Genomic DNA, 71511 nt, shown 5'->3' with positions numbered 1-71511 from the left:
CAGCTGAGCTGAATTAAAAGCAATACTCGCGTCTCCAAACTCTGGAGTGACTCAGCAGTCTCGTATGTTCATTTATTCCTTGCATTTTGAGAATACGTTGTTTACTAAGGCAAGAAATAGAATTAAAAAACTTAAAGGTCCTCCACTGGAATCAAACTACAAAATCATGGATATGGAAAGAAGTATATAAAGAACCCAAAACTATTCCACCCTTGACTTGTGCACATGCTCGATTTCATGCGTTTTTTAAGGACTAGCGCAATCCACAATGGCTCTAGAGGTCACGTTTATCCAGTGCGCCCACGCCTCTGCTAGATTCTGTGCTGAAAACATCGCTGTATTTATATCGTGCCTGTTTCTGCTGCAGGAGGTCTGCTCTTGACATTTCCTGACACGTTGCCCAGAAGATCCTACTAACAGCACAGAGATTCAGTTCGCTCCTGTTATTCGGTTAGTTTTCAGTCCAAACGACGTCTCTTAAAAAAATGTGTGGGCTCACTTTAAAAAAAAAAAAATTCTGGATGGAGTTATCTTCTTTTAGAGGCTGGACTCTAAAAACAGGTCTGATCCTACACAAAATTTGTGGGAAGCTGCTTTAGCAGCTATTAGATCCTAGATTTCAGATAAGAACCATAAGCTGGATTTGTATTTTCAGATAAAAGATCAAATGCTGGATCTTAATTAAAAACCAAAGGCAGAATCCTGAAGCTCAGATAAATACCGGCAGCAAACGAATCATGTTTATTGGACCAAGGTAAGCGGCTGGATCCTGGATTTTTAATTAAAAACCGAGCCAAACCTCTGCTTTGTGGAAGCCGGTTCTGATGCCAATGGAGTTTGGAATCAGTCTGCTCTTTTACATGAAAAAAAGAGCCTCACACCTCCAGGGTTGGGGGTTCAATTCCCGCCTCCGCCTTGTGTGTGTGGAGTTTGCATTTTCTCCCCGTGCCTCGGGGGTTTCCTCCGGGTACTCCGGTTTCCAAAGCTAGACCACCAGCAAGATCCTGGATGAAAAAAACTGAAGCTGGATTCTGAATCTTAGATCACAGCTTTTAAAAAAACAAAAACAGAAGCTAGATGCTTGATTCTAGATCACTAAAAAAAAAGGAACAAAATCATGGATCACAGGGAAAAGCAAACAAAAAAAAACAAACAAAAACACAAGAAAAAGAAGCCGGATTTATGGAGGAAAAAAAAACAAACTCAACAGCGAGGTCCTGGATCACAGATTTAAAAAGTTGGAAGAATTCTGGATCATAAAATCATCTGGATTGTGAAATATAAGTTCAACATGATCCTAGATTTCAGGATCAGGGTAAAAAAAAAGGAAAAACACTTTCCTCATCATGTTCTTGAATACACACACACACGCGTGCACACGTGCAGTTTAATACAACAATCAGCAGCCATTTTGATTAGCTCTAGAGAAGCAGCATCTCATTCCAGTACGCAATTAAAAGACAATCAGTGCACACATTCTGGGACTTGAACTCTTGCTTCATTTAAAGTGTTAATTGAAGCTTCATCTACAGAGAATCTAATCGGCTCCTTTAGCATGCTGGTAGATGACGGCTGGTTCATGCGGAATAAAAACGACGTGCACTTTGTAGTGTGTCGAGTGTAAACAAAGACACAGACACACATGACTCCAGCGCAGTTTTATACGACTCTAATTGAGGATCTCTGAGCTATTGTCTGTGGTCATGTGTCACTTTTCAACAAATGATTATATAATATGCCTCGTCGAGTAACGCTGCTTTGTGGTCAGTATTACGTATTAACAGCGAGCGCTGCCTCTGAGTGTGCGCTCTTATGGTAATATATCTGTGAGCAGGGTTATTAAATCATAAAGGCTCATAAACAGCTTCCCTAAATTACCTTTCAGAAAAAAAAATGGACCAATTAAGTCTCCGATCCAGTGTACTGAATAAACTCCAGAATTCATTTTACGTTCAGCATCACATACAGATGTTCAGGAGTGTGTGTGTGTCTGTGTGTGTGTTGGCTTGTTTCCAGTAATACATTCAGTAGTGAATTTATTAAAAGCTACATCAGTGTGTGAACAAATGTTTCCTGTCCAAAGATCTAAGACAGAATAAAGATCCTTCATCACAATATAATACAGATTGTACTGTAGTTGTGCCAAAATGTTTACTGAAAAAAATCAAGTAAGAAAACGTTTTAAGGTTGAAAAAAAAAAAGACACAACTGTAACACAGTTCCCTTGTAATTTTCTGTATGTATGTTGGTGACTATACTATAAGGGGAGCCAATACTTTTGGAATTGATTGTAATAGAGTAATACAGTGGGTCTGGAGTACAGTTATTTAGTAATGGAGGAATGGGTAGTCTGAGAGGTGTGGGGGGGAATGAATGTGTGTGTGTGTGTGTGTGTGTTTGGTGCTTGACAAATTCAATGTTTTGAATGAATTTCACAGAGAACACCAATTAGAGCACGAAACCTGAAGGTCCACTGGCGTGTCTACGGAACGTGAAACAGCGACTGTTCCACACATCACTGAGAAACATTTAATGATTCTAACGCTAAAGCTCTTAGTCCTCGTTCTGTAGAAGTAAGCAACCCTGACATGAAGACCTGGTTAATGTGGCAGGCTGGAGACTTAATTTAATTCTGGACGTTTCTCCTGCACCATAGTGCGCGCACACACACACACACACACACACATGGCTGCATAATGAATGCTTACTCAGGGACCTTTCAGCTCGACTCGCTCGCCTTTCCATCTTCACTGCCCTTTCATCCTCTGAATCCTTTAGCACTGAATAACAATCGTACTTCTAATGGTGCCAGAATTTTTTTATTTTTTATTTTTTTATTTTTTTTGCTGTCTTGGATGACAACAGCGGTTTGATTTAAAAGAAAAAAGTACACAATTTGTATAGACTCAATGATCCAGGGTGTGTGCTTGTTTGTTTCTTTAATAAACACATTTTAATATACTTTAATATTCCTTAAACGCTATTTCCTTTTTTACTATTTTATCTAACAAGAAGGATCCGTATTTACACATTTCGTTATAAACTGGAACTAAACTGTATAATATCCAGCTTCCATTCCGGAAGCTGAATTAAAAAAAAAAAAAAAAATTCTTTATTTATTTATTTATTTTTTCAAAATGGCCGCCTTCTTAACTTTATAACGTTTAGCTACAAACCTTTACAAATTTTGTTCATGTTAATAAACGACAGGAAGTCGCACTGCATCCTAAATCGCATCGGCAAGTTTGTGAGGCACCAGATAAGCTCTAGATGTGTTTTGAGTTACATATTTAAGGATTTTAAGCGATTACCAGGATATTTGTCACGCCTTACTGTATATCCGTTCGTTTTGAGTCGACGGTCATGTTGAGCAGATCCGACGGTGGTCATGGAGCTCTGATTTGAATTCCAGCCAGCAGAATTATTCCAGCTCCTCTTAAACACCCCCAATGACATGATTAAAGCTTACTTGTCCAGATTACTTTAAAGACGTCCATCATGTCGACAGGTACTCAGGCTTTCATGGGGGGGGGGGGGGGCAATTAGCAATTATTTCTCATTCAAGACTGGTGAAGGTAGTGCAAACACTGATGCAGGAAGAAGAAGAAGAAGAAGAAGAAGAAGAAGAAGAAGAAGGGAAAACAGGCGGTGTTTATCCTAGAATCAATGAGCTTTGTGTTATATTTAGCATAGCCTGCGCTAATTCTGCCCGGTGACAAAGCTCGGCGGGCGATAGCGTATGCAGAGGAGTTTTGGCTCTGTAAAGCGAGCGAACTGCGTTTTTATGAATTTGCTCTCTATCTCTGTGCTCATGGACAGCCTTCTGTGTGTTTATTAATAACTTTCTACAGTGCACCAGGGAGGATTTTTAAAAAAAAAAAAAAAAAAAATCTGGTGATAAATCATCTGTCTATCTAAATGTCCTATCATGTGACAACAAAAAAAAATAAAAAATGCACCGGAGAGTTTTACGTAACAGACAGTATAAGGTGATGTATTTTTCGCTCTGTTAAACTCAACAGCTCTTATATTTCACACTCTTGAGATGCCTCGGAGTCTTGATGCAACCTGACAGCTCCTTGAAGAACATCCTCACACTATTTTCATCCAGGTTCTGTCATTTCTGCTGGAGTGTGTGTCGTAAATCTCCAGCACCAACATGCTTTTAAAAGAGTGGTGAGATCCGGACTTCCTCTGCACCTAGAGGTGTCGTATATTTCATTCATATACATGCTAAATTAGTCCACGTTTAGAATACAGATTGTGGAGCGTCGTTACCGCGAGCCATTTTCCGTTTAGTAGCTCAGTAAATAAATCTGAAATGCTGATCAAACATTTATGAGCGGCTTTAACGAGAACTCTGCTCAGAACGGAGCCCTGCGGTGCCTCAGAGTTCAGATTAGTTCAGGAGTCTTCACTTGAAAACGTTTGTACATATTTTTACACATTTTGTCATTTTTTCATGGCTCTAACTCCAAATAATTAGCTCATGCACAGGTCTGACACTACACTGTTGTATCTTTTAGACAGTTTGCAGTCAGAGTCAAATTGAATCGGAGTCAAATTGATTCGTTCGGTACTTATTGGATTCTTTTTGGTTCACAGTACGCAAAATTAAACAACAACCAACAACCAAAAAAAGAATAACAATAATGTCTGAGGGACGTGTAAGGCTGAAAACCTGTTCAATTCATTTTTATTTGTATAGCGCTTTTAACAATGGGCATTGTCTCAAAATATAAAAATATAGTACAAAAAGTTCAAGATTAATATTAGACTTATATTTAAATGTATTTGTATTTATCCCTAGTCTGAGGTGACTATGGTGAGGAAAAACTCCATTAGAAGGAAGAGGAAGAAACCTTGAAAGGAACCAGTCTCAAAAGTGAACCTCATCCTCAATCGGATGACACTGGAGGGTGTGATTATAAACTGTTATAAACACCAGAGTGTGTTACTATGAATAATATCCTTTCTACAGTCATATACAGTCTGTCAGTTGTGTATTGAATAGGAGGATGTTGTCCTTAAACACCACATGGAGTTGGGATCTACTGTTTGAATGTTCAAAATCTTCATGATACATGGTACAATCTCCGAATGCCTCGGGACAAGTAGAAAAGGCGAAGCAGGTGAAGAGGAATTAGCGTAGCTGCTGTTCCTAATAATATTTGAAATAATAATGTGCATTTAATCATCTGTTCATAAAACTCAATCATACCTTGGACAGAAATACGGCAAGTATGAATCATATGGATGAGAGAAATACACCTGGCAACCTCAAGCGTCTTTTTTACACTCGTTCATCCACTTCATGGACCCTCGTTTGTTCAGTGCAGGATGGATCCTCTGAAACCCCCTGAATCGTTAGAGCTCTGTTACTCACATATGAGACATTAGTCAAAAAATTTGTGAGCAAATCAAAGAGGTTTAAATCAGCTTGTTAGCTCCTGCCACTCGGCCACATGTATGACATCGTGCTTCCTGGAATATTATTGTAACATGATTCAAGTCAATTCCAACATGGAGGATTTTTTTTTATGTCCATCTGCTTTGTATAGCGTACGTGGGAGTGAATCGACATGTGGTTAACACACGATAAACATGAGCTTTTACTGTTTTGTGTCTGTCGTCCATGTCTGTCGATCTTTTGACTTTGCCGTGGCTTTTGAGATAAGGATGTGCTTCATTACCTCTGAGGATTATTTGGAAAAATAAACACCATCATCTGTCTGACCTTCCAAATTGAATTACAAAAAAAAGTTAATCAACAAAAGAAGCTTTCATTTAGTTGATTACTCTTTGGACTGCAGGGAAATACCGTGATGAGGAAAAAAAAAAGCGAATGGAGAAGCTGCTTGTGGGCTAATAAATTACCCTAACATACAGATGATTTCCTTTTTTCTGTCAAATTCATATTTATTTTACTCGGATTAAGTAAATAATTAAATCATTTTGGCATTTTGGATTCCCCCCATAATTATCACGTCTCCACCTGCACCCACCTTGTTATTTTCCTTTTTTTCTTTGTTTTTCAGTATGTACACTACATTATGGACGCTGCTGAAGAAATTTGTGGTATGTTACATGAGCTGCTCTTTCTTCAGTGTGTAAGAGACGTAAAATGTGGGAGAGCATCAGCTGCTCGGCTGTGCGAGACGTGAACGAGAGGAAACCGCGGCTCATAACAAGCCACGGGGGAATCTTGGGGAGACTCAAACGGCCATTAACTCCCAAACTCTGCTCTTTCTTTCTTTCTTTCTTTCTCTGCTACGCTGAAAGAGCTTGAGGAATATTAATGAACGATACCACTTCATGGTGATATCACCATGACCATAAATCTCATACTATTCCGGTTGAGCGAATAATCTTTTTTATCATAGCCATGTGCGCTGCTTAAACCACTGACGTAAATTGTCGAAATTATCTACACAGAGTTATACTCGACTAACCTGTTTATATCTTATAAACTACAACCTCATAATCTAGACTCAATTCCAGGAAATAGATTAGCTACAACAGCTAGCAAAGCTAACAGAGCTAGCTAATGTTCCCACAGTTATACAGTTACTCCTGGTGTTCCTGACGACAGTAGGAATAAATACTTTTTTAAAAAAACTGTGTTTATTAGTTCCTGAAAAAATCAACAAACACAAATTTTATAACTTAAGTCTAGAACAATCGATTCCCTTATCAGCTAAATTTGTACTTTTTTGCAGAATTGAGTCACTTTAACTAGCTACGTAGAAAGCTAACAAAGCTAGTTAACATTTCTAGAGAAAACGCATGCGCAAACTAACTCCCAGCAAGAAAAGGTTAAACAAGATGGCCGCCTTTAGCTCTCATATAGTAGGTAAAGATTGATTATTTTCAATATGTATATCTAAAAACAACAAAACACAGAATGCGAATGCTAGGTGCTCAAGAAAAACTTAGCCCTAACACTGCTATTTTTCTATATGATATGTAAGCTAGGATTAGCTTCTGTGTCACTTTTTTATTTTATTTATTTATTTTATAAAAGCATCTGTCAAATGACCTACAGCTCATTAGGAACAGAATCAGGTTCGAGGTAATTAATGCAGAAAGTCTCACAAGAGAGACAGAAAACTAACAGCAGGGCAGCTGTAGCTGTTAGAGTTAGCATAAGCTCATTAAGCCTCTCGTGTCAGATCAGTCGGCAGAAACAGCATTAGACCGCCATGATTTGTAGCCTGATCAACATCCACAGTGAGAGTATATCCATTAAAATTGAGAGATATAAAGAGTCTCTCCAAACCGAAGCTAATTGGATTTCACCTCTGTTTAGATCAAAATCATAAAAGACATAAATCATAAATCTTAGATGACGGTTCAAAACGTAGTTCTCATTCATTATTAGTTTCTTACAAAGGGTTAACAGTTGAAAATCTCCCACTGAATGAATACAAATACTAGACGAGGCTAATGTGTCTGACAAGTTGTAGCCTCAAGCTAAGCATTTAAACTGGTGCAGAAATTCATTCATTCATTCATCTTCTACTGCTTATCCAAACTACCTCGGGTCACGGGGAGCCTGTGCCTATCTCAGGCGACATCGGGCATCAAGGCAGGATACACCCTGGACGGAGTTGGTGCAGAAATTAAATAAACAAATAAAAATCGAGGCCATTTTCTCAGAATATCACTTCAACATCACTTCCTCTTGGGTGTGTCATGACACCAAATTGTGTAGCGAAGAAGAAATTCAGCCTGATTACAGAACCACGGCTGTTTAAGCTCTGTGACATTCTTTCATCTATTTTTATTCACAGCAGAGCATCACGTCTGATACGTGTTTGGAAAGAGTTAGCAAGCAAAGTGAAATGATGATCCAATTCTATTCATTATCTGATCTAAAAAAAGAACTTCACAATGAAACTGATGACTTGGGATCTGATGTCTCCGTAGTTAGAGGTTTTTCTGAGAAATCCCATTGGTGGGTGTGGGGGTTCTTCCGTTATGACCCCTTCCCTAACACCAGGTTGATAAAAATTTTATATGATAAAAAAAAAAATAACAAAATGATATAAATCATATGCCATGGCTTTCACCCTCACTTGATCTCAACTAATCAAGCACCTATATATATATGTATATATATATATATATATATATATATATATATATATATATATATATATATATATATCTATACATATATATCAGGGGTGGCCAACCCGCGGCTCCCAAGCAGCATGTGGCTCTTTGCCCAGTTTGTATTTGTGTCTTTTTAATATGCATGTTCGCTTCACTTGAGTTCAATACGGTATTTTCGTCAAACGCGCATGTGAGTGGGATGAAAATAACCTCAAAGTTTCCCAGTAGGAGCAAAATCATTTGAGTAAACAATTTGTGTCAAGTTCGCTCTCAAAATGGCAGGGAAAAAAAAGGTGATGTTCATGTGTGCCCATGTGTATGATGTGGCTCTTTGTGGTAACACAGTAAAAAATGTGGCTCTTGGTCTCTGACTGGTTGGCCACCCATGATTGAGATATATATATATATATATTTATATATTATTTATTTATTTATTTACACCATATGCTATTGCTTGATTAATGAGCTAAAAGTTTGTTGGCCACACTTATCATTTTTACTTAAACAGTCATATTATAGTCGAGCATCATTGCCTTTAAGTAATGTATTTAGCCCACAGGGAGTTAAAACACAGAAAACGATTAACTGAGCATGCCTATCAAAACTTAACGCACCACATCAAACGCTCATCAGTAAAATTACGCCGTCGACTAATTCGCACCAGGACGTTAAGCTGAAAGTTTCAATTCCGATGATCGTGTCATCAAAGGGAGATAAATACAACAGCACAGCGTCGAGTGAGGTTTTTCAGATTCGTTTTATTGGAAGTAGCAAAAAATATCCACAACGATTTATGAAGAAAGCTTTTAAAAATATATATATGTATGTATATGTATATATATATATATATATATATATATATATATATATATATATATATATATATATATATATATATATCCCTGATTATTTTATAGGGAAAGAAATAACGAATGACAAATAATAGATTTAAAAAAAAACACTACAGTTTGGTAATAAGTTTAGTCCTAAAAGGTAGGAGGTGTTTAGAGAACGGAGAGAACATCCTTCTTGTAGATTATTTAGGTAAGTGACTGGCAGCTAGCATACAGTTTAAAATAAATGTACTCGTCAGATGGAGTTAGGACACCATGCAACATTTGACTCTGGGCTGTATTCAGAGACAGCGACTAGTTTACGGATTAAAACCATATGCCAGAGTGAAACACAATTGCTGGTGAAGGATGGCGTTGTCCAGGAGTTAAAAAAATAATACTAAAAAAGATTAACTCCGCTGACCCCGAGAGAATGAGATGAATGAGAATGAGATTCCTTGGCGATGTCCTCCGCCTACCTCACCAACAGCACGCCGAGTCCACCATCTTACGGTGGCCAACAAGTGGGAAGCACAAGCAAAGCCGCCGAACCTTTGCCACCTGGTCTAAGTCTAACTAAGTGCGTCCCTATACATTTAACTTGCCACCTTCCTTCATTACCCGATCATATAATTGTTCATTGTGTAAACCGACTCCCTGCTTCCTCGCTCGCTCCTGTGCCACTGTATCCATTCTCCAACATGATTTCCAGAAAAGCTACGTTCCACTTTCAGAGCTTTCTTCCAATGCCTGATAAGAACACTGACCCCAGCTTTGGCTTCTGCTCCTCAAATGTACTGTACCACGGTCAAGAAAGCACAAATTATTCGAAAAAGTTTCCACCTTAATGTGCAGTGGATGAGATCTGTCCATGTAAACAGGTTGTTCGAGCTTGTTTGCGTCTCACAGCACACTTTTATACACAATGCAGTGTTACAAACCATTTTCTGACAAAAATAAACACTTCATATTAAAAGTTTCAAATACAGTCAGTTTTTTTTGCATTCAGTACACCAATGAACACACAAATATCTTTATCACAATAAGTTAAGACTTCAGTGCATCTGCGCTCTTGTGTCTATTTACACGATAGTCAAGTGTCTGTGTTTTTGGAGCCCATTGAAGGAATAACCGTCGCCGAAAGAAAGATCGTCGCCGTATCGGGTTGAGTTCACTTCAGGAACCTAGAAAATAAAGACTTCACATTAGCACAGGACCAGTTTAAAACACGTGATATAAGCGTATGTTATTTTGAAGCGTATACCTGAATATTGTCTCGCTGAAAGCCACCGATAGTGTACACTCCATCACGGTTATCGACTGTGGGGAAAAAAAACAGAATGTGGAAAACGTAATAAAATACATGTGACATGTAATAATTTATACTAATGGATGTAGGCGTCCGATCTGTTAGGATTGTTGTAAAATCGATTTATCTGGAAACCAGTGGACTCAGAGCTTGAACAGCACATCTGACCTCTAGATCTAATTCCAGTGGATTATGGGAATCAATTGAAAAAAATAAATAAATAAATAAAAGAATTGCCATTAAGTCTTAGTGATCCTGATTTTAACTTTTTAGCCCTTGCTCTGGTGACATAAAAATCACTGGTTTATTTGTGTAAACCTGCTTTCAAACATTTTTACTACATTACTAGAACGTACTTGACCACTAATTGTATAAAACTGGATTTTTATCCTAGTGATTCGAATCTCTGCTGTAATAAGAAACACGCCCATGTCCCTGTGTGTGTGTGTGTGTGTGTGTGTTCGTGTCTCACCACTGGGAGTTTCTTCAACATATCCGAAGTTCTCTTGTACCCGTCCTCTCCTGGCGTAAGCGGCTTGCTGTCTGTGAGTCAGAGAACGTGCTCTACCGTGGAAAAAAAGCTTTTATCAAGTCTCTGACACACAAGTGAGAAAATAATATCACACCCAAGCAATACTGTGATACTACACTTAAATTTGCTCTTTACAGTAGATGATCGGGCTACATACCTCACTTCATCCTGATACCTTGATCCTGAAAAGCACAAATGAAAGTGTTAGCATTTTAGTGGCCTTTAGGATTCATGTAGTGCACAAAGTCAAATGATATCCTTAAGCTTTATCCATATCCATAATGCAGACCGCAGGAGGCGGAGCCGAGATTGCGAGGCGATACCAAACTATGTTAAGAACAATGCGATTCTTCTTGTCCAAGATGGCGGACTTGATAACATTCCAGCATTCTGCTACAGATTATGCATCCACTGATGCAAAACAACAAAATACACTACGTTCGAGTGAAAAAATTAAATTTTTACTGAAGTGGAATGAAAAATTAACTGAAGCAAATAACAAAAAAAAAACATTTTAGTGAAATCATTTAGCGCAATGTTATTACAATCGTCATATCATCCAGCTGCTAACCAGAACAAAACTGTTAGATCTGAGGAAAGACGTATAACCAACAGGTTAACAAGTCACAAAGTAATCACCTGACACAATTGTGCACTCTGCAGAAATCCGGTATAAGAAGGTAATCTGACATGGATGCCATATATGAAATAATATTGATGTCATAATATTCATGAAAGGATGAATGATATGATATAAAGACAGATTTAGAGTGCTGATCTAACTATAGCTCTCTTATTCTGAAGGCAACATCTTCATTAAACTTTTATTATCTGCTGTACATTACATTACGAACGACAGGCAGAGGACTCACTCTTTCTCCTCTGTCTCTTACAGCAGAAGACGATGAGAATGATGAGGAGTGCTAAAAGAGCAGCCAGGCTGAAGGCCACGGTGATTGCTATCAACACGGTCTGGTCTCTGGGCGTCGGTGGCACGGCCTTCTCTGCAACACATCATGTTTCTTTAATATTCAAAATGATCATTTTAAACAAATAAGACTAGACATTTAACTAAGCCAAAAGTAATGGCATCCTCTATATGAGGAAGATATTGCAGCTGAAGCACTGCAAAGTTGTCCATTGTTTTCAGCTCTAGGTGAGCTTTGCCTTTTATGGAGTTTTGTGGACATGGTTATATCGAAATAAGCTGTTTCATTAACAAAATACACACATTACTACGAATTAAATCAGCGTTAATGAACTATTTTTAAATCTGTTGTGCTGTTTTATGGAAACATTTACACACAACTTGATTGATGAAGCGAAAGATACTGTGATGTGTCTTACGGACAGTGAGGAAAACAGTGCTGATTGCAGGAGATGGGAGAGTAGAAATGGAGGCCAGACAGTCCACAGAAACATTTGTTGTGGCGGTGATTGTGAGGTTGCTGTTGGAGTTCATGAGAGCCCCGTTTGCCACTGAGCTTGTGTTATACTGCCCTTTATCAACCGGTGTGCCATTGACCGCCCAGGAGATCTGTGGCGCAGGTGACCAGCTGCTTGCGATACACTGGAACGTGACCTGATCTCCTTGGGTAGCTGTGCGGTTTGACCCTGTAATCACCACTGTGCCACTCTCTGGAGACAGACACACGTTAAATTAGCATTATTGTAGCATATTGTAGTGTCCTTGGTGACAGTAGATCAGTCCTGACCATTTAAAGGAGTTCTTTGAAGAAACTGCTGTATATCTCATTTACATTCAGTCACAATTTGGGAGGGAATCAGAGGGAATTTGTGATCACATAGTATAGGTCCCTGTGAATGAACTAACATAACGCAATAAGCACTATTATAAATCTTACAGCCAGCACGACTCTCAAAGCTATAAGAGACACCTTCTGGCCACTTCAGAATCGAGAGGCAGCACCGTGGTATAAACTATAATTAAAACCCTTTGACTTTCAAATGCTCATCAGTTAAACTATGACTGAATAAATCGATAAAATTTTGATTACAGTAAGAACAGTCATACATGTTTGCACAATATGTACTTGTGTACACATCTCAACACAATGACCACACCCACTTATTCGGCTCCGACAGTTACATGCTCAGCTGAGGTGACTGGGAGATAAATCACGACACGGCACATGAACAACTACGACGTGTGACCACAAACAGCTCTTTTCCCACAGTAGCTGATTTCCCATGAGATTCCCAGAAAGTGCTGAGTCATTTAGGAGTAACATGTTTTTAATGAGAATGACTTCAGTGCCGTGAAAGAGAAAAAAATAACACAACACACACTATACATCAATATCCAATCAAAGCTTTCCTGTACGTGTACAGCATTGCTTAAGAGCTACTTCAGTGCTGACGAATTGTTCTGCTCAGCGACACACACCACTGAGCCGAGCTGAAGCTACACACACATACACACCACACAGGGTTATACCGTCACGAGGTTTAACCTTGCTAATTGTTAGCTAGTCAATTTTAGCTTGTTTTTAACTTGTCATTTTGCACTTTTGTTGTTGTAGTTCATTTACAGATATGTTATTAGTTTGTACTTAATCCAATTTTTTGATCAATTTTTTTCTAAATTAATCCAGATCTTGGGTCAATTTTTACTTAATCCAATTCTCAGATTTAGACTAGCAACAAAATACGACCCATTTAATTGTTAGCTTGGTAGCTTGTTTAACTGCCAAAATGCAAACATTTAAAAATTTCATAACAATGTTAACATAATTATTTATTTGCCTGGATTTAGCTTGTTCATCGTTATGTTTTTTGCTAGCTTGAGGTTAGCCTTGTACTGAAATACTTTTCATAGAACACAAACTCAGGGCCACAAACTTTAAGAAGTAATTACAGCATAAAGATAATTAAAATAAGTATTGAATCAGGCCGTGAATCTGTTTCCACAGAAAAGCTTAGATTTGTCCTTATTTAACTATGACCTGCTAAATGAAATCGACTCCTCGCTGTACCACTGAAGGAGAAGTAATGAGTTGGAAAATAGACTTCACTGGCAGCTAAATTAAGAAGCAGCTCACTGAAGATCAATACTTTTTTATTTTCTTGTAGCTAACATGCTGTAATATAGCTGCAGCAAAGTGTTTAAGTAGCTAAAGTGCCTGGTGAGCTTTGTCATTTCAGTACACACACACACACACAGACACACACACACACACACACACAGTAAATCAGTAAATTCTCACAGTAGACAGCTTTTGAATTATGGATGTTTGTTTATAAATCTGTGTTCACATTAGCATGGTATTGAGCCGAATGCTAGGTTAGCTAGCTTTCCAGTAGGTTTAACTTATAATCTGGAGTTTAACAACACAACAAACTGCTAGCTTGTTATATTGCTAGTTATATCGAACATCGATCATATTGAACAAGTGTGTAGCAATTGTAGCAACCCTAGCTGTTTATTTATTTGTTGTTTATTATTTGCTGTTGGGGGATCTTATGCTGGGTGAGGTGGCCTTCATAATCTTGTTGTCAAAACAATAGCATTAAAGCTATCTATCTATCTATCTATCTATCTATCTATCTATCTATCTATCTATCTATCTATCTATCTATCTATCTATCTCAGTACTGGTTTTATCATACTGAGTACTATTTCAATTACACAATAAGCTAGTTAGCCATGTTAAATATGTTAGCTCTCCTGCTAGCAAATGTAGATAGCTTAGCAATTTACTGTACTGTTGATAGTTTGCTCAGTAGTGCTGTGTTAACAGCTGTGTTAAATTATTATAAATGTGTAATAGCTGTGCTTTATGCTAAGTAGTGAAGGGATCCCTTAAACAATCACAGAAAATTATTTTAGTATAAACTGTACTCACGCTGGACGGTCAGTACAGCATTGACAGGCAGGTTGTTCTGGATCTGACATCCCACTATTCCAGCACTGGCTGTTGTGACGTTCTTCATCAAAAACTCCCATTTGTATTGTCCTACTGTGGAGTAGTTTGTGGCAGTGTAATTGGCGTCACTAATGAGCGGGCCTGATTGCTCTGAAACAATGAGGGCTAAGCGTCCGTTCACTGTCCAAGTCATGGCAACCCAGCCGGATGTTGAAACACTGCAGTTAAACCTGGCATTAGTGTTAAGAAGCACTGTTGCGTTAAGAGGTACCAGCACTTGAGCACTTACACCTGGGGGAAAAAAAGGATTTTCAAGTCAAAAAGACTTTCACAGATTCATTACTAACTTTTATACCTTTTTTTAATTTAATGTAGCACCAAACTGAGAGTAATGAAGTAATAAACTAATGAGTTCTTGTTCATGACCTTTGTTAATCCATGACAATACTTACACAAAACAGATATGTAAATATACAAGTGAGTAATATTCAACAAGATACGCAAAGGTAATCATGCAATTACACATGATAGCGTGTTTAGAAACTAATAAACACTTTTAAGCGTGTCTGGTTCCTTATTTTTCATTCGAAGTTACTCATTCTTTTTTACTTCAAGCACTTCATCCTGCTCATAGTGATGGCTGATCATGAGTCTTTCAGACAGGAACCTCTGTTTCATAAAACACAAAATGTTCCAAACACTCCAAATGTTTTGTGTTCCTGAAAGAAAGAAATGTAGGAATGTTTGCAGGCACTAAGAGTGTAACACCACCACTATCTGTATCTGTTTAGTGCTTCAAACATCACAATCTGTATCTGTATTCGGGTTGTGGGTGTGACGTGGATGGAAAATGAATCAATCTAGACATGTATATAAATGTAAATAAAAAACATTATGCATTTATTTTAGATCCCTAGATCCTTTGCTTAATCCTTATTGCTTAGAATCCTTAGCCAATCGGATTACAGCTTTTTAGGTCTAGTTCTATATTTTATTAGGAGGAGAGAAAATGAAATTTACTCGATAAAACAGGCTGAAGCTAAATTCACAATTAGTCAAGATTATGGATTAGTTTCAGTTTGAAATTTTGAAACCTTCTCAAATTAACTTCAATATCCAAAATCTGTCATAACAATTGGAATTAAAGAGATGAAATGTGTAAATAACTTAGAGTGTACTTGAATTTTCTGTCTCACTTAGTTACAGCAATTTTCTCACACTGCATTCTGTCTGTCTGGTCTGTTACAGTACATCAATGTTAACGAGACTGATCTTTGGTACTGTAGATAATCATAAAGCTCACTGTTTGACGACATGCAACTATGCGCTTGTAGTTAAGGTAAACAAAAAATATGCTGGGTGTAGCCGCAATCTGTATTCACTCATCTGGAAATCTTTTGACAAAAAAAAAAAAAAACAAGAAAAGCATGCTTGCTATGCACTGAGTATCGAGGATTAATGGCTAGAGTGAAACCTAGAAATATTAGTACAGGGGAAGCAGTTGCCAATCGTATGACTTCTCTGAGGCGCCAAAAGCCTCGATATTGTGGTTTCTCCTGTTTATCGACTACCATGCTTGTTAATGCATATATAGTAAAGATTTCTGCAGAATTATTATAGCTTTCCAATAACAGAACAAGAAGTAGCAAAGGCCAACAAGTTCAGTGTTTCAGGATAGCTTTGCTTGGTTTATCACGATTTTCAAGAACGTTATCAAATCATTACAGCAATATTTTATCTGGAAACTTTGCTATATAACGAACAGGACGATGTCTTAGTGCATTCTGGGAGTTTGATTCATCCAAACAGCACCATTTACTGGATGTAAAGCATGGCCAATTTTGCCTCGTTAATAAGTTTGTTCATTCATTTTGTGGACAAACGAAAGGTTGAGCAGGCAGATTTGAGCAGAAATAGTCACGAGCGATGAATCTTCTGGTCAGCTGCTGAGAAAAGTATCATCCCTCTGGATCAGCGATGTCGCCAGAGAATGATCATGCGGGCGAGACGTGTTTACTACGCATCACAGAAATGTCAGGAATTTTCAAACTTGTAAGAGCTTTTAGACATCTCAGCACACTCCTCCACCTAAATCTGCTTCTGAAGAGTAAGTGAGGTGATCACAGTCTCATCACTGGCATAAAAAGAATGATGTGGAGAAAACTATCACCATCTGTAGACCTGATTTCTTATTTTTTTTAAGTCTGTAGTGCTTGACCGGGTTCACCATGTTCCTTCTGGACACCAAACTGAAAAGTTGTAGCTCTTTCATTTAAACAGATAAACAGCACTAAGTTTATTTGGACAATGTGTGTTTAGACCTATTTTTAACACTTCCTCCTTTAAAGGCACTGCGGTTAATACCTGAGTTTTTGTTCCTGTCAGTTTTGTATTAATGAAGACGAATACTTCTCTGGATTTTATCATTTTGACCTTTTAATTGTTCAACAAACACCATGTGTTTAATCACCTTTTAGCTCTATAAATCCATTTTCCATCAAATCATAAGAAGAATGTTAGCATTAAGGTTGGTCAATTTGCTAACTAGTTTATTATTATTATTGTTGTTGTTGTTAGCTTTCATTTCTACAGGGTTGGGATGTTAATGAAGTGAAAAAATCAAGTCTGAATGGCTCGATCTCGATCAGTTAAAATATGTCTATTCAATTTCTATGCACTTAAATCCTTGAATGTGTTTAAATGTGTAGATTATTTGGCTCAATTCTTCTTCTTTGCTGCATTAATCTACAGTCTGAGCTTTGAAAGAAACGCAAAAGACTCTCAAATATTTCAGGAGTGTAATCATAATTCGTGATCCGTGACATTCCAGCATAAAATTTGCAGAACATCATTCCTTAACTGGTTGTGCAGTAAAACAAAAAAAAAAAAAAAAAAAAAAAAAAAAAAAAGAAAAATCTTATCAAAAGAAATAACATCTAAGATTTAACGCTGAGATTTTTTTGTTGTTGTTACTGTAGGCCAGAAGGAATACACATTTCGGGAATAAAATAAGGAGACACGAGGAAGAAGAAAAAGAAGAAAAATTCAATTAAGAATACTCACTTCCTGTGAAGAAAAGCAGGACAGCCGCAAGCGTGAATGTGTCCATGTTTCTTCAGTTGCTCTCATGCCAATAATCAAATCCTGAGAGTTCATAGGAGCAAAATCAAGACGGAAAAAATACTTAAATAATTGTATTTCATTAGCATATTTAAGTATTGTTTTGAAATATTAATACTCTTACATAATTTTATCACACATACTGGACACTGTGTGGAAGTTGAAGTATGAGCGCTCCTTTATCTAATGTATTTAAACATGTTGAGGTAAATCTGTCTAAATGTATATGTATGAAATACCCAGACTCATAGAAGCGTCTGCTTTACCTCCCTAGAAGCCGTGAAATCCATCTCATTCCGTCACTTAAGATTTGTTAAGGCAAGTGTGAAAGCGGAGAAAACTGGAAGCCGCGTTTCTTTGCTAATGCCGGCGTACGTTAGCATCGATTCTACTAGCTAACATAAAATGGCTAAGCAGCAAGGCAAATTCTAGCTAATGATAAATATCGGTTCAAATATTGGATCGCTAGCAAACTACGTAGTATTAGTCATGTTTATGACCAACAATGTCACAGAGACTGAATGAGTCACTTTAATACAGTTTTAGGTAATTAATAAAATCCACTTTTCACGTTTCATCAGCTACAAATATTAAATGGATACGTTTAGTCATCTCTTGACTGCTCCTCAATTGCATTGGCTGGATACATCTTTGTTTAACTGAGTAAATATTGGTTTACATTATTTGCTCTTTCAAGGCTTTCAATGTTAATCAGTGGATTATTTATAGTAGTTACTACATAATAATGCATATGACAGGAGATTAACATGAGTGGTTAACGTGATCAACTGGTTAGTGGGTGATATGTTTTGTGGAAAATCACCCATAATATTTTCTTAGTAGACAACGTCTGATAATAAGTCATTAGTTTAACTTAAGCTTCATTAATATTTGATTCAAAATAACTTTTTTTAATTACTTCCCCAATATCTATCATAGCTATTATCCAACTTGGACCTTAAAATATCTTTAAACCCAATCTACTTACCCAAAAATCAATCCAGGGGATTATTTAACAACAAAGGAGATACATGAAGAGTCAAGTTTTTCCTTCTGGTTCATATCCGAGCAGGCATAAATAAAATGTTCTTTCATATATCTCGTGAAATTGTGCCGAAAGTAGGCCAAAGTCCAGCGTTCTTCTTATCAGACATATGAGACAAGAGAGAGGAGAGAGGTGTGGTACCTGTTTAGCTTCTATGCTTTGCATGCAGATCAGGTCATACCAAAACTGGAGGGAGGAACGTCATTTGTATGCCAATTACACAAACGTCAACATGCCCAAGTTGCTTGTCAAGATGAAAGACGACTATGAAGTGTTATGTTTGCTACAAGTTTTGTATGTTACACCCATCCTTGGCATGTAAACACTGTAAATGCTCAACTACCTGGTGGTGAAACCCAACCTTATATACCGCAGTCATGTGGTCATTACGTGAGCAGATCATCAGCAGGTGTGTTCTGTAGACAATTTGCATTCAGTATGAGTCAACGTAAGTCTTTTGTGTGCTTGATGAATGCATTTATTATGCCATGCCTCCATACACACCACCCTCTGGCTCACAATGCAGAATGTCATATAAAAATGTTTCCTGATTTAAGGAACAAAGTAATGCTCTGGGTCCAACTCATTTCTCAAGCCATTCATGATCCTACAGGAACCTGAAGAATAGAATAAAGCAAAATACAAATTCAGCATTTAGGGCAGCTGAGGTGTGTATCACACTTTCAGACTTCTCAAATTGTCAACAACAGGAGATTGTGACAACGTGCTGTGCGGCGTTTGGATGCAGATAAGAAGGTGGTAGCGTGCAATGTACTGTAAGTATTACTACAGCGGCTCGGGCTCCATCTACAGGAAGCGAGCAGGTGGGAGGACATGAGGAGGGTAAAGCGTGAGCTCCTCCCCACTGTGGACAGCCGTGAGACCACGACTCACACTTCTGATTAGAGTCAGCAGGGGACTGAAACACAAGGTCAAAACACAACGTCGTACGAGAGGAAGTGCTGCGGTTCTCATAGCACAACTCTGTCTGTGTTGCTTTTTCTCTATGAACTGTGAGATTATACAAAGAAGAGATTTTGATGAGAAAATTACGACATACATCAATGTTTACGCCACCTACAAAATATCAGCTTGAGGCATTAATGAAGATCATTTCTGTCCATTGGTCGGAAATCATTTTCTCATCAACAATGGTGTTTCAATAGGCTGTCGCTTGAGCTTTTACATCTTCATACTGCTTTTAGAAAATCTCAAGTGTTTCCAGTCTACTATTCAAGCTGAAGACAAACTGAAGTACGCTGTCCAAGAAGGCCGCTCAGTTCGGTTTTATTCATATGTAAAGTCGTATGCAAAAGTTTAGGAACCCCTGACAATTTCCATGATTTTCATTTATAAATTTTTGGGTGTTTGGATCAGCAATTTCATTTTGATCTGAAGGACACAGTAATATTTCAGTAGTGAAATGAGGTTTATTGGATTAACAGAAAATGTGCAATATGCATCAAAACAAAATTAGACAGGTGCATAAATTTGGGCACCCTTGCCATTTTGTTGCTTTGAATACCTGTAACTACTTAGCACTGATTAATTGGAACACACAATTGGTTTGGTGGCTTATTAAGCCTTGAACTTCATAGACAGATGCATCCAATCATGAGAAAAGGTATTTAAGTTGGCCAATTGCAGGCTGTTGTTCTCTTTGGCTCTCCCATGAAGAGTGGAAACATGGAGGCTTCAAAACAACTCTCAAATGACCTGAAAACAAAGATTGTTCAACATTATGTTTTAGGGGAAGGCTACAAAAAGTTATTGCAGAGATATAAGCTGTAAGTGTACACTGTGAGGAACATAGTGAGGAAATGGAAGACCACAGGCACAGTTCTTGTTAAGGCCAGAAGTGGCAGGCTACGTAAAATATTGGAGAGGCAAAGGCGAAAGATGGTGAGAACGGTCAAATACAGCCCACAGACCACCTCCAAAGACCTACAACATCAACTTGCTGCAGATGGTGTCACTGTGCATCGTTCAACAATTCAGCGCACTTTGCACAAGGTGAAGCTGTACGGGAGAGTGATGCTAAAGAAGCCTTTTCTGCACACACGCCACAAACGGAGTCACTTGAGGTATGCAAATGCACATATGGACAAACCAGCTTCATTTTGGAATAAGGTGCTGTGGAGTGATGACACAAAGATTCAGTTATTTGGTCATATCAAAGGGCGTTATGCATGGTGGTTCCATCATGGTTCCATCATGCTGTGGGGCTGTGTGGCCAGTGCCGGTACTGGGAATTTGGTTAAAGTTGAGGGTCGCATGGATTCCACTCAATATCAGCAGATTCTTGAGAATAATGTTGAAGAATCAGTCACAAAGTTGAAGTTACGCCTGGGCTGGATATTTCAACAAGACAACGACCCAAATCACTGCTCAAAATCTACTCTGGCATTTCTGCAGAGGAACAAGTACAATGTTCTGGAATGTTCTGCCATCCCAGTCCCCAGATCTGAATATCACTCAACATCTGTGGGGTGATTTGAAGCGGGCTGTCCATGCTCGGCAACTATCAAACCTAACTGAACTGGAAGTGAAAATAAATTCATCCAGAATCCAGACACTCATTACAGGCTATAGGAAGCATCCAGAGGCTGTTATTTCTGCTAAAAGAGACTCTACTAAATATTGATGTGATTTATCTGTTGTGGTGCCCAAGTTTATGCACCTGTCTAATTTCATTTTGATGCATATTGCGCATTTTCTATTAATCCAATAAACCTCATTTCACTCCGTCCTTCAGTTATTTGATAGATCAAAATGAAATTGCTGATCCAAACACGACAATATTTATAAATAAAAATCCTGGAAATTGTCAGGGGTTCCTAAACTTTTTTTCTATACAGACTGTATAGACTCCAGTTCTACCTGAGTGTCATGAATGAAGAACTGGATGTATTTTAGCAGCAGATATTTTAATATTTATCACAATTCATTTGCCAAAAATCTCTTGACGTAATAATTACATTGGGAATAAAAAGAATTCTTTTTCACGTTTTTGTTTAAATGACAATTCAGTTCCTTGGTTTATGACTTTGCAGCAGTTATGTAAGAAGCAGAACGTGTATATTATGCATGAAACCCAAATAAATGACATGTTGGGCTTTCATGCTAATAAAACTTTAGAATTTGTCGCCCTCTAGTGGTTTTAGTAGCTTCACATGCAGACAAAATGTCTCCCTAAGCAAAAAGCTATTGTTAAAAAATGTCTAGAATGTATCATTAACCCTGAATAATGAAGTAGTAAAATATTCCTTTTCCATATTGCACTGTGTTTTTTGGTATAGTTAAACCATAAAACCTACATCACTGCACCATATATTAAACATCCTCCTAAGAGCTGGCTTCTGTGACCTTTGACCTGAGGGAGTGGCAAGGACAGAGATAAAATGGCTGTCTCAAACACAAGAGCGGCATTGTCTTGCTATGGAGGTCCTATAGAAAAGCCATGTAGGCTACTGTATTGTTAAGGAGGGGAAGCCCCTTAATCACACAATTACATCTGGCCTTTACACTGAGCTCATTTACTCCATTCAGTCAGCTCTGTCCCCAAAACCTCTTTGTAATTATTTTCTTTCTTCTTTAGAATTGTGTTGTTGTATTTATCAAGGTTAAATTGTTAAGCTTAATTGCACCTATTGTGTGTATGTGTGTAGGAAATGCGTACTGAAACAATACACTCGACGACAAAATTCTTTCAGTCGTCGACTAATTATCCACGGATCTATTTTTTAATCAGGATTTGAGCTTCTAGTGACTTGTTAGAAAGCCTTTTAAATCAGTCATTATTAAACTGATTATACAAACAAAAATAATTTAAATAATTTTGTTCAAGAAAGTTTCAAATAAAATAGTAAAAAAAAATATAATAATAAAATTAATTATTACAATAGTAATTAAAATTGTAGGTCAATGGAATACTTTCAACTTTGAAATTAGTAAAAATTTCTACATATAGAAATAAGAATCTTAAAACTGCTTGTCTAAATGTACAGTACTGCAGTATTAGGATGCAGCTAATCACATTTTTAGCTATAAAAGCTTTATTACTTCTTATAAAAATAAAATTTTACAGGAAATGCTTGTAATGTGTGTCAGTAAATAATGTAACATGCTACATTGAAGGCTACACAAACTGAAACAAGTCTCCTTTAGTCAAGTGTAAACAGTGGCAGATTTTCTGTGATCCCTAGAAAAACCTAGCAGGCAAAAGGTTCTTGTGTATAAAATATTTATGCGAATTCATGAAGGCAACAACAAACAAGATCCTCAGATTTAAAGCAACACTGAGGTAAATAAAAAGTAAAGTAAAGAACGAAGGCTATTGTGACCACAGACACAAAAAAGTCAGATGTCTGATCAATCATTAATGCGAGTGAGCGAAAGAAGCAGTAGAGTGCCGCAGTATTGTAGTCTGTGACTACAGTATAATGTGTTTAAACTTACTGTAAACTATTATCATAGTTCTTATAGGTGCTGTAGCTCAAAACTCTTTTATTCTTCAGTTGTTGTTTTTTTTTTTTTTTATTCAGTACAGTATTTTTGCCTAAATTTTAATGGCTTGGCTTGAATTATGTTCATAAATTACATTTCATATGTGACTATAAAGAGGCCCATGCCAAACACTTGGATGCAAGAAGGTGAAAATGGAAAGAACAGCATTTTCCCAGAAGGCTCAGGTCCTTGTGGGCCAATGTGGGAAGTCGTCCCATATGTTCTGTTGTAGCAAGTGTTATTTACTACACTGTGGTGTGCTAGGAAGCAATAAAACAGACCGCTAACAGGCTGAATCAACATATAGAAGAAGTGAGATGTGCAAATGGTGGTGGGAGGAGACTGCTGTTCAAATGGAAGTCCACCTCCTCTATGTCGTACTTGTTAGATTGAATACCTTGAGCTTGATTCTGATCCAGTCAGGGTTCATGAGGAAATCATTACTTCACACAGATTTGAGAACTATGTCATTTTTGGCCTCTGTTCAAGAAACTACATGTAGAAAGAGCATGTACACCTTAATAAAAGATTGTCTTTTGTTTAGTTCTGATAATTTTGACTTGAATTTAAAACCTTTTAAAAGCAAGTCAAAGTTAATTATACACCGAGTTTAGAAATACCAGAGACATGGCAACTTTTTGCCCCATATGCCCTGAATGCAAATCAGTGTAAAAAATTAATAAAGAAAATAAAACATTTTGGAAATAATTTTAAACATCATCAAAAATTAAATCTTATAATTAAAATACAAAAATATGAAAAAAATTAATACAAATATGAAATATGAAAAGATATATAATATAATCAAATACACATAATTTTTTATTATACAAAAAAATGTCAAAACTCAAATATAAAAAACTAAAATAGCTAATGAAAAAAATAATTATTAAAAAATTATTGTATAACAAATAGAAAAATAAATGTGTGTATATATATATATATAAAATCACATTTTTAAAAAAGATATCTGATTATGTAATATAATTTAGCTTCTCAGACAATGGAAGAAACACAATACACCAAAAGTAGCGGATATATTTTGCAGACTTTCTTTCCTGTGGATGGCCCATGCATGTTGTAGTGCGCATGCATTTCAAAACTCACATGTCTGCGATTGTTGCAATTTGTGATTGAGCCTAATATCTTCCACTGTTTTGTGGATATGGAGGGGAAGGCGATGGGCAGCTGTTGTACCAGAGGGGCCCCTGATCTTACTGTGTTATCTGAAACCCACCTGCCACTCCCACTCCCCCACTCAGTCCTGTGTGTGTGTGTGTGTGTGGAGCCAGTGTTTTCCCGCCTGAAAGTTGGGCCTAAAGAAAGCCATATGAGGGCTGTGGGGGAGGAGAGAAGCACAATGCCTCAGTAGACAAACTCTTCCCTTCCCAAAATTCCCTTCCACCACACGGGATTGTGTTTATCCGCTCATCAGCTTGTGCATCTTCAAACTTAAGTTGAGGCTGAAAGTTTCAGATAGCACAGACTCATGAAACATTTTAAAGAATGCCTTGAGTTTTAGATCAAAGCAATAAACTCATTTGAAATGGCAATTAAGATCTCCTACTTAAATCCAGTGTTTGACTGTGTGATTAAACTGGTCTTTTTAGATTATTACTTGTCTCACTGGATGACATCATCCCAGTAAACTCTTGGCTGAATTCTATAACACGATAAATAGATAGATAGATAGATAGATAGATAGATAGATAGATAGATAGATAGATAGATAGATAGATAGATAGATAGACTCTTTATTACCACTGCACAGGGTACAGCAAAATTAAGAGTCAGTCCATATGGTGCATAAAAAGGTAAAAAGTAAAATTTATACACACAGATATAAATGAATATAAACATTAATATAAGTGATCCAATAAAATACTATTTAGTTACGGTAGTAAACACCTGAAATATTGCATTTCATATATTGCACATGTGAACAGTAAAGTTTACAGTAAAGTGAAGCAACAAAAAAATAATAAAAAATGCAGTACTGTAGTAGATAGGCAGTTATTATGCAGATATCCAATAACACGTGTCCTCAGAATCAGGAGTCATTGCCTATATGTTTACACTGTGGAGCTCCTGTACTAGAAAAAATTCCTCGTATGTGAAAACATACTTGGCAATAAAGACCTTTCGGATTCTGATAAGATGAACATCCTCCATATACACACTGTAAAAAAAGTACTACGTTCTTCTTACCTCCTTACATCACGAATCGGGGCGATTCAGGTGTGGCAGGAAAATGGGCTCGGAAAAACAGAAACGAGCTCTTGCTATAATAGTATTTTTAAAATGCTTAGGCAAAACATGATTTAAAAGAGGAACCGGTTCGATCATGGACGTGTAAAAGAGTCGATTAGCATTCACGGTAGCTTTCCAAATCTTGGCATATAAGCAAGTAAATGTATATCAGTTGATGTGAAGGTTTTATATTCATTAATTAAGTGTTTACATTGTAACATTGCTTCTGACATATTTGTAGCTCTCCCGTAAGTTTTTCACCAACCTAGTCAACAAGGCCATGTGTTCCAAGGCCGCCGATCTCAACTCGCAGCCAAAATCATAAACAGTAAAACAGTAAAATCTTTTTTTTTTTTTTTTAAGTGCTTGTTCAATACTAATACGGGTTTCCTTCTTTAGATCAGTGTGTGCACTGTAATCAATGCACATTATTCATATCTTAAGCCGTATGTTAAGGTGTAGTTACTGATTAATTACGTGTTCACAAACATTAGCTCTCGCTTGAGAAAAATACACGATTGTGCATTTTATTACATTTTATCCAGAGCAAACTGCGAAAGTCTTATTTGAAACCCAAGTTTATTCAGTGAATTGGAGTGACATATATCTGAATAGGAGTGACATACATATATTATTATTAATTGGGACTCCATTTTGGATCTTGCACTTCAAATTGTTCTATTCAAAAGTAAACAAGTCTTCTGAAATCTGCATTCTTCATGTTTTTTTTTTTTGTTTTTTTTTTTTTTAAAGACACCATCACCAAAGGCATTTAGAGGCATTTCCTCATATGTAACATGGGCAATTACATAACACGGGGTTAAAAAAAAAAAAACATACTGTAAATTGTTTCACACAAAACAGTCGCCATTTTGGTCCCAGTAGCTCAACACAACTCGCCTGCACTCATATGTCACCTTTGTGGTCATTTTTTTTAACCCCGACTTTATTCAGGTTATTCAGCGTATACCTAATAATCTACCTTTTAGAATAATGTTTAGATTTATACAGTGGGAAAGTAATAATTTCTATATATATATCTATATATATATATATATATCTATATATATATAGATATATATATCACAACCACATTCTTTCTTTAAACACGCGAGATCCTTGCTGAAACAAATACCACTCAGTTGATTGGCACACACGAGCACCCACACAGGTACGTTGCTATGATTTGAAATCCTATTGTCGCCTTAGGGAGCCAATCAGCTTGTGCGCGAGGAGGACAGGGGCGTCGTGATCGAGTAAGTAGACCAATCAGGTGCGTGCGTGAGGCGGGCAGAAGGCGTGGTCGTGATCTCGGATCTCTGTGAGGATGAAGTGAACAGGGTGAAAGAAGGGGGGAGAATCCAATCCGGTTTGAGCTAGTTTGTGTTTCGATGGGACGTTAACGTCTTCCTGCGCTGAAACCTGTGTGTCTTTTTTATCGAGCTAACTAAAGCACTGTTGTTAGCTATTTTTAGTCTCTGTCTTGCTTACTTTCCCCCCCTCCTTGTAGCATATTCCTGTTTTTATTTGTGTCTGTGTGTTTAAAACAACACCTCAAAACCAGCCATGCCCAAAAGGAGCAAAGTAAGTACTGTATGTCTTAATACTTCTTTGGTCAGGTTTATTCGGTGTAAATGCGCGTTAATGCACCGTTTTAACGCATGCATTCGAGGGTCCGTAGCATTTCTTTGCAGTTTGCGAAACGTGGTCGCGTCGTGCGTTAGTTTCGTTGCACATTTTTTTTATTTGGTGTTTTGATTGTAGAAGCGCTTCGCCTCAGTGTGCAGGCTGAGATTTGCCTCCTTAACGCGGTGCACGAGCGGAGCGCGTGCGCCTGCGGGTCAGGAAAACGTTAGTAAATTCTTATTGTTGTTATTTTTTAAAAATCTGAGGTAAATTATTTTAACGGTCAATGTTTACAAACGGACGAAGTAGCTGTGGATACACGGATCCAGACAAAGGGGTGTAACTGAGGCGACTTTTTGATTCTTCTCTTATTCGTGACCTTACAGATTAGACGCATTTAGGTCGTTTTGCGTTTATTAAATTTTTTTTTGTGTGTGTTTTGGGAATTTAAAGAGAAAAAAAAAAAACAAAAAAAAGTCCTACTGCTTGGGAAACGGTTTTGTGTTGATAAGCAGCTACAAGAAAAGCGGGATTCTCTCGACCGTTACTTAAAAAAAAACACGTGAAATATTCAAGCGTATGAGCGTGTTTTTGTTCTCTTCACGAGTTCACTTTACTTCTATACACCGTTCATGTGCTGGTAGTCGATACGCAGCCGTCGCCATGACTGGATTCGTGCAAATCCGTGCTTGTAAAAATGGCGAATCTCTCGCACCGCGGCGACTCCGTTGTTCCTGACGTTTCTTTCTCTTTACCGCGATCCTAATCTGTTCCAACACGTTCTGTCGATAACAAACGTGTTATAGGGGGGGAAAAATCTGAATTCGTTTCAAAACGCTATTTTTACGGCAGATCTTTAATTAAATCGTCGGCGTCGCTGAATAGATTAGTGTGGAAGGGGGCGGGGTTCGTTGTTCCCGCCTTCTCCCTCGTGCGCACCCAAGTAGCCAATCAGGGCACCGCCATACGAAAATGGCGGGATTTTGAGATCAACGTTAGTGTTTTGTTTTTTTCCCCTCACTAAGGGGGTTGGGCTGTGTGTTTAGAATTCACATTTAAGTTCATGTTTTTGAAATTTATACACATTAAAGTAATTGTTTACACGTTTACATTGTTCAGATCTTATTGATGACATGACATTTATAAAGGTTTTTTTTTTTTTAATATTTAAGCTGATTAACATTTTGTGTTTTTCAGGCAAACAATGACACCGAAGCCAGTGAGGTGAGTCTTTATTTTGTTTGTTTTGTTTGTTTGTGTTTTAACTTCTCCAAGCTGTGACTTCACAAATTCAACACATTTCTTTGTTTTTTGTTTGTTTTTAGCCCAAACGGAGATCGGCAAGATTGGTAAACGTGAGTAGGTGCCTAAAGAGTGATGACACAAATACAAAAAAGTTTCCCCCCCAAATTTTTCACGATTTTATTTGATTTACAGAAACCGGCGCCACCTAAGGCAGAGCCGAAGGCGAAGCCGAAGGTACACACCAGCTTTCGGTTTGTTTCAGTTCCAAGTCAATGTGCTTGAATTGAACATTTATTAACCAGTAATGACACATTGTTTACAGAAGGCACCCGTGAAGCCCAAAAAGACCAAGGAGCCCAAGGAGGACAAACCCAAAAACGAGGAGAAGAAAGAGGATGTCCCTGTCGAGAATGGCGAGGCAAAGGCTGATGATGATGTAAGTCTTCAGGACAGTGACATTTGCTGAGAGTATTGGCTTTTGTGAAAATAATAATAATAAAAATCAGTAATGTGCAAATTATGCTTTTCAGGAACCAGCAACAGAAGAGACGGAGAAGAAGGACGACGCGGCAGAATAACGTTTGTCTCGAACCAGTGCTCCCTGTACCTCTCTTCTTGTACAATTCAGGGGAATATTTTTATCTACTATTTTCTAAAGGCAGTTTTTTTAGTAGTTTGATTGTAGAGACACATTTTTTATGAAAGCTACAATGCATTTTGAGGGGGATTTCATCCCATCCCACATTTGTACATCCAGAACCGTTATTGTCTGTCAGTTCTTCTTTTCAAAGTGGTAAGGATTTACGCCATGGGAACACACACACACACATATTGAGCATGGCGTGTACAAAGACAGTTGGACAACTTGCCCAAATGACTAACATTCCATTGGCTTAATGAGGGATTTTTTTTTTTAATTCTATTTTATTTTATTTTTTGAACGTGTATAACCTGTTATGTATGTGTGTGGTGGGGAGGGGTGCGAATCACTCATTGTTTTCTTGTTTATAACGAGGCAGATTACCTAGGACGTTTGTAAGCTGTGTTCTGTATGTTAATTCTTGTACCGATTCTGCTTAATAAACCTACTTTGTAGTACTGGAGCTGTCCATGTCAGGCCTGTGCATCATCACGTGTTTTAATTTGTCGTCTTTCCTGTGATAGCGCCACAATAGATCTATATAGCAGCTGTGAAACGATCTTCGACTTTATATGCAGCGTGTAATGGTACCTTGTCCGGACGTGCTCAAGATAGAATCCATGGCAGAGCGAAAATGCATCGACGCGCTTAAAGCTTGGCCACCTTTTCAAGTTGGTCCGATGATGGAGTGTAAGATCTGACAAAACTGTACAGCACTCGTACCAGCAGTAGCAATATACACGTGCAACTACAAATGTACAGTTTCTTTCAGATCATTGTTTATAGATGTATCTCTGTGTATTGTTTGATTAAAGCGAGCCAATAAAAATTGTTTGTGACACCTGTTTCTCACGCTTTTATGTTTGGGTTCATGATTACATTTTTCAGCATGTAATTCTTTAATACAGAACTGTTTAACTAGTATTATATAATCAATATCTACAATCTAAGGTGTTACTTGGGTATAACTAGTCTGTCTAGGAAAGAACTAGGGTTATGAAAAAAAATATATAGTTTGACAGCTGAATCCTCATCTGTTTCCTGTTTTCTTTTCGGGTACTGCAAACAATATTTCTAAACATTACTGTTACATACATGACTTCCTGAAAATTGTTACCATTGTATTTTTTCAAAGAAATGAAGATTTTGAAATCTTTATGGTTTATTTTCAACTGTAGTGAAGCTGAAACTCGCAGGTTTATATTAACAAGCTCGTAATCTATAAGCATTTCTATAGCGATGGCTCATAGATGTGATAAACGTAAGAATAAAGCTGTAATTAAATCATCGGTGTGTTTCAGTTCTCTTTAATAGGACATTTGTAGAAGGTGTCTCAGGTGTCAGTGTTTTGGAAAAGTTAGCAGTAAAGTTCCCAGCATGGAAAAGTTCAGTTAACATGATAAACTGTGTATTTTTTATGTATTTATTTGTTTGTTTGTTTGTTGTTATTGAAATACACTTTGTAATGTTTTATTCTTTGCTCGTTTGAGATATCAGAAACTGTTCAGTGAATTCTTTCAAAAATCATCTTTGTGTCTGATTTTCTTGCCTTTTTTTTTTACCACTGCATCATTTTTTTTACTTAAATACACAGAGATTAGAAGTTGCATGAACAGCAGTTTGTATTGAAAGAGTGGGTTTTTAGGGCTTTTATTATAGTTTCCTCTCACACAGTTATTACTGTGGAATAAGCTGTAGTGTGCGCTTAGTAAGCAGGATTATAAGAATGGGGTTTGTATATGTGATTAATATGTGCTTGTCTTTTTGAACTTCGCCCGTAGGCTACAGTAGAAAAATCAATGTGTGATAAGATGTTCGTTCTTTAAGCGCAGTATCTCAGTTCGTTCAGGCTGATTCGAGCAGGATGTGATTTAGACCAGTTCAATAAGATGATGGAGAAACTTTGAACTTTTCTTTGACAAAGTTTTCTAAATTCAATCCAATTCAGTTTTATTTGTATAGAACATTTAACAGTGGACATCGTTTCAAAGCAGCTTTACAGAACATAAGGGAGTCTCATCCTCATTTGGGTGACACTGAAGGGTGTGATTATAAACTGTTATCAACACTGGAGAGTGTTATTATGAATAATGTCCTTCATACACTCAGGTATTTGGAGGGTGATTTGGAGGGTGTTGTCCTCAAAGACCACATGGAGTTGGCATCTTCTCACTTATTGTCCAGAGAGGTGGCATCTCCAGATGCCTCAGGATAGGTAGGTATACTGTAAATATACTGTAAACTTGCAATTATCTTAACTGAGAGAGAAAGAATTGAAGAAATCTAAAACGAAGGAGATTTGATGCAATAATTTGATGTTCCAATCAATGATACGACACTAATAAAGCGATACTGTTCAATTTATTTTTTAAATAAACCAATGTTTTTCATATGTCATGAATCAAAACGGATTAATTCATTAATTGCTATCATATGTGGCATACAAAAGTAAATGACCACTCGAAATTCATTAAAAAAAAAATCCGTTTAAAAATCCATACTTAGCTAACATGTTACAATGAACTACTCACTCTCTCATCTCTCACTCATTTTCTACCGCTTATCCGAACTACCTCGGGTCACGGGGAGCCTGTGCCTATCTCAGGCGTCATCGGGCATCAAGGCAGGATACACCCTGGACAGAGTGCCAACCCATCACAGGGCACACACACACTTTCATTCACTCACGCACTCACACACTACGGACAATTTTCCAGAGATGCCAATCAACCTACCATGCATGTCTTTGGACCGGGGGAGGAAACCGGAGTACCTGGAGGAAACCCCCGAGGCACGGGGAGAACATGCAAACTCCACACATACAAGGCGGAGGCGGGAATCGAACCCCCTACCCTGGAGGTGTGAGGCCAACGTGCTAACCACTAAGCCACCGTGCCCCCCTACAATGAACTATTTTTTTTTAAAATAAACTAACTTAATTTTTATTTATTTATTTATTACTCTTTGTGTAAATGAACTCTAATTCCCACCACCACAATGTAGTGGGCAAAATCAAGTGGAGGGCCTTCTCAGAAGAGTGACGCCAGGGGTGCACAAACTTTTTTCCTATATAGTGTGTATATGGCAGCATTTTCCACACTTTATTTGATTATTTTACTGAGTAGAAAATGCTCATTTTAAACTTGAACATTGGTGACCAATGAAAGTCAATAGGACTTAACACAAATAACAAGATCTAATCAGGTCTGGCAGTTTTTTTTTCCCACTCAAATTTTGTCGGGTATTATATCACATTGAAGTAAATATACCAGATAAACCAGAGATCTGTTTTTCCTTCTTTACTTTCTTTTCACTGGAACTGAAAATAATAACTGGTTGACCAAGTTTTAACACCCTATAGGCATATTTAACTTTTTCACCCCCAAACTGTCCCATGTCAAACCAAAAAGGCTTGATAACACAAACACACCCATAAAGCAGTGAAACACAAAGCGCTACAACGTCCTGCAAAGGTTAAAACTTTTCTATAATCCAGCCTGCTATTATTCTACACGTCACAATGTGCAGGAGCTTTGAGTAATGACGTGGCTATATGGGTGGCACAAACAGGCAGCTTACACGATTAAAAGAAGTTTCAACTGCAACAGATTACACAGCAAATTCACTCAAATTACAGCTCTAAATGTTTAGTTATTAGATATTACTACTAAGCACTTTATACACCATAAAAGTAAATAATTGGGTGATTGCAGTGGCATTTATTCCTAAGATGAAAACAAAAATTAAAACAACATTTTTAAACATTGAAACATTATTATTATTATTATTATTGTTGTTGTTGTTGTTGGTGGTGTTGTTATTATTGCTATTATTATTATTATTGTTATTTTTTAACATTATTGTTGTTGGTATTATTGTTATTATTATTAACATTGTTGTTGTTGTTGTTGTTTTTATTGTTATTATTATTTGTTTGTGTTAAATCCTCATAAATAAATCCCTCATATAATGGGGATAAATAAATATTGTGAGACACTTAAATAGACTTTTTTTGTAACCTAGAATAAATGATTCATGGAAAGGAATGTTGAATTTACACATAATGTAAAAATAGCTTTCTTGAAGCATTTAAATGAAACCTCATGTTAGTTTATAAGAATTTAAATATAATAGTTAAATCGATAATATTAGAATTCATCCACTTTCTGACTTAAAGCTTTTTTTTTTTGTTTGTTTTGGCGAAAGTGCTTGGGTGAATCTTACCGCTTTGTTTACATATACCACAAAAATAATACATTTTGCTTTTAAAAATATTCTAGATGTTTTTTCTTTTTATATGTTTCAAGCAATTGTCTTTATATATGAATTCATATATATATATATATATATATATATATATATATATATATATATATATATATATATATATATATATATATATATATATATTTTTTTTTTATTTACAGAAAGCGATTTAGCGTTAGCATTGCTATGGTTTTGGTAGCTTAGCATTGTCATTTACCAGTCATCCAATTAATTTAGCTGCAATTTAGAAACCAGCTTTTTTTTTTAAATCATGTTTTAATATAAATTTTTTAAAAATGTGTTTAAAAGTCCAGGAGGAACAAAATTAGAACAAGTGAAGTTTTTTTTGTGACACAGCCTTCAATGCGCATGTGCAGAAAAAACTACACGATTTTTTCAGACAAATAACGCGTTAATTCTATGTTTCATAACAAAACTCATTTTATTTCATTTCTTTACTAAACAAAATTAAGATTAAACTTTGTGAAATAAAGCGTCGATGTCTACAGAAGCTGTTTGAAGGTGAAGGACTTTTAAAGAGTCTCCTATTGACTTCCGGAATTTGTAAAGCAAAGCAGGCTGGGAAATGTAGTCTGTATCGAAATGAAGGTACAAACACATTCTTGGTTTCTGGCTGATGTTTTTGATTTATGTTACATTCATCTACCAGCTTTTAATTGGTTAAGTACAACAAGAATTAAATTAGCATTGACTTTTATTTGTTAAGCTCTGCATCACCAGGCTAATAACACACAAACATTAAGACTTGTTAGGTCTTTGTGGAGTGAGTTCTTCATTGAGTCATGAAGACCGGAGTCTTGAACGTTCTCCATTTGTAGCCTCTCCAGCTTTGTGCATCTGAGAGAGATAATGAGATCGAGACCGGGTTCATACTAATCACCAGATTGTAACCATTGTTTTATTAGTTCAGTGAAACTGAGCAAGCAATCTGACTCTGAATCGACCCAAATATAGGAAGTGAATCAAAATGTACTGGTGTAGTGTAGATTTTATGGAAGTATTTTCCAGACGATTGTCGATGGTGTTTTCAATTTGTATTGGCCAAGAAAGATTGTTTCTGATTTACTTTACTTCACACCTTCAGATACATTTCTTTCCTTCCTGAACTGAATCATATTAATAAAACGATTCGTTCTTTATTGCAGAAAGATACTGTCCATTTCAGTACAGTACATTTGGACTCCAAACCAACACTTGTTAGTAAACAATATGAAGGAAATCATTTCGCTCCTGGAAGGAAACATTTTCCTAGTTATTTATAATTGATCATATTTAGCCAACGTTGTCGTGTTTAGAACATTTAATTTAGTCTTATTTTTACTCATGTTTCATCAAACAAATCAAAAGAATTGTATAAGTTTAGTTCATAATTTTTAATTAATCAAACAATGAAACCAGGCCGGGGGGCACGGTGGCTTAGTGGTTAGCACGTTTGCCTCACACCTCCAGGGTCGGGGTTCGATTCCCGCCTCCACCTTGTGTGTGTGGAGTTTGCATGTTCTCCCCGTGCCTCGGGGGTTTCCTCCGGGTACTCTGGTTTCCTCCCCCGGTCCAAAGACATGCATGGTAGGTTGATTGGCATCTCTGGAAAATTGTCCGTAGTTTGTGATTGCGTGAGTGAATGAGTGTGTGTGTGTGCCCTGCGATGGGTTGGCACTCCGTCCAGGGTGAATCCTGCCTTGATGTCCGATGACGCCTGAGATAGGCACAGGCTCCCCGTGACCCGAGGTAGTTCGGATAAGCGGTAGAAAATGAGTGAGAGAGTGAGTGAAACCAGGCCACTGTTTTTAATGTGAGATTCAAATGCCATTATATTGTCCATTCATGTGGTTCTGCATACAAGCACACCCCATAGTGTAGTCCCACCCAAACTGACTAACGGGATGTGGTAGCTCAGTGGTTAAGGTGTTCAACTACTGATGGTAAGGTCATGAGTTTGAAACCCAGGTCCACCAAGCTGCCACTGCTGAGCAAGGCCCTTAACCCTCAACTGCTCAGTTGTATAAATTGAAATAAATTGTAAGTCACTCTGGACAAGGGTGTCTGCTAAATGACAAATGTAAATGACTAATATGCTATTAGCATTTAGTTTTTTTTATTCCAGCCTAATTCATGTGTTCACACACAAACTCTAAATACAACTTAAATTGTAGTGCAAACATTAGATAGTTATTTCCCTATGATTAATGTAATTATTCAAGTTTTTGTAGTGCAGGATCAGCGTTCTGTGCCCAGGTGATTTAAAGTTTTTGCATTCAACACAGTATTTTTGACTAATAACATTTTACAAATCCATTTTCAGTACTACATTAGCCTCCAACAAACTTCCGTCTTGCCTCTGCCTGGTTTTTAATTAGGGGTGTGTGTGTGTGTGTGTGTGTGTGTGTGTGTGTGTGTGTGAGAGAGAGAGAGAAAGTGATCAGACTGACCAGCAAACAAACCTACAGTGAATTTTACTCTTTATAACCAACAGGAAGAACAACTGGCCAGCGATTTGATCCCCATGCATTCATGAGTGAAAAAGAAAGTCAAACAAAGATCTGTTTTTGTTGTTTATTAAACTATACAAAACACATTGATGAGGCAGATGGAAACCTGGAAAGAGAGGGGGGAAAAACTTTGTTAGTAAAACTAGATTAGTTAAAGATTTTAATACAGAAATGTGTTCATTTACTTTAAAGCACAAATCTTCGTCATAATCACCTCTTTACGCATCCTTCTCTGGTGCTCCCTCATCAGTGCCCTTGGTGTTGCGAGTGTAAATCACCTGAGCCCTGTGTTTTGACACAAGCTTGATCATACCTAAAGGCAGAGACGGAAAAAAGGTCACTTTCAACTTGACGTGGACCAAAACCATATCACATTGGTGTCTTACTGCTGCCAAATATCTTGTACTAGAAAAATTTCTATTGACTGCAATTTTTAACTCACTTTCATTAGCTCAAAGTTCAAAAAGAAATTTCTTTATGGTCACTGAACTGAATTTCTTGTAATATATTAAATTGCAGCTTCATTTTGTTTGGACATTGATTTGTTGTGAAAGCACCAGGACACACAGTAAGAGAACTCGACTAGCTACAAAGCTTTCATGTGGGCTGTTTGGATTCTTTTCACATTACACGTGATTTCCAGTTCTGGATTTGAGCAAACTTGGTGCAAGTCTTTTTCAGCATCATGCACACAGTTCCGCATAAGCAGTCGTTTAAAATGACCTCTGCATCCTCTACTACCTTTGCTGAGCAGTTCGAGGAGGGCCGCCCTGGCCAGGGAGCCTCTGATCTTCAGCCTCTCGGACACCACGGCAGGCGTGATGAGCTTGTAGTTAGGGACTTCTTTGTTCAGCTTGTCATAAGTCGCCTTATCGAAGAGGACCAGGTTGTTGAGCTTGTCCCTGACCTTTCCTTTGGACCACTTCTACTCCAGACAAAGGAGAGAGAGAGAGAGAGAGAGAGTAAATAAGAGTCTTGTGTTCGTTTACAGCAGCGGCACCTCCTCTGAAGTACAAATCTACATCATCTACACAAGAATAAACAAGACTTAAAGGTAAAATTACCTTCTTTTTTGCTTTGCCTCCAGATTTGTTGACTGGATCCTTGTCCTTTTTGGCTTTGGACGTGTCCTTCTTCTGTTTGCTGTCCTTGGGTGGCTAGACAAGGATGACAGAAAGAACATTCTTAGAATAATAGAATAAAAGTATCTAAATACATTAAAAAAAGGGTCCCAGATTAACGAATGAATCTTAAATCGAGATGTCTGAAAAACCTAACGTGTAAAATACGACCCTAAACACACGTGATTACGTAACGTGGGATTTTCTGGATGTGTTTATTATCCTTAGGGGAGATAAATATTTATGCTAATCATAACTAGCATTGTAGCTTCTCTGTCACACTGGGTGTGTTTCAGAGTAAAACTCCATCGCGTGTAAAACTATAAAGAGCCAGGATTATAACACCCACGTCGAATAAAACCACACACACGTTATCAGGTAAACATATTTTATATTTTCCACACGGGAGCGCGCTCGCTGCTTTTCACTCGGGCCGCGTGCACGTTCCGCGACCCCGCATGCTAACATGCTAACGCGCTAACATGCTAACTGCATCACACGCGCACGAAATAAGTCGATTAAAACGCTAAAATTGTCTTTCATGCCGTTTTTTCTCGCTCCTCGTGACTATATCGGTCCTCAGCGATCGCCCATCACCAGCTACATGTTTTAATCAGGCGGTTATAGACGTTATTTCTGTACAGTTTAATCTCACATACACACCATGGCGATGCTTTCGGCGAGATGCGCGAGAGAAAGGAAGCTGAAAACGCTCCACGTCCGCTTTGGGCACGCGCTTCTTCGGCTTACGGGGGAAGTTTGGCCTCGTGACGTTTTGACTCATTATCACCACCTGCTGGATTTATAAAAAAAATACAATTATTATGATTATTAATATTATTGTTATTGTTAGTTCTTCTTTTATAATAATAATAATAATAATAATAATAATTATTATTATTATTATTATTAGTAGTAGTAGTAGTAGTAGTAGTAGTAGTAGTTGTAGTAGTAGTATTAGTTATTATTATTTATTATTGTTGTTGTTGTTATAATAATAATAATAATAACAATAATAATAATTATTGTTATTATTAATATTGTTATTATTATTATTATTATTGTTATTATTATTATTGATGTTGTTGATATTAATAAAGCAAGTTCACTATCAAGATTTGCCACTGGATGGTTGATATTCTAAATTCTTAAATTTAAGAATTTTATTTTAAAAATATGGCAATGAGGCACCTTTTCATTAAAACTGCAATACTGATTTGAACCTGAAATGTCTTTCGAGAAATGTCTTTTGGAGTATAATTTTGATTTTAAATAATTTTTCTCCTTATGAACCTGGAACCAGAAAAAAAAAATAAATAAAAAAAATAATTTTTTTCATGTAAATCCAACAATATTGAACATTTTGGGAAATTCCTGTGTTATCCTTATAATCATGGGCTACAACAACAGAAGAGCACATGGGGTTTCTCAAGAGTCAAGAACAAGAGTCTTGGCTGAATCATGGACACAGACTCACCTGAGTTTGGACAAACATCACCTTTTTTTCTTTTTCAAGAATTTATTTTTCCTATACAGTACAAGTACTGTTTAGGATTAAACGTGTTACAGTTCATCTAAAAATCAGAAAAAACACTGATCCAAGCTGTTTTGCCTTAAGCAGTATAATACATCCGCCATCATTAATACATATTTAACGCAGTTCCTTTTTATGAACGCTTGGTGTCGCTTTTGGACTTCAATTTCTTTCTTAATTTTTAAATTAATTAATTTATTTAAAAAAAATATTGTTTCAATAACAAATGATAACATAACAAAATGCAATGTCATATTATTCAAATCTTAAAACAGTAACATAACAAAATAAGTTTCCAAATAAGTTTTCATTTCCAGCTTAAAATGGAAAATGTTTGGTTTCTTTTCAGACCACTTTACATTTATGGATATGAAACCTTCCAAATAAAATAAAAAGATTTAAAATAAAAACATGACATTTCGCCATTTTACTTTCCTCATAAAAAAAACATCTTTTTTTCTGTATATTAATTTTTGTCCCATATAATGATTCAAAAACATATTCGACATCAATACAAAAAGAAAAACTAGTGTACATACAATCAAAAAAAATATAATATAATATATATATAACATATAAATATAATTTTTCTCTTAATTAAAAAATGAGAAAGAAATTCAGTACACATGCAGCAGTTTGCGTTTCCATGGTAACAAATTGGCTGTTAGCTCCAGGATGGTGGAAGGAAGCTTTTCCCCATAGAATTAAAAACTACACATATTAACAAAGGAAAAAGAAATATAAAGATTGACCAGGGGCGATTCTAGAATTTTCATTTTAGGGGGGCTCAGCCCCCAGGGTAGGGTTGTATACTGCTCCGTGTAACTTTTGGTCATTCGACTTTCCATTCAAGGGGCACGGTGGCTTAGTGGTTAGCACGTTTGCCTCACACCTCCAGGGTCGGGGTTCGATTGTGTGTGTTCACCTTGTGTGATTGTTGTGATTGTTCACCTTGTGTGTGTGGAGTTTGCATGTTCTCCCCGTGCCTCGGGGGTTTCCTCCGGGTACTCCGGTTTCCTCCCCCGGTCCAAAGACATGCATGGTAGGTTGATTGGCATCTCTGGAAAATTGTCCCTAGTGTGTGATTGCGTGAGTGAATGAGAGTGTGTGTGTGTGTGCCCTGCGATGGGTTGGCACTCCGTCCAGGGTGTATAATGCCTTGATGCCCGATGACGCCTGAGATAGGCACAGGCTCCCCGTGACCCGAGGTAGTTCGGATAAGCGGTAGAAGATGAATGAATGACTTTCCATTCAGAAACGGGTATTAAAAAACAAAAAAAGAGTGGCTATTTGAATTTCGTTTTAAAATACAAAAATTACAATTGAAAGACAACGCGTTTTTCTTTTTCATGGTCAAAAACGGATGAGTAAAATTTTAAAAATGGTTTGATTTTTGAAACGAAAAAAGGCCCGTATTTTATATTCCGAGACCGGATGTGGTTATTTACATGACAAAAGCGCCAAATTTGAGATTGTGCCAATGTTGCTTTAGCCCAGACTAAAATGTCTTTGGAACCGTACTCAGTTATGATATTAGATATGGCAAAATAAGGCCTGTCATCTGCAGAAATCTCTGCGCGGATATCACACGAAAGTGGGGGAGCAAGAGGATGTTCTGCAAGAAATGTGAGGAGATTTTGGGCTGAAAATGGCTTAAGTTTGATGGGACTCCCCGACGCGCATTTGGAGTTAGAGGTGGCAAAAGCTATAACCGAGGTATGCACTTGCTATATCTCCCCGTTTTTAGTGTGTTTGTGTGTGTGTCTGTGTGTGTGAGAACTAACATGTAGGCCTATATGCACACACATATGTCCTGCATCCCCAAAGGGTCTTCAACTGGCATCTTTTATGCCCGCTTATTACAAATAGTAAATAGATCACACTAAATAGCCTCAGCCTACCATTATTTGTAAGTAATCGCTGTCAACATAATCCTTACAACACTGACAAATCCCTTAACACAGACATACACATGCTGCACTGTCTAATGGCATGATAAACATATATCAGCTGGTATGATTTTGGAAACTGGAAATCATGTTAATTTGTTATAATCTAGACGGGACCTACAAATGGAAGAAGGATGATAAAGGGGTATCTCGACATGAAAGGAGTGCATGCTGTAGAGACTCGAATTGGAACAGTGCTCAGAACTATGCATCAGTCTTACCATGAAGCAAGACGTCAGGTACAGTATGTACTGTCTCAACATTAATATTTTACATTATCAAAATTCCAATTTATGTTTAACTATGAGCTAATCTGTATTTTTATATTTTTATTGTTTAGCTGCAGTTACTTAGCTTGTCTAAGATTGAAAAAAACCTTACACAATTTTATAGTATAATCAAACCAAATACCCTAATTTTTATTTTATTTATTCATTATAATTATTTATATTAATTTATTTGACAGGGACAACACAAATAGGCATCGTTACATTTATAAAACCTGCAACCGATGCAGTGTATAAAGGACTAATGGGATTTTGTATATGAAATAGTTTCAGTACATTGTTTATCTATTTTTTTTTTCAGGGTGCCCGCAATCTCAACCCCATACCATATCAAGCTGGTTACATGGGCCATAAGATCCATATGGACCAAAACGAAAAACTGGCTATGTTTGGGGTCACCCATGTTTTAGCCATTGATGGCTTCAGCAAAAAGGTTGTTGCTCATTCTACAATGCCTATAAAAAACAACCTTGCCATCTATGAAGATGTTTTCAGGTAACAGCCTATGTCTTGTTGTGGACACTAAAGGGATTGCATACACACGGCTAAGAATGTGACTAAACTGTTGAACACCTACATAGTTATGAACCATATTATACAGAAAATAACTGATTTGGAACAGTTACGTTTAAAAGTTTATTAAAATTGACTTTTTCATCCAATAGGCCTGCAGTACTTGAATATGGTATATGGGACCAGGTGCAAGTAGATCATGGCAAGGAGTTTTATTTGACACTCTTCATACAGGAGCTGCTGACATCTCATCGCCATAATCAGGAGAGAAGGCCTTATTTACAGACTTCATCCACAAGGGTACAGTTCAGTAGTTTTTGTGGATGCTTCAGCTGCACACTACTTGTATGACTGCTTTTATTATTACTATTATTGTTTGCTTCAGCAGCATACAGTTTACTTGCATACATGACATAAACTGTCTTTACATTTCTATGCTTTCTGAATTTTAGGGTAAACATCCCATTAAATTAAAATCAAAATTAACCTTGGCCAATAACAGATTTTTTAAATCTATTTACATCTTAAAATTAAACAACTGCTGAAAGAAAAAAAAAAAAAACAACAACACTGGACTTTATTCAGTACTTTAAATTCTAGTTACATTGTTTTTTTTAATGTTAAATTCCATTTGGGAAAATTGTCCTTAAGCAGAGGACCATGTGTAAATGTGCATAATGACTGCTGGGTTGATACATTTACAGATTTACTGGGAATTCTGCATAATTATTTTTCCCCAAATGGGTCATAACATATTTTTCATTAACCACCACAACAGATTGACTGATGAACCTTTGTTGCAAATTCAGAATTATATAGTTGAACAAATCTGGCCTGAAGTCAACAGTCGTGTCAACTATCCACTAAAGACAGCTCTTCTGCAGTTGGTTGATCAAGAAGAAATATACTTGAACATCAGCGTTGTGAGATACTGTGTGTCAAACCTGACTCGCCAGTTGTGCCAGATTGGTCTTACAGGGCTGGTGGAGTCATGGAATGCTCACCGAATTCCAGGTGCAATAAAACAGTGTTGCAAAGATTACAATAATCACAATAAGCATTCATAAGTTAAGACCACTAGTCTGTTATTTATTTTACAGGTAAAGGTGTACCAAATGACTTGGCTGGCTGTGGATGTCCCAAAAAAATCCCACAGGAGCTGCTGCCTCATTCAGTTGATGCAGCAGACCTTTACAGCCAACAGCTGGGATCCTCACTGGCCACACATTCAACTTTTGGAGTTGATCCATTTTCAACTGAACAAGGACAAACTTAGAGTTGAGAATCAGTTTGCTGAGCAATATTCAGACATTTCAGACTTGTTCTCTAGAGCAGTGAACAATGACTTGGCTCCGTACAAACAGGCATTGCTCTGTCTTATAACCACAACTCAGCGCAATGTGTGAAAAGCAGATTGCTCTATTTGAACAGAATGTAAATTTGTAACAAGAACAATGAACACCAATCACATCAACCAGCCTAAACATGTAAATAAATTAACATTACAACTCAATTTTTGAATCAATAAAACAAAGTCAAATACAACATGAGTATTTGTGAGTATAAAAGTGCAAAATGCTACTCCTCTTCAAAAAGAGATCTCAGAACAGAAAATGCTTCTGACAAACCATTAATTTCAAATATGTTGTTGCCTGTTTTGTTCCCTCTACATTTTGCACAGTACACAGAGGTCTCTTGCCACTGTTCCACACGTTTTGCAGCCAATAATGCTTCGGCAACACTGTGTGAAGACTGGCTCCTCGATGAACTCTAAAAAATAAAAAAATAAAATTAGAAAAACTAGTCAGTCATTCTCTGTGTTTGTCTACCTGCCCTTAAAATGTTCTTGATGTACCAGACAACAGTGTTTCCTATCGCACAAAAGGACCAGTGACACTCTCCCTATGATTTCTTACTCAAATTACCAATACAATCACTCTTTATTCTTATACCCACATATATGCATGCAGAACCCACATGACCTGTTTTTTGATCTTTTGAAGCATCTGCGAAAATGTGCATATGTTCCCCATATCTTGACCCCACATACTCCCTTACATTATATAACCTACCTCTGAATCATGAGGTCCTATAGCAGGTGCTTCAGCACCCCCAAGAAAAAAATCACCCCTATAGCACCCCCTACAGATTTTTTCCTGGGATCAGCAGGCTGTAGCCTATATATAAATAAGCTGATAATAAAAAAAATAAACAATATATATAATTAAATAACATTTGAGTCTTTACGCATGCATAGGCCTAATTCGTGCAGTGCAATAACGAAGTGCACACTTTTTGTAATGTCATTATATAGCATTTTATTTTAAAAATGGAGCCCTTGTGGGGGCACGGTGGCTTTGTGGTTAGCACGTTTGCCTCACACCTCCAGGGTCGGGGTTCGATTCCCGCCTCCACCTTGTGTGTGTGGAGTTTGCATGTTCTCCCCGTGCCTCGGGGGTTTCCTCCGGGTACTCCGGTTTCCTCCCCCGGTCCAAAGACATGCATGGTAGGTTGATTGGCATCTCTGGAAAATTGTCCCTAGTTTGTGATTGCGTGATTGCGTGAGTGAATGTGTGTGTGTGCCCTGCGATGGGTTGGCACTCCGTCCAGGGTGAATCCTGCCTTGATGTCCGATGACGCCTGAGATAGGCACAGGCTCCCCGTGACCCGAGGTAGTTCGGATAAGCGGTAGAAGATGAATGAATGAATAAATGTTGTATTGCTGAGGAGGTTGTTGTCCTTAAAGATCACATGGAGTTGTCATCTCCCTCTTTAGAATCGCAGAGTCTAACTGTAGCTGGTAGATCTCCAGATTTCTCAGGATTCTCACAGAGTCAGCCTCAACTCAGTGGAGGTCCAAAATCTTCATGGCACAGAAGACAATCTGAGCTGGTACAGATTCTGGGTGCCTAAGGATCCAGTGGAGCAGTGGAGAGGGATTAGCATATCTGCTGTTCATAATATTAGCAAGCACTAGATGATAATGTGCATTTGGTCAGATGTATTAGAGCACAAAATTATGGGATGTATTATGTGTACACCTGACTAAAGAGATGAGTTTTTAATCTACATTTAAACTGGGAAAGTGTGTCTGAGCCCCGTGTCTGATTTGTTCCGCGATCCTTGTTTTTGTTGTTGCTATTTAATCTGCATGTCTACAAATGAACTGAGACGTGAGCAATTCCATTTAAAAAACATTTTCACCTCACATAACAGCAGCTGATCTATTCTATTTTTCTATATTTTGATGTAATTATACTGACGTACGTGTTCCTTAGTGACACGTTTTCGGATTGCGTTGTAAACCCTTCCGCTCTCCCGCTAAAGGATGTGTCCTAGTTTGCACGGGTTAGTGTTGAAAACACAACATCGACTATCAAAGTTGGTCTTACTGTACCTTGAATGCAGGTGTCCTTCGAAGTCCCCTCGGTCTTCTAACAAATGATCCTATTCAAGTTCTTCTACCTAATCTATTGTTTGAATCTTTAAATGAAGGAATCAGACCTTTACGCACCACAGTAACCTCCTTGTCGTCATGTGGTTGCTTCCTGTTATCACGTACGCAAACAGACAACATGGCGCCTCCATGCTTGTAAAACACGCCAAAAACTACTTTTAAACAGGAAATGACGGAATTTTACTGTACATATTTACAGCGGGTCTATTCGGACGGGATTAGTATTACCTGAGGTAATTTTTCCGACCTTTTTACAGAAGGTAAAAGTCGCCGTAATCTTTACTGACATTGTCCGTAATCATTACCGAGATGGCACATTCGGACGGGACTAAAATCATCGAGGAGCTCTGGTAATAATTACTTTACCCCCACGTCCCCATGTAAAACTAATCCCGTCCGAATAGGGCTTTAGTCCTTCTTGTCTTTTCAGGATCCTCACAATGGGAGGCCTTGTTTTTATTAAAAGCAGTGTAATATAGATAGATGTGTAATATATGTAAAATAAAAAGAAAATTACAAATAAAATCTCCTTCAAATAATCAAACAGTATTAGAATAAGTAAAAGTTATTAAGATGCAAAGATTATAACAAACCAAGGAACACTCTCCAAGTGTAAACTTGCGTTTGTTCTATGATGCACCCAGAGTATAACATGCCTTGAGGTTGTCTACACTAGAATGCACACACAATGTAATTTAAGGCAGGCTTTTATACATTCTGTGTCATTACTGTTGCCAGTTGGATTTGGCTGTCGGGTTTGGTCACCTTTGAGCCTTCTTGACGGCCAACATCTCGTCCCCCAACCATTTCTCATCTCCCAAACATACCTCGTTGGCGACTCTGTGTGCTGCTAATGTCTCTTTTTCTCTATTCTCAAGGTTAACACTTCTATATATGGTTATATGGTAACTTCCTGCAACTTGTCAGGCTGTGATTATATACGATTGAAGCTTTCTCTCTCCGTGAAATTCGACAGCAAGCATTAAAACACTCCGCATGCAGGTTACTCCCAGCGAATACACAGTATTCACTACAAGAAACAGCTTTTCATCTAAGTTTACAGTCAAAATAAGCAATATTAATCTGATCATTTTTCTATTACAGGAGAATACATGATTATAAGAAAAAGAAAAGCAATTCAGGGTTCTCTTGAACGTCTGAAAATAAAACATAATAAAACATAATGCATTATAATCTTCTTTTCTTTCGAATCTTCTTCCAGCTGTCTAGGTACAGCGTCCGATCCCTCGATGTCTTCTTCTAAACACTCGTACTCGTAAATCTTTTAACTCTTAAACCAACTCTTCAACATTTCGTATTTTTACATCGATTTTCCTTTGTTTATTTACCTTACGTTTCTCTTTTCTTTTCCAATTTTTCCTTCTCTTTGTATTATCTATGTCCGTCTGTCTACTGACGGTTAAGTTAATAATTGGTTGTTGTGTACCTTTATATTTATTATTATTTATTTGCTGAGAACCAGTATTAGGGCGTAGGAAGATTCCTGTAACTCCATCTCATACATTCCAGTGTCTCACAACAATTTTGTCAGTTGCTTAATTGGGGTGGGTGAGTCAGTGCATGAGTCAGTGCATGATTCAGTATCTGCAAATGAAGCTGAACGAGTTAGAATTGTTTTAAAACAGATTCGTTTTGAGACTGGAATGCGTTGCTCTGGTGCATGTGTTGTATGACTGTAAACTGTAAACTGTAAATTATCAGACATAGATTTGAGTTATAATATTATAATCTATTAGAATTCGCCTATAATTTGGCAACATTCTCAACAAATTCAACAAAATCCCCTTCATCATTTTCTGCTGAATAAACCTTTTTTTTAAGTGTTATTTTGCATTTGTTTTGCATTTTAATTGAATTTCTTATTGAATGAGTCAAGAGTCAAGAAGCTTTTATTGTCATTTTAACCATATATACTGTAGCTGTTGCAGTACACAGTGAAATGAGATGACGTTTCTCCAGGAGCAAAGTGCTACATAACACAAACACAGAGCTATAAGGATTTAGTAAGTTAGTCCTAGATACATAAAGTGCATCTGTGCAACCTGGTGTAAACAGTGCAGGACAAAACAAACAAGACAGACAAGACAGTGCAGGACAAAAAATTACAAGACAATACAAAAAGACAATACACAATAGACAATAAAAAGAAACAGAGCCGGCCAGTGTAAATACTGTCTGTCCAATCAATATTGCGTGTGCAGTAATACTAGAATGAACACAGTGTTATAGCAGTAGGTCCCTAAGACCTGCTGGATCAGACAATAAATGCACTGCTTTAAAGGCAAAGCAAATAATTGTAAATAAATCTATATTCTTTATGATTTTTTAAATATGAAAACAATTCCATAACTTAATTATTGTGGAAATTAAATTCAATAACTTCACTTTAATACACTGTACTGTCTCCAATTTCAGCTCACACATCACTGATGTCCTGATAGTTATACTACAACACTTATTTGGGGGGAGATGTGTTTTACTTTTGGGGGAATTATTTTCATATTAAAAATGATACAAAAAAGACACTTTCCCCAAATAAGTGTGAATATGTGAATCTGTGAATATGCAGACAACTTTACTTAAGTCGGCGTCTTAAAGGCAGGGTCTCCGATTTTTAAGAAACGCTTCAGAAAACTGAATCGGGCCGAAAAGTAAACAAAAATCAAAACAAACGTATAGCCAATGAGCAGAAAGGGGCGTGTCTTGTCAATGTGGGCAGAGAGAGTGTTCAGTGCGCATGTGTGACATTAGCAGAAAGCGTTTTTAACATTGACATGGAGGATAAAAACAAAGAAAGAAAGAGAAGAAAGGCTTACAATAAGGTATAAGAAGTAGGACGTGTTAATATTCCAGCGCTGGAGAGAACTGAAGGAGCAGGAACTTGGCACATACTTGGCAATTTTCATCAAAATCAGCTTTCCTCCGCGGTGGACAAAATACACAAGTCTCTATGTGCAGACGACTGAGATACAGATTCCAAGGGACCGTCTGCAAAGTGCAAAACCCGAAAAGCGAATACTACAAAAACAGTCAATAACTTCACTGTAATACACTGTGTACTGTCACCAAATTCAGCTCACACATCACTGATGTCCTGATAGTTATTTTACACCACTTATTTGGGAGAAATGTCTTTTTGTATCATTTTTATTATTTTTTTTAATACGAAAATATTAAACTCGAATCTGTGAATCTGCGGCCAACTTTACTTAAGTACCTCGGCTTCTCATCGCAGGCCTTCCCGCTCCTTCAGTTCTCTCCATCGCTGGAAAGCTGATCCTATATTAACACGTCCTACTTCTTACCTTATCGTAAGCCTTTCTTCTCTTTCTTTCTTTGTTTTTATCCTCCATGTCAATGTTTAAACTGCTTTCTGCTAATGTCACACATGCGCACTGAACACTCTCTCCGCCCATATTGATAAGACACGCCCCTTACTGCTCATTGGCTACACGTTAGTTTTGTTTTTGTTTTGTTTGGCGGCCTGACGCAGTTTCTCAAACAACGGAGACCCCACCTTTAAGCACATGTAAGATAGATAGCATCCTGATTGGCCTGTTTCAGTAAGTCAACCAATCAATTGTCAGTGTGGGCAGGCTTTTAGCTCTTTAGCTCTCCCGAACCAAATTAATCAGTGTATCTAGAAACAGGAGTGCCATCATGGCTCGTGGCATAGGGAGAGAGCCCTAAAAAAAACCACAGTATAAGACACATTTTACACCATCATGGCCCATGGCAGAGGGAGAGAGCCCTAAAAAAAAAACACAGTATAAGACACATTTTACACCTTCATGGCCCATGGCAGGGTAAATGACTGTAAAAGACATGTTGACGTGACTTCAACACGTTTTGTTTCATCTTCAGGTTTCCGGGTGTGTGTGTGAGTGTGGGGGGTTGGTTGTTTTCAGAATACCTCCCGGGAAAATACTTTTTGCAGGTTGGGATGTCTGTGTACACCCCACCTTTAAAAGAGGAGCATCCAGTTCTGTAAATTATAAATATCTTGCCATGGGCGGAGCTACAGCTTTATAAAAGATCAGCGTGATTCTGAGATGAAGCGGTGTTCCTGCACTACTGTACATGTCTACAGAACAACAGGCTGAAGACAGAAAGTAAGTGTGTGTGTGTGTGTGTGTGTGTGTGTCAGTGGGTGCTCATGATGGACTTAATTTCATCTGGGTTTTATTTCAACTGTAAGCAATTCTTTAATTAGGGTAATTCTTAAAAAAAAATTCACATGCAGTCTGTGATAAAAACCCCTTTTCAAGAGATTTCTAACATTCTCAGTACAGAAATAAAAAAGGTTTAACAGAACATGAATGCATAAGACACACATGTAATGTAAAAACTAGAGTTAGTGAGGAAGTGTAGACTTTAACAAAAAGGCAGTTAAAATGAGCTGTCACACAACATTGTTATGTGAATCCACCAAATGTCTTGCATACTTTCTTTTTCTTTCTTTAGATCATGAACCATTGCAGACAATTGTAAGGAAATTACATCATATAGACACTGAAAGTGAAAACAATGTCAGGGGAAAAAAGAAAAGGAAATATTGCACAATGTTATTCAAATTTACTAAGCAGTAAAAATGTAAATTGAAGAAGAAAAAAGGTGTTTTTGTCACGGCGAACTTCTTTGTGTACGTGTGTATGTGTGTGTGTATATGTGTATGTGTGTATATGTGTATATGTGTATGTGGGTGTGATACGAGAAAATCAGTACTTTCAATCAAACTGGTTTAACGATGCTTCTTGCTTGACGCCACTATGTTGTGCAATCCGAGCTGACAGCTACAACGTTTCTGTATTTCAGGAAAAAAATAAAAACAATAAAGATGCAGAGCCTTCTGGACGACTATTCTAAATACCTTATGACCTTTGAGGTGCTGTTGGCGAATTCTGCCGAACACCAGTGCATGAAAGATTTCATCCATACGACTCTTCCAGACATCCTGGCCAAGTATATACACACACACAAACACACACACACACACTCACACACACTCACACATACACACGTACACACACTCACACACATAGACACACACACTCACACACAAACACACATACACACATATACACACACACACACACACACACACTCACACACACTCACACATACACACGTACACACACTCACACACATAGACACACACACTCACACATACACACACACACACACTCACACACAAACACACACACATACTGTACACACTCACACATACACACACATACACACACACATAAACAAACATACACACTCACACACACACACATTCACACACACACATACACAAACACACTCACACACACAAACATATACACACACACACACAAACACACACAAAAAGCCACTCTATATCTCTAAACACACTCAATCATCCTCTCTCTCTCTGTCTGCCATGTGCAGCATCGGATCAGGAGGATCCACTCTGAATGTGATGGGAGTAGGAACCGGATCAGGTAGGTTGACTCTTTCTCACGTGGTTGGAGCTCCATAAAGGGATCTGCATCATCTTTCTTAAAAGCCGTCATCTTTCTCCAGGTGAGATCGACCTGGAAATTCTCAAACTGCTGCACAAAATGCACCCGGATGCCAAAGTGGAGAACGAGGTGGTGGAGCCCAGCGACGTCATGATTAAAAAACATAAAGGTAAATAATGAAGATAAATAAAGAATAATAAAGAATCCCAGAAAGATCAAGTATCTTAGCAGGTTAAAGTATCATCAGTCTAAGCAGAGTGAATGTTTTAATTAACCAAATATAAGATTATTAAACCAATTTCTAGACCTTTGCTCTAATGTCAAGCTTTTAAGCTTTCTTCTTCTAAAATCGTTCAGAGTTCAGGAATTTCGCCTTTGAATGTGTAAACAGTGTGTTTTTTTACACTCCAGTGTGTATTTTAAATACTCAGAAATACCTCACTGAGACTAAAGACCTAGGACAAATTATGTAATGGTTATGAGCAAAGAATAGATTTTTCCTGCTTTTAACCAGCAGGTGGTGCTGTTTCTTTATTATTTTTGGTCTGAAGATTTAAAGTTCCAACATACGGTCGATGAGAAATTAGTGCCTCAAAAAAATAAATAAAAAATTCTTGAAGTGAAATCAATGGTGAATGTTTTTTGTTTAAACCCACCGATCCCAAAGATTTTTTTAAGCATACAATTGGTAAAAATTGCGAGTCTGTGATCTTCTAACAGGAAATCCTACGTTTCTGCAGCATAACAGTAACTGAATGTGAACCTGCTCTTGCTCTTTAGACTATAGAGTAGACTTAGGCTGGTGTGTGACATTATTTCTTCTAGCTTTATTATCCAAAACGCCCGGACTCGATTACGTGAACTTCACTTTTAATGAGATGACTGCGGTGGAGTTCGAGAACGAATGTAAGACCAGGAACTCTGAGAAGAAGATGCACTTTATTAACATGATTCAGGTTCGTACCTGCACTTCTGGATATTCCTTTGGTTTGATTAAATATTTACGATATATAATAAATATATTATACCGACTGTGATATTAAGTATAAACACAGGAATGGCTTTCTGCTCTATTGAAGACTGAAGAGCCTGATTTACTGTTTTATTACAGATGCTGTACTATGTGGAGGATCCAGAGGCCACGCTTTCCTTCTACAGAAGTTTACTGCACAAAGATGGCAAAGTCCTCCTTATCCTGATAGCAGGTAAACAAACCCAGTTTACTTTAATCTGAGGCACAGGACAAGGAGTGAGTGAGTGAGAGCTTTGCTAACACACAGCGTCCCCTGCAGGTGAATGCGCATGGGCCAGGTTGACAGAAGTGTTTGAAGATCAGATGTACAAGCAGGGAACTGCACAGAACTTGTCAACCAGCCGAATCAAGAGCTTTCTGGATTCCAAAAAAATCCCCTACAAAAACTACAAACTCCAGTCCCTGTTGGACATCACTGAGAGTTTCATACCTGGAGATAAAAAAGGAGACAAGATACTGGATCTCCTGACCGAAGTGATTGAGTTCCGTAAGACCGCTTCACCGGAGCAGAAGGAGAAAGTGATGAAGTTTCTAAAACTAAACAGCCAAACTGTGAATGGCAGGATCCTGTTCGACTGCAGCACCGAGGCCTTGCTGATCGACGCATAGTTGATAGAATCCAGTTCTTTTAAGCACTGCAAGTGACATGTTTGTGTTTGAAATAAAATGTCTGGTGCCATATTCCTGAATCATATTATTTTTTTAAATCGGTTTATAATATCCGTTTGTCTGCTTCACTGAATTCTCCAATTCAATTAAAATTTATTTCTATATCGCTTTTTACAATTGACGTTGTCTCAAAGCAGCTTTACAGAACATAAACATAGAAGAAAAGGTTAATATAAAGAATAATATAAAGATTAATAGAAAACAAAATTCAAGATTAATATTAGATATATTTAGTTCGCAATGTGTATGTATTTATCCTCAATGAGCAAGTCTGAGGTGACTCAGACAGCAGTGGCAAGGAAAAACTCCCTTATGCCCCTTTTCCACCGAGGCAGTTTGAGTGCTGGTTCGGAGCCTAATTTAGAACCAGTTCTTTGTTTCGACAGCCAAAGCACCGGCTCTGAACCAGGAAAAGTGGTTCTTAAGTAGCACCATAACGTTGCTGGTCTACACTTCAGAACCGCTTGTGTCAGGGGCTGTGGGCGGGGCTACTGTTAGCGCATTTGATAATGTACCTTAAGTATACTAATGTTTAATACTTTTTTACTTTAAGCACACATTATAGTAAGTAGCTACATGCTAAGGCTACCTTTTTTCTGTGTTAATGATAAAATAACGTTATGTACTTTCTCGATTACAACCTCCGTTTATACAAATTACATAGAGCTGCACGTACACGTTGGATTCGCCGCATTTGGATGCTAATGTAGGTTCACAAAGCCATGAGCAGTAACAGTAAAGCAACATCCGCTATTGTTGATGTGTTTGTGTTTGCCCCTGCTGCGCTAAAGTTGCTGGGACACGTGACACGTTTACAGTGACCTCAGACTTGGCTCTGTGATGGCTCTTTAGCCGGTGGAAAGGCAAACCGGTTCTTAGGAGGTTCGCGAGTGGAACCAACTTTGAACCAGCACCAGTGCTAGCTCTGAACCAGCACCCGGTTCTTTTTGGTGGAAAAGGGGCATTAGATGGTAAAGGAAGAAACCTTTAGAGGAACCAGACTCAAAGGGGAACCTCATCCTCATATGGGTGACACTGGAGGGTGTGATTACAAATATACAGTCTGACAAATGTTGTATTGATGCAAAAGATCACATGGGGTTCACATCTCCTCTTTAGTATCGCAGTGTCCAACTGGAGCTGGTAGATCTCTAGATGCCTCAGGATTCTCACAGAGTCGGCCTCATCTCAGTGGAGGTCCAAAATCTTCATTGCACAGAAGACGATCGGAGCTGGTACAATTTCTGTGTGCCTTGGGATGGGTTAGAAAGAGAGAAGCAGTGGAGTGGGATTAACATATCTGCTGTTCATAAAATGTGCAAGACTGATGTAATAGTGCACAATATTTTGGGATGTATTATGTGTACGCCTGACTAAAGACATGAGTTTTTAGTCTACATTTAAACTGGGAAAGTGTGTCTGAGCCCCGAACACTATCATATGAAAACGCTCTACCACCTTTAGTAGACTTAGATATTCTGGGAACTACCAGAAGTCCTGAGTTTTGTGATCTCAGAGAGCGTGAAGGATTGTAACGTGTTAGAAGACTAGTTAGATACATGGGAGCTAAACCATTAAGAGCCTTGTACGTAAGTAGCAGCAGTTTGTAATCAATTCTATACTTAACAGGTAGCCAATGTAGAGATGATAAAATTGGGGTTCTATGATCATACCTTGGGGGGCGCGGTGGCATAGTGGTTAACACGTTCGACTCACACCTCCAGGGTTGGGGGTTCTATTCCCGCCTCCGCCCTGTGTGTGTGGAGTTTGCATGTTCTCCCCGTGCCTCAGGGGGTTTCCTCCGGGTACTCCGGTTTCCTCCCCCGGTCCAAAGACCTGCATGGTAGGTTGATTGGCATCTCTGGAAAATTGTCCGTAGTGTGTGAGTGTGTGAGTGCGTGAGTGAATGAGAGTGTGTGTGTGCCCTGCGATGGGTTGGCACTCCGTCCAGGGTGTATCCTGCCTTGATGCCCGATGACGCCTGAGATAGGCACAGGCTCCCCGTGACCCAAGGTAGTTCGGATAAGCGGTAGAAAATGAGTGAGTGAGTGAGTGAGTGAGAGTGATCATACCTTCTTGTCCTGGTAAGAACTCTGGCAGCTGCATTTTGGACTAACTGTAGCCTATTTATTAAAGATGCAGGACAACCATTATTAATGTCACCGGTCCTGTTCATTATTTCTATGGACAGGATTTCTAGGCGCAGTCGGGGGCCGGAGCAAGTCCGGTTTGGGGACCAGAGGATTTCGTTTCTGCTTTTTGCAGACGATGTTGTCCTGTTGGCTTCATCAAATCAGGACCTTCAGCGTGCACTGAGACGGTTTGCAGCCGAGTGTGAAGCTCTGGGGATGAGAATCAGCACCTCCAAGTCCGAGGCCATAGTTCTCAGCCGGAAAAGGGTGGCTTGTCCCCTTCAGGTTGGTGGAGAGCTCCTGCCTCAAGTGGAGGAGTTTAAGTATCTTGGGGTCGTGTTCATGAGTGAGGGAAACACGGAGCGGGATATCGACAGGTGGATCGGTGTATCCTATGCAGTGATGCGGTCGATATACCAGTCTGTTGTGGTGAAGAAAGAGCTGAGCTGCAAGGCGAAGCTCTCTATTTACCAGTCGATCTACGTTCCTACCCTCACCTATGGTCATGAGCTTTGGGTCATGACTGAAAGGACAAGAACCCGGATACAGGCGGCCGAAATGAGTTTCCTCCATAGGGTGGCTGGGCACTCCCTTAGAGATAGGGTGAGGAGCTCATTCACTCCGGAGGAGCTCGGAGTAAAGCCGCTGCTCCTCCACATCGAGAGAAGTCAGCTGAGGTGGCTCGTGCATCTGTTCCGGATGCCTCCTGGACGCCTCCCTGGGGAGGTGTTCCGGGCATGTCCAAACGGGTGGAGGCCCCAGGGAAGACCTAGGACATGCTGGAGGGACTATGTCTCTCGTCTGGCCTGGGAATGCCTCGGTATCCCCCCGGAAGAGCTGGAGGAAGTGTCTGGGGAGAGGGAAGTCTGGGCATCCCTGCTTAGACTGCTGCACCCGCGACCCGGCTCTGGATAAGCGGCAGAAGATGGCTGGATGGATGGATGGATGGATAACCACCTAGTAATGAATTACAATAGTCCAGTCTAGAGGTCATGAAAGCATGAACTAGCTTCTCAGCATCCGATACAGATAGGATGTTTCTCAGCTTGGCAATATTTCTAAAGTGGAAGAAGGCTGTTTTTGTAGTATGGGCGATATGATTTTCAAAAGGCAAGTTGTAATATAACACACAGGTCTTTCACTGTCGAGCTACTAGTGACAGTACATCCCTCTAAATGGATGTTGAATTCTGAGAGTTTCTGTGTACTGGTTTTCGGGCCGATAAGTAGTATTTCTGTCTTATCGGAGTTTAACAACAGAAAATTACAGCTCATCCAGTCTTTTATCTCTTTAACGCACTGAGTTAATTTGGACAATTTAGCTATGTCATCTGGTTTTGATGAGATATATAACTGTGTATTATCAGCATAACAGTGGAAATTAATCCCATGTCTTCTAATAATGTTCCCTAATGGGTCACAGGGAGCCTCAGGCGTCATCGGGTATCAAGGCAGGATACACCCTGTACGGAGTGCCAACCCATCGCAGGGCACACACACACACACTCTCATTCACTCATGCAATCACAGTACGGACAATTTTCCAGAGATGCCAATCAACCTACCATGCATGTCTTTGGACCGGGGGAGGAAACCGGAGTACCCGAAGGAAACCCCCGAGGCACGGGGAGAACATGCAAACTCCACACACACAAGGCGGAGGCGGGAATCGAACCCCCAACCCTGGAGGTGTGAGGCGAACGTGCTAACCACTAAGCCACCGTGCCCCCCATTTGATAGTTCATTAGGACCTAAATTAGGTTTCTTAATGAGGGGCCTAATAACTGCCAACTTGAAAGATTTAGGGATGTAACCCAAAGATAGCGAGGAGTTAATAATATTAAGAAGAGGCACACCAGCTTTATGGAACACTTTTTTCAGTAATTTAGCTGGAATGGGGTCTAGTGAACAAGTTGTTGGTTTAGCTGTAGTAATAAGCTTATCTAACTCTTCTTGTCCTGTACTTGTAAAGCGCTGTAGTTGTGAGTGTAGAGCTTTAGGTGAGACTGGGTCACAAGCTGCTCTCAAATGTTGAACATCAACTATTTTGTTCCTGATGCTTTCAATTTTATCAGTGAAGAATCTTATCAGTGAAGAATCTGGGTTTTTGTTAATCTAGCCGCTGTGCTAAATGAAAACCTGGGATAGTTTGGTTTAGAGCCTGTCTATAGCTGGACATACTGTCCTTATACTCAGTTCTAAAAACCTCTAATTTAGTTTTTCTCCACTTTCGCTCGAGGTTACGGGTTTCTCTCTTGAGGGTGTGAGTATGACTATTATACCATGGTGCAGGTGTTTTATCTCTAACTTTCTTTAATCGGAACAGTGTCTAATATGCTAGTGAAGATAGCACCTATGCTGTTAGTCGTTACATCTAGATTGTTTGTGTTTAAGGGTACAGTAAGAAGTCCAGACAGATCAGGCAGGTTATTTGTGAATCTGTCTTTAGTGGTCGGAATAATAGTTCTAACGAGTTGATAATGTGGTGAGACACAGTTAGTCTGTTCTACAGGTAGTGTGTACAGTATGCGGTAATGGTCTGTGATGCCATCACTTTGAGGTATGATATCTATATCAGTGACATCTATTCCGTTTGATATTATTAAATCTATGATTAGATTAGATTAGATTAGATTAGATTAGATTAGATTAGATTAGATTAGATTCAACTTTATTGTCATTGTGCAAGGTACATGTACAGAGCCAATGAAATGCTGTTAGCATCTAACCAGAAGTGCATAGATAGCTTATTTACAAGTGGCAGTGTAATAAATAAGGGTATGAGGTTATACAGAAGGTGTAGTAATATGTACATATAACTGAATAAGGGTATACATAGTGTGTTTTTTATATAAATATGATACAGTATGAAGTGTTATGACAGATATAGCTGTACAAAAGGAATGTCATTATGAATATATACATCTATATATGCATATATATTTATAAACAGAATAAATATGGATGGACATACAGAAGTATAATGATAGTTTTGGGTGGTGCAAGGATGCATGATTTTAAAGTAGTGCAAAATAGTGCAAAACACAGAAGAAAAGTGACAGTACAGTGGTGATTATTAACACCATATCAGCTGTTCAGTGCAGAAACAGCCACGGGAAAGAAGCTATTCTTCAGTCTATTTGTTCTGGCTCTGAGACAACAGTAGCGCCTGCCCGATGGGAGAAGTGTAAACAGTCTGTGGTTGGGGCGAGAGGGATCTTTGATGATGCCCCTCGCCCTTTGCAAACAGCGTTTTTTGAAAACGAAGCGTTTTTTTAAGACGAAGAGTTGCTCTAGTGATGTTTTGTTTGAGCCCAAATGAGTTTAGTAGGTCCATAAATGTGAGTCCTAAAGCATCAATATGGCTGCACAGTCAACAAAATGTTCCCCTTCATCATTTTCTACTGAATAAACCTTTTTTAAGTGATATTTTGCATTTGTTTTGTGTTTTAATTGCCTGTCTTGTTGAATGAACAAGAAACAGGATAAAGGCTCAAAAGATCTACTGACAACGATGGTAACGATCAGAGAAAAACAAAGGTTTGGATTATTCATATAATGAACTACAAACTACATCAAGGTTTCTTTCAATTCATCTACATATTGAATATCATCTTTATGTAATATTTTGATATTCTTTCTAAAATTACACAGTTAAACAATTCCAAATGTTAAATATATTTCACACGTTTCTTTTTCCACTAAACTGGTTTAAATGGAAAATGGAAACAAACAAGTTGTGTTTAAAAAGTCTATATTGTAGTTATTAGTCACCATTATAAAGGGAATATTTAGTATCCTAACGTTTTTATGTATTCCTATTTGCATTGCTTTAAAGGCAAAGCAAATAATTGCTTTGAAATATTTGTCCTTTGGAGCTTATATCTCAGTAAGATTCAAATTTAAGTCTAATTATCAATAGAGTTTGAATAATAAATATTGTTCAGTACCGCCCTATTATTCTCCAGGTAACCTCATCTGAACTTGTGATCACTGTGTTCCTGACTGTTGGAAACTTCAGCAATGCCATGATATCAACCATAAAACGAAAAGAAAAAATAGTTTACAGTTAACAAAAAAAAGGCCAATTAGAAATGTTTTAGTACAAAGACAAAACGAAAGGAAAAGACCGGTTATGTAAAACGTTTGCATAAGTATACACACCCCTTAATTTATGTTTTGTAATAGCATTTCATTTACTTTGTGACTTCGCTTTTTTTTTTTTTTTTTTTTTTTTTTTTTTACAGGTTTCTTCATTTATGATGTAATAGAATTGTAGAAGGTGAAACTGTTGGTGGGTATTTCTTACGAAGGCTGAGAAAGGCACATCTCCCTTCCCCCATCCTGACCATGTTCTACAGAGGGACCATTGAGAGCATCCTGAGCAGCTGCATCACTGTCTGGTTTGGGAACTGTACGATCTGGGATCACAAGACCCTGCAGCGGATAGTGAGGACAGCTGAGAAGATCATTGGAGTCTCTCTTCCCTCTATCATGGACACTTACACCACACGCTGCATCCGCAAAGCTAACAGCATTGTGGATGACCCCACACACCCCTCACACACACTCTTCATCTTCCTGCCGTCTGGAAAAAGGTACTGAAGCATTCGGGCCCTCAAGACCAAACTGTGTAACAGTTTGCTGCTAAGAAACTGTGTTCATTCTAGTATTACTGCACGCAATATTGTCTAAACTTACAGTATTTACATACAGTATTGACACTAGTCGGTTGGCACTGTTTTTTGTTTACTGTCTTTTTTTGTATTTTGTGTACTGTCTTGTAACCTTTTGTCTGCACTGTCTTGTCTGTCTTGTCCTGCACAGTCTTGTCTGTCTTGTTTGTATTGTCCTCCACTGTCTTGTCTGTCTTGCCTTGCACTGTTTGCACCAGGTTGCACAGTTGCACTTTATGTATCTAGGACTACTTACTATGTCCTAGCCCTGTCTTTGTTTTATGTTGCACCCTGATCCTGCAGAAACTTTGTCTCATTTCACTGAGTACTGCAACAGTTATATATGGTTGAAATGACAGTAAAAGCTTCTTGACTCTTGACTTGACTTGACTTGAAAGGGCATCATGTTAATTTACAGTGATCCTGCTGTCTGATATTTTATTGAGTTAAAGGAGGAGCATCCAGTTCTGTAAATACTAGATATCTTGCCATGGGTGGAGCTACAGCTATAAAAAGATCAGTGGTGAGATCATCTGAGATGAAGCAGTGTTCCTGCACAACTGTACATGTCCACAGAACAACAATCTGAAGACAGCAAGTAAGTGTGTGTGTGTGTGTGTGTGTGGATGTATGGTGCAGTGTTGTAATGTAACGGAGTACAAATACTTTGTTACTGTACTTATGTAGAAATGTCACGTATCTGTACTTTACTTTGCTATTTAAATTTGTCAACTTTCACTTTTACTCCACTACATTTCCCAGTTAAAATGTCTACTTTTACTCCGTTATATTTCCACTAAGCATCTTCGTTACTCGTTACTACAAAATAAAATCAGAAGAAATGTGTGCGACTGCAATAAGGGAGGTTTGGTGAATCACTGCTCCTACAGTAGATTGCATTACGCACTTCTGCACGCTCTACGGAGAAGCACAGGCACACGCAGTCAGAGCTGGAGGCATTTATCTACAGTATAACGTTAATCGGCGGAAAGCCGCAAAGACTGCAACCAAAAGCAGTGAAATTTCACTATTCTTATTACCAGAGTTTATAACACAAACAAAATATTAATGCAAACAATCCATTCAATACTAAATAAAAATAACATTTATTGATTTGGTCTTTGTCTTGTGAATATTTTTTTTTTATTAATGACTGGATTCATAGGACACACTGTTTGTAGAGAATGCACACATACATGAAGTGATATGATTCGAGACTGGCATCATTACATCATGCATAACATTTTGGTGTCCACTTTTGCCATTAAATAATACCATAACTTTTGGATTACTATGTAGTCATATAATATATAATATAAAACTCTTCTTGTTTTAAATTCTCACTGAGGGCTAAAACCCCTAAAGATGAAATCCTCGAACCGCCCCTGCTCTTATGTCTACCGAAAATCACTGAAATTTTACTTTTTACTTTTACTTCAAATACTTAAATATCAGAAAATGACTTTTGATACTTAAGTACAGTAAATATCAGATACTTTAAGACTTTTACTTGAGTAATATTCTAAAAGGTAACTTTCACTTCTACCAAAGTCTTTTTCTAGTACGATACTTGTACTTTTACTATTGCTTTCTAGTACTTTATACAACACTGGTATGGTGTGTGTGTGTGTGTGTGTGTGTGTGTGTGTGTGCGTGCCAGTGGGTGTGTCAATGGGTGCTCATAATGGACTTAATTTCATCTGGGGTTTATTTCAACTGCAAGCAATTTTTGAATTAGTGTAATTCTTTAAAAAAATTCACATGCAGTCTGTGATGAAACCCCTTTTCAAGAGATTTCTAACATTCTCAGTACAGAAATAAAATGCATGATACATATTTAATGTAAAAACTAGAGTTAGAACTTTCAGATCAGTTAAAATGATCCGTCACACAACGTTGTTATGTGAATGCACCAAATGTCTTTCTTACTTTCTTTTTCTTTCTTTTCTTTTTTTAGATTATGAACCATTGCAGACAGTTGTAAGGAAATTTGGGGGGAAAAAGAAAAAAAGTTTAAGGAAATATTGCACAATATTGTTTGCAAGTAAAATTCAAATGTACTAAGCATTAAAAATGTAAACTGAAGAAGAAAAAAAGGTGTTTTTGTCACGACAAACTTGTGTACGTGTGTATGTGTGTGTGTATATATGTGTATGTGTGTGTATGTGTGTGAGCTGACAATCCGAGCTGACAGTTACAACGTTTCCGTATTCCAGGAAAAAAATAAAAACAATAAAGATGCAGAGCCTCCTGGACGACTATTCTGAATACCTGCTGAACTTTGAGGTGCTGTTGGCGAATTCTGCCGAACACCAGTGCTTGAAAGATTTCATCCATACGACTCTTCCAGACATCCTGGCCAGGTATACACACACACACACACACACACACACACAAAGCGACTCTATATCTCTAAACACACTCTATGTTCCTCTCTCTCTGTCTGCCATGTGCAGCATCGGATCAGGAGAATCCACTCTGAATGTGATGGGAGTAGGAACTGGACCAGGTAGGTTGACTCTTTCTCACGTGGCTGGAGCTCCATAAAGGGATCTGCATCATCTTTCTTAATTAAAAGCCGTCAACTTTCTGCAGGTGAGATCGACCTGGAAATTCTCAAACTGCTGCACGAAATACACCCGGATGCCAAAGTGGAGAACGAGGTGGTGGAGCCCAGCGACGTCATGATTAAAAAACATAAAGGTAAAGAATGAACAAGAATCCCAGAAAGATCAAGTATCTTAGCAGGTTAAAGTATCATCAGTCTAAGCAGAGTGAATATTTTAATTAACCAAATATAAGATTATTAAACCAATTTCTAGACATTTGCTCTAATGTTAAGCTTTTAAACTTTCTTCTTCTAAAATCGTATCAAGTTCAGAGTTCAAGAACTTCACACACACACACACACACACACACACACACACACACACACACAGTGTGTTTTTTTACACTCCAGTGTGTATTTTAAATACTCAGAAATACCTCATTGAGACTAAAGACCCAGGATTTTTAGGACAAATTATGTAATTGTTATGAGCAAAGAATAGATTTTTCCTGCTTGTAACCAGCAGGTGGTGCTGTTTCTTTATTATTTTTGTTCTGGAAGATTTCAAGTTCCAACATACGCTCGATGAGAAATTAGTGCCTCAAAAAAATAAATAAAAAATTCTTGAAGTGAAATCAATGGTGAATGTTTTTTTGTTTAAACCCACCGATCCCAAAGCTTTTTTAAGCATACAATTGGTAAAAATGGCGAGTCTGTGATCTTCTAACAGGAAATCCTACGTTTCTGCAGCATAACAGTAACTGAATGTGAACCTGCTCTTGCTCTTTAGACTAAAGAGTAGACTTAGGCTGGTGTGTGACATTATTTCTTCTAGCTTTATTATCCAAAACGCCCGGACTCGATTACGTGAACTTCACTTTTAATGAGATGACTGCGGTGGAGTTCGAGAACGAATGGAAGACCAGGAACTCTGAGAAGAAGATGCACTTTATTAGCATGATTCAGGTTCGTACCTGCACTTCTGGATATTCCTTTGGTTTGATGAAATATTTACGATATATAATAAATGAAGAGCCTGATTTACTGTTTTATTAAAGATGCTGTACTATGTGGAGGATCCAGAGGCCACGCTTTCCTTCTACAGAAGTTTACTGCACAAAGATGGCAAAGTCCTCATCATCCTGCTGGCAGGTAAACAAACCCAGTTTACTTTAATCTGAGGCACAGGACAAGGAGTGAGTGAGTGAGAGCTTTGCTAACACACAGCGTCTCCTGCAGGTGAATGCGCATGGATCAGGTTGACAGAAGTGTTTGAAGATCAGATGTACAAGCAGGGAACTGTGCAGAACTTGTCAACCAGCCGAATCAAGAGCTTTCTGGATTCCAAAAAAATCCCTTACAAAAACTACAAACTCCAGTCCCTGTTGGACATCACTGAGTGTTTCATACCTGGAGATAAAAAAGGAGACAGGCTACTGGATTTTCTGACCGAGGTGATTGAGTTCCGTAAGACCGCTTCACCGGAGCAGAAGGAGAAAGTGTTGGAGTTTCTAAAACAAAACAGCCAAACTGTGAACGGCAGGATCCTGTTCGACTGCAGTCCCGAGGCCTTGCTGATCGACGCATAGTTGATAGAATCCAGTTGTTATAAGCAGTGCAAGTGACATGTTTGTGTTTGAAATAAAATGTCTGGTGCCATATTCCTGAATCATATTATTTTTTTAAATCGTTTTATAATATCCGTTTGTCTGCTTCACTGAATTCTCCAATTCAATTCAAATATATTTCTATAGCGCTTTTTACAATTGACATTGTCTCAAAGCAGCTTTACAGAACATAAACATAGAAGAAAAGGTTAATATTAAGAATAATATAAAGATTAATATAATACAAAATTCAAGATTAATATTAGATATATTTAGTTCACAATGTGTATGTATTTATCCCCAATGAGCATGTCTGAGGTGACTCAGACAGCAGTGGCAAGGAAAAACTCCCTTGGATGGTAAAGGAAGGAACCTTGAGAGGAACCAGACTCAAAGGGGAGCCTCATCCTCATATGGGTGACACTGGAGGGTGTGATTATAAATATACAGTCTGACAAATGTTGTATTGATGCAAAAGATCACATGGGGTTCACATCTCTTCTTTAGTATCGCAGAGTCCGACTGGAGCTGGTAGATCTCTAGATGCGTCAGGATTCTCACAGAGTCGGCCTCGTCTCTGTGGAGGTCCAAAATCTTCATTGCACGGAAGACGATCGGAGCTGGTACATTTTCTGGGTGCCTCTGGATGGGTTAGAAAGAGACAAGCAGTGGAGAGGGATTAACATATCTGCTGTTCATAAAATGTGCAAGACTGATGTAATAGTGCACAATATTATGGGATGTATTATGTGTACGTCTGACTAAAGAGATGAGTTTTTAATCTACATTTAAACTGGGAAAGTGTGTCTGACCACCGAACACTATCAGGAAGACTATTCCAAAGTTTCTGAGCTAAATATGAAAACGCTCTAATACCATTAGTAGACTTAGATATTCTGGGAACTACCAGAAGTCCTGAGTTTTGTGATCTCAGAGAGCGTGAAGGATTGTAACGTGTTAGAAGACTAGTTAGATACATGGGAGCTAAACCATTAAGAGCCTTGTACGTACTGTAAGTAGCAGCAGTTTGTAATCAATTCTAAACTTAACAGGTAGCCAATGTAGAGATGATAAAATTGGGGTTATATGGTCATACTTTCTTGTCCTAGTGAGAACTCTGGCAGCTGCATTTTGGACTAACTGTAGCCTATTTATTAAAGATGCAGGACAACCACCTAGTAATGCATTACAATAGTCCAGTCTAGAGGTCATGAATGCATGAACTAGCTTCTCAGCATCAGATACAGACAGGATGTTTCTCAGCTTGGCAATATTTCTAAAGTGGAAGAAGTCTGTTTTTGTAATATGGGCGATTTTCAAAAGACAAATTGCTATGTAATATAACACACAGGTCTTTCACTGTCAAGCTCCTAGTGACAGTACATCCCTCTAAATGTAAGTTGAATTGTGAGAGTTCATGTGTACTGGTTTCACAACAGAAAATTACAGCTCATCCAGTCTTTTATCTAACGCACTGAGTTAATTTGGACAATTTAGCTATTTCAACTGGTTTTGATGAGATTATATAACTGTGTATCATCAGCATAACAGTGGAAATTAATTCATGTCTTCTAATAATGTTCCCTAATGGAAGCATGTATATCGAGAAAAGCAGAGGTCCTAGGACTGATCCTTCAAGGACCCCATAATTAACTGGCAATAACTGGAGGAGTCACCATTTAATTCTACAAAATGGTATCGATCAGACAGGTAGGATCTAAACCAACTTAAAGCCTGTCCATGAATATCTGTGTAAGCGAATTTGTAATAGAACTAGGAGAATGTTGTGATCTACTGTATAGTGTCGAATGTAGCACTAAGGTGAAAACACGCTGGATCTTGTTTACACAAACATTCCCGGTGCGTACCATGCGGAGCCCCGCCCCCACCTCGGCTACTCAGACCACATCACTGTTATGCTAATTCCAGCATACAGACCACTCGTCAGACGCTCAAAACGGGTTATGAAGCAGGTGAAAACCTGGCCAGCAGGATCCACCTCTGCTCTTCAGGACTGCTTTGAGTGCACTGACTGGAATATCTTCAGGGAGTCTGCAACCAACGGTGACTCTGTCAACTTGGAGGAGTACGCGTCATCAGTGACCAGTTACATCGGCAAGTGCATTGATGACGCGACCATCTCCAAGACCATCACTACACGCTCCAACCAGAAGCCGTGGATGACTGCTAACGTGCGTGCTCTGCTGAGGACTAGAGACCTAGCCTTCAGAACAGGGGACAGGGCGGCCCTAAGAACAGCAAGGGCCAAACTGTCCCGAGCCATCGGAGAGGCAAAGCGCGCACACGCCCAGACAATCCATAGCCACTTCCAGGACAGCGGAGACACCCGGCGCATGTGGCAGGGCATACAGGCGATCACAAACTACAAGACAGCTTCACCTGCTTGTGATAGCGACGCCTCCCTCCCAGACGCGTTGAACGATTTCTTCGCTCGGTTCAAGGTACAGAACAACGTAACGCCAAGGAAGACCATCCCTCCCCCCGACGACCAGGTACTCTGTCTATCCACGGCCGACGTGAGGAGATCTCTATGCCGAGTTAACCCACGGAAGGCTGCTGGACCAGACAACATTCCTGGCAGGGTGCTCAGAGAATGTGCAAAACAGCTAGCGGATGTCTTTACGGACATCTTCAACATTTCCCTGAGCAGTGCCGTTGTTCCTACATGCCTCAAAACTACCACCATCGTTCCTGTCCCAAAGAAGTCTACAGTGTCCTGCCTCAATGACTATCTTCCTGTTGCACTCACACCCATAGTTATGAAGTGCTTCGTGAAGCTCGTCATGAGGCACATCAAGACCCAGCTACCACCCTCACTGGACCCCCTACAGTTCGCGTATCGTCCAAACCGCTCCACAGATGATGCCATTGCCACAGCTCTCCACTTAGCCCTCACCCACCTGGAGAATAAAGACACTTATGTACGAATGCTGTTCATAGACTTTAGTTCAGCATTCAATACAATCATCCCTCAGCACCTGATTGGGAAGCTGAGCCTGCTGGGACTAAACACCTCCCTCTGCAACTGGATCCTGGACTTCCTGACTGGGAGACCTCAGTCAGTCCGGATCGGGAACAGCATCTCCAACACCACCACACTGAACACTGGAGCTCCTCAAGGCTGCGTGCTCAGTCCACTGCTGTTCACTCTGCTGACTGACGACTGTGCAGCAACGCACAGATCGAATCATATTATCAAGTTTGCCGATGACACGACCGTGGTGGGTCTCATCAACAAGATCGACGAGTCAGCATACAGGGAGGAGGTGCAACAACTAACTGCCTGGTGTAGAGCCAACAACCTTTCTCTGAATGTGGATAAAACTAAAGAGATGGTTGTGGACTTCAGGAGAGCACAGAGTGACCACTCTCCGCTGAAAATCGACGGATCATCTGTAGAGATCGTCAAGAGCACCAAATTTCTTGGTGTTCATCTAGCGGAGAACCTCACCTGGTCACTCAACACCAGCGCCATCACCAAGAAAGCCCAGCAGCGTCTCTACTTCCTATGAAGGCTGAGAAAGGCAAATCTCCCTCCCCCCATCCTGACCATGTTCTACAGAGGGACCATTGAGAGCATCCTGAGTAGCAGCATCACTGTCTGGTTCGGGAACTGTACGATCTCGGATCGCAAATCCCTGCAGCGGATAGTGAGGACAGCGGAGAAGATCATTGGGGTCTCTCTTCCCTCTATCATAGACACTTACACCACACACTGCATCCGCAAAGCCAACAGCATTGTGGATGACCCCACACACCCCTCACTCACACTCTTCACCCTCCTGCCATCTGGAAAAAGGTACCGAAGCATTCGGGCCCTCACGACCAGACTGTGTAACAGTTTCTTCCCACAAGCCATCAGACTTCTCAATAACTGAACTGTACTGTACTGAGTACAACATACACACACATCATCTGTATGGACTGCATAGACCCTCACAAAACACACACACTGACACATCATATTGTTTACATGCTGCTTACAATCCATCAAAGTGTTTACATGCTGTTTTGCACACTTTTTCTGCTGTTTTTGCACAAACTGTCCCAACATTTCAGCCGTTTTTGCACATATTGTACAATATCTCAGCCATTTCGCACATACTATACAATATTTCAGTCATATTCAGTCATATCAAGTCCCAAGGACCTGCTGCTAAGAAACTGTGTTCATTCTAATGTTACTGCACGATATATTGTTTGAACATTCAGTATTCACATACAGTATTTACACTGGTCGGTCGGCGCTGTTTCTGTTACTGTTTACTGTTTATTGTCTTTTGTGTATTGCATTTTTTGTACTTTTTATATTGTCTTGTAACTTTGTGTCTGCACTGTCTTTTGTCCTGCACTGTCTTTTGTCCTGCACTGTCTTGTCTGTCTTGTTTGTCTTGTCCTGCACTGTTTGCACCAGGTTGCACAGTTGCACTTTATGTGGCTAAGACTACTTACAAGTCTTTAGCCCTTTCTTTGTTTTATGTAGAACTATGATCCTGGAGAAACATTGTCTCATTTCACTATGTACTGCAACAGCTATATATGGTTGAAATGACAATAAAAGCTTCTTGACTTGACTCTTGACTTGACTTGACTTGACTTGACTTGACCAAGGTCATATAGAACTAATAGGGACATACAGTCTTGGTCCGAAGCTAGGAACAAGTCGTTTGTAACTTTCACAAGTGCAGTTTCTGTGTTATGATGGGGCCTGAAACCTGACTGAAACTCTTCAAAGATATGGTTCACCTGTAAGAAGGAGCTCAGTTGAAGAGACACAACCTTTTCTAGTACTTTAGACATAAACGGCAGATGTGAAATAGGTCTGTAATTTGATAGTCTAGTCAAGTCAAGTCAAGTCAAGTTTATTTATAAAGCACTTTTTTATAAACAACAAGTGTTTGTCAAATTGCTGTACACACAGAAAGTACACATGGTTTATTAATACAAATACACAAATAAAAGAAAAAATACTTAAGACACAGTAAAACAATAAAATAAAGCAAGCAGCTCTCACATGGCATCATATGCCAGACTGTAAAAATAAGTTTTTAGGGCAGATTTAAAAACCTCAAGTGTTTGAGCCTGTCTAATATAGAGAGGCAAACTGTTCCAGAGCTTTGGGGCCGTGCCTGCAAAGGCTCGGTCCCCCCTGCTCTTCAGTTTCACTCTTGGAACAGCTAAGAGCAAGTGGTCAGCAGACCTTAGTGCTCTTGACGGAGCGTACAGATTAATCAAATCTGATAAGTAACTTGGCACTGACCCATTAAGAGATTTAAAAACAAGCACCAATGTTTTAAAATGAATCCTATAATGGACAGGAAGCCAGTGAAGAGACGCGAGAATGGGAGAGATATGTTCCCGCTCTCGTGTGCCCGTCAATAGGCGAGCTGCCGCATTCTGGACCATTTGCAGTCTAGAGAGGGAGGCCTGATTAATACCTAAATAAAGGCTGTTACAGTAATCAAGGCAACTTGAGATAAAAATATGCACAACTCTCTGAAAGTCCTTAGAGCACAGGAAAGGTTTCACCTTGGTGAGTTGTCTCAATTGGAAGAAACATGATTTAACTACTAAATTAATCTGTTTATCCAATTTAAAATCACAGTCCATAACAACACCTAAATTTTTTACAAAGGGCTTCACATAAGGATTCAGCTCACCGAGATTTAGGTCTACTGACTCACAGGTTCCCCCTGGCGTAAACAACACCACTTCTGTTTTCTTTTCATTAAAATTAAGGAAATTTAGTGCCATCCAGGTCTTAATTTCTTCAAAGCACTCCAGTAGGGGCACTAGAGAGCAGGTATCTTTGCGTTTCAAGGGCAGATAAATTTGCAGGTCATCTGCATAACAATGAAAAGAAATACCAAATTTCCTAAAAATATGCCCTAAAGGGAGCATATACAGGGAGAACAGAATAGGCCCCAAAATGGAGCCCTGGGGGACCCCACATGTGAGTATAGCAGTTGAGGAGACATAGTCTCCAAGATGAACCGAAAAAGTTCTTTCAGCCAAATAGGATTTAAACCAATCCAGGGGTCTCATTTATAAAGCGTGCGTACGCACAAAACAGGGCTGGAAACGTGCGTACGCCAGTTTTCGCGCAAAGGTTGTGATCTATAAAAAACAAACTTGACGGGAAACTGTGAGCACCTTTAAGCAAACTTTGAGACGTGCGTACGCACATTCTGTAGACAAAGGGAATTGGCGACACAGATGGTGAGGTCGTGAACTGAAGTTAGATTGTAGAAAATACATGTGAGAAGAACGATTATAAGAATTAATGACATTTAATTTTCACCCCATTTCATACGTTATATCCACATTATCATGAGGATTAAATCCAACAGTGTTATTTGTGCCGATTGTTTTAGGCTATATACATCTAGTAAAATCCAAACGTAATTCAAATTGTATTAAAAATTAAATAATAATAATAATAATAATCAGCGCTACTCCGTCCAGGGTGTATCCTGCCTTGATGCCTAATGACGCCTGAGGATAGGCACAGGCTCCCCGTGACCCGAGTAGTTCAGATAAGCAGTAGAAGATGAATGAATGAATGAAAAATCAGCGCTGCCTTACAGTCACATTGTCCACAACGGGAGCGCAGGAGGAGATGGCGCGACTACATGTGATACAGAATAGCATGAAATACCCTTTTATTAGAGAACTGCAAAGCACAGTGTAAAAACGAAATATTTTCCTTAATGTACATATATCATAAAATGTCAAAGTCTGCAAATACAGTTAAGAAGCACAATTGCTACTCATCATCGGTCCTAACTATTACGGTGTTCATTACAAAACCGTCATAAAGAAGCATGTGTTCACTATAACATTTTCGTCTTAAATTTTCGCCCACAAATTAATTCTGTAATTTTGTCAAGGTGTTAACGATCAGTCTAATTGCTAGAAACATATAAATCCTCCGGTGACCCGGGTATGTAATGCTTCATGATGGCACTGCTGGTACTGTTGGAGGATTACGCCAATGGCAGAATAAGGAGAGAACGAGTTTTCAGGGACCATGATGATTTCCTGACCCATGATGATTTCCTGGCTAATAAGCCGATTTAGATTCCCTAGAGCTGTGCTCTTAGATCTATGTGTTGAATTGGGTCCAGTATTAGAGAGGGCAACACGCCGGAACCATGCCATCCCAGTCCAAATACAAGTCCTCACCACTCTGGGGTTCTTGGCAACCGGCTGTTTCCAGCGCGAATTGGCAGACAGGTAAAAAATTTATTATTTATATAAAAAAAACTATAAGTAATCCTCAACTTTGTCTCTAAGACCTTTTTGTATATGAAATAATTCTATTGGAATCTATCATCTCACCCTATAGGTCTGGTATATCACAGCCATCCCTGAGTGCCATAATATCTGTCGTTTTGAATGGTATACTTAATATGGGTAGTCGATACATCAGGTTCCCCTACACAGGCCGAAATTAAAATGCAATTTGCAGCAATGTCTGGTTTCCCAAATGTAATCGGCGCAATTGACTGCGCTCATGTTGCTATAAGGGCACCATCTGAAAATGAATTTGCTTATGTTAATAGAAAGCATGTGCATTCTATTAATGTGCTAATCATATATGACTCCAACATGACCCTCCCAAACATTGTGGCATGCTGGCCTGGTTCAACACATGGCTCCTTTATCTTGACACATAACAGTGTAGGGAACAGACTAAATGCAGTACGTGATGGCTGGCTTCTTGGTGAGTTTAACAATATTAAAAAGTAGAAACTGTAACAATTTTGTTTTTAATATAATTATAACAATGTTGCTTTTAATATAATTATAACCTGCAGGCGACAGTGGCTACCCCTGAGACGCTGGCTCCTCACCCCATTTTTAAACCTGCAGAGTGCAGAGAAAACTCATTATAACGAGGTCCACTCTCGTGCCCGTGCAGTGATTTGCATTGACTATTTATGGTTAAAAATGGGCGTGTACAGGGCGGGATTTCACGTACGCACATCTGTGGGTGATCTGTGATTTATAAAGGGAACATTGCTTAGAGGAGTGCGTACGCACAGTTTTATAAATCGCAATTCTTTTTGGCGTACGTCATTTTTGGCTTTTGGGCGTACGTAAACTTTTAGTAGGGATCCTACGCACAGTTTTATAAATGAGACCCCAGAGCAGTACCCTTAATACCAACACATTGTTCGAGCCGTGAAATCAAGATATTATGGTCAACTGTATCAAATGCAGCCGAAAGGTCCAGTAACATTAAAATGTTCCACAGCTGCATGTTTAAAAGATTTGGGTACAACTCCTAAAGCCAGGCTGCGAGAATTTTAGGACCAATGGTTTCAAATGAATCATTAAGAAGACGGAGATGGACAACATCCATGCCACATGAGGATGGTTTCATTTTAATAAAGGTCTCTTTCAGTAAATCAAGAGACACCGACTCAAACTGATCAAAAACAGCAGAGCACTCAGTAGGAATGGATGAAAAAGTTGAAAGGAGCACAATATTAGCTCTAACAGCCTCAATCTTGTCAATGAAAAAGTCTAAAAGTTTCTCACACATCTCGGCTGAAGGCTCTAGGC

General features: G+C 38.5%; 5 protein-coding genes and 1 long non-coding RNA gene across 7 annotated transcripts; 4 read left to right on the top strand and 2 right to left on the bottom strand.

Moving 5' to 3' along the window:
* Window positions 1–9928: 9928 nt before the first annotated feature.
* On the bottom strand, window positions 9929–19183 carry igsf5a (immunoglobulin superfamily, member 5a). Its single transcript, XM_060896256.1, has 9 exons — window positions 18788–19183; window positions 17743–17823; window positions 14659–14970; window positions 12140–12430; window positions 11665–11796; window positions 10950–10974; window positions 10733–10824; window positions 10216–10271; window positions 9929–10135 (listed from the first exon to the last, which is right to left on the bottom strand). Exons 2-9 carry the CDS (start codon window positions 17786–17788, stop codon window positions 10034–10036), a joined length of 1056 nt encoding a protein of 351 aa, XP_060752239.1. The 5' UTR covers window positions 17789–17823; window positions 18788–19183; the 3' UTR covers window positions 9929–10033.
* A 7753-nt stretch (window positions 19184–26936) lies between these two features.
* On the top strand, window positions 26937–29952 carry hmgn1b (high mobility group nucleosome binding domain 1b). 2 transcript variants are annotated; one of them, XM_060895901.1, is made up of 6 exons: window positions 26937–27184; window positions 28424–28450; window positions 28552–28581; window positions 28664–28705; window positions 28794–28907; window positions 28978–29952. In XM_060895901.1, exons 1-6 carry the CDS (start codon window positions 27167–27169, stop codon window positions 28978–28980), a joined length of 234 nt encoding a protein of 77 aa, XP_060751884.1. In that variant the 5' UTR covers window positions 26937–27166; the 3' UTR covers window positions 28981–29952. The 2 variants fall into 2 exon arrangements, with proteins under 2 accessions (XP_060751884.1, XP_060751883.1); XM_060895900.1 differs by having other exon boundaries at window positions 26940–27184; window positions 29002–29952.
* A 5985-nt stretch (window positions 29953–35937) lies between these two features.
* On the bottom strand, window positions 35938–37753 carry rps25 (ribosomal protein S25). Its single transcript, XM_060896458.1, has 5 exons — window positions 37672–37753; window positions 36952–37044; window positions 36629–36812; window positions 36102–36200; window positions 35938–35993 (listed from the first exon to the last, which is right to left on the bottom strand). Exons 1-4 carry the CDS (start codon window positions 37672–37674, stop codon window positions 36106–36108), a joined length of 375 nt encoding a protein of 124 aa, XP_060752441.1. The 5' UTR covers window positions 37675–37753; the 3' UTR covers window positions 35938–35993; window positions 36102–36105.
* Window positions 37754–42207: 4454 nt separating this feature from the next.
* On the top strand, window positions 42208–42832 carry LOC132863214 (uncharacterized). Its single transcript, XR_009650101.1, has 2 exons — window positions 42208–42305; window positions 42392–42832. It is a non-coding gene; the product is annotated as an uncharacterized LOC132863214 (long non-coding RNA).
* A 5978-nt stretch (window positions 42833–48810) lies between these two features.
* On the top strand, window positions 48811–51969 carry LOC132863594 (histamine N-methyltransferase-like). Its single transcript, XM_060896487.1, has 7 exons — window positions 48811–48881; window positions 49585–49731; window positions 50182–50234; window positions 50317–50424; window positions 51081–51211; window positions 51367–51460; window positions 51548–51969. Exons 1-7 carry the CDS (start codon window positions 48850–48852, stop codon window positions 51895–51897), a joined length of 915 nt encoding a protein of 304 aa, XP_060752470.1. The 5' UTR covers window positions 48811–48849; the 3' UTR covers window positions 51898–51969.
* Window positions 51970–59297: 7328 nt separating this feature from the next.
* On the top strand, window positions 59298–62971 carry LOC132863596 (histamine N-methyltransferase-like). Its single transcript, XM_060896489.1, has 7 exons — window positions 59298–59362; window positions 60981–61127; window positions 61221–61273; window positions 61360–61467; window positions 62148–62278; window positions 62371–62464; window positions 62552–62971. Exons 1-7 carry the CDS (start codon window positions 59331–59333, stop codon window positions 62899–62901), a joined length of 915 nt encoding a protein of 304 aa, XP_060752472.1. The 5' UTR covers window positions 59298–59330; the 3' UTR covers window positions 62902–62971.
* The last annotated feature ends 8540 nt before the right edge of the window (window positions 62972–71511 follow it).

Source organism: Tachysurus vachellii, chromosome 20 (genome assembly GCF_030014155.1).
Source record: "Tachysurus vachellii isolate PV-2020 chromosome 20, HZAU_Pvac_v1, whole genome shotgun sequence".
NCBI lineage: Eukaryota > Metazoa > Chordata > Actinopteri > Siluriformes > Bagridae > Tachysurus > Tachysurus vachellii.
This window is presented reverse-complemented; position numbering and strand designations above follow the sequence as displayed.

What these genes read in the sequence shown, in the direction of transcription:
- LOC132863596 (XM_060896489.1), top strand. Translation starts at nt 59,331, where the DNA reads ATGTCCACAGAACAACAATCTGAAGACAGCAA. An exon ending in GGGAGTAGGAACTGGACCAG is followed by an intron (nt 61,274 to 61,359) that starts GTAGGTTGACTC and finishes AACTTTCTGCAG; the next exon opens with GTGAGATCGACCTGGAAATT. An exon ending in CATGATTAAAAAACATAAAG is followed by an intron (nt 61,468 to 62,147) that starts GTAAAGAATGAA and finishes TATTTCTTCTAG; the next exon opens with CTTTATTATCCAAAACGCCC.
- rps25 (XM_060896458.1), bottom strand. An exon ending in GAGGCAAAGCAAAAAAGAAG is followed by an intron (nt 36,813 to 36,951) that starts GTAATTTTACCT and finishes TGTCTGGAGTAG; the next exon opens with AAGTGGTCCAAAGGAAAGGT. An exon ending in CCTCGAACTGCTCAGCAAAG is followed by an intron (nt 36,201 to 36,628) that starts GTAGTAGAGGAT and finishes CTCTGCCTTTAG; the next exon opens with GTATGATCAAGCTTGTGTCA.
- LOC132863594 (XM_060896487.1), top strand. Translation starts at nt 48,850, where the DNA reads ATGTCTACAGAACAACAGGCTGAAGACAGAAA. An exon ending in CTTCCAGACATCCTGGCCAA is followed by an intron (nt 49,732 to 50,181) that starts GTATATACACAC and finishes TGCCATGTGCAG; the next exon opens with CATCGGATCAGGAGGATCCA. An exon ending in CATGATTAAAAAACATAAAG is followed by an intron (nt 50,425 to 51,080) that starts GTAAATAATGAA and finishes TATTTCTTCTAG; the next exon opens with CTTTATTATCCAAAACGCCC.
- igsf5a (XM_060896256.1), bottom strand. Translation starts at nt 17,788, where the DNA reads ATGGACACATTCACGCTTGCGGCTGTCCTGCTTTTCTTCACAGGAA. An exon ending in AGGTATCAGGATGAAGTGAG is followed by an intron (nt 10,825 to 10,949) that starts GTATGTAGCCCG and finishes TTTCCACGGTAG; the next exon opens with AGCACGTTCTCTGACTCACA. An exon ending in TGTTGAAGAAACTCCCAGTG is followed by an intron (nt 10,272 to 10,732) that starts GTGAGACACGAA and finishes TTTTCCCCACAG; the next exon opens with TCGATAACCGTGATGGAGTG.
- hmgn1b (XM_060895900.1), top strand. An exon ending in GATCGGCAAGATTGGTAAAC is followed by an intron (nt 28,582 to 28,663) that starts GTGAGTAGGTGC and finishes TTTGATTTACAG; the next exon opens with AAACCGGCGCCACCTAAGGC. An exon ending in AGCCGAAGGCGAAGCCGAAG is followed by an intron (nt 28,706 to 28,793) that starts GTACACACCAGC and finishes CATTGTTTACAG; the next exon opens with AAGGCACCCGTGAAGCCCAA.